The sequence below is a fragment of the Caretta caretta genome, chromosome 4, assembly GCF_965140235.1.
Source record: "Caretta caretta isolate rCarCar2 chromosome 4, rCarCar1.hap1, whole genome shotgun sequence".
Lineage (NCBI taxonomy): Eukaryota > Metazoa > Chordata > Testudines > Cheloniidae > Caretta > Caretta caretta.
This window is the reverse complement of record NC_134209.1, coordinates 17,313,648-17,385,736: the sequence shown is the minus strand read 5'-3', so window position 1 is coordinate 17,385,736 and position 72,089 is coordinate 17,313,648. Positions and strand designations below refer to the sequence as shown.

At 43.6% G+C, this 72,089-nt stretch overlaps 1 non-coding gene across 1 annotated transcript; it reads right to left on the bottom strand.

Moving 5' to 3' along the window:
- Positions 1-35,129: 35,129 nt before the first annotated feature.
- TRNASTOP-UCA (transfer RNA opal suppressor (anticodon UCA)) lies at positions 35,130-35,216 on the bottom strand. The gene has a single exon. It is a non-coding gene; the product is annotated as a tRNA-Sec (tRNA).
- Positions 35,217-72,089: the final 36,873 nt, after the last annotated feature.

Below are 72,089 nucleotides of genomic sequence, written 5' to 3'. Positions count from 1 at the left end.
ATTTTTGTATTTGAAGTTATGAATATTGGCTGTGTACTGGCTTGATTTCTAAATAACCTTAGTAGAGCATTTGGTCAGTTCCTGGAGAAAGGAATTTGCAAAGTTAAGTGCCCAGTCAAGAAGCACTTAAAGAACAATGTATCTTGGAAGGCTCCAATCCACATAAGAAGTCTTCCTGGAGACAGTCCAGATGCCAGGTGGGCAATGGCTGCTGCCTGGTAAGAAACTGTGAGTCATGCGTGGACCTGTGACTGGCCCAGGTGACTCCAGAACTCCATCTTGGAGCTGGACTTTGCATAGGGGAGAGGAGCAGGTCTCCACCCACAAGAGAAAGTCTATTTAAGCCCTTGGGAGACCCTTCCATTTTGTCTTCAGCGGGCTAAGGAGATAGCCTTTCCACCCCCAAGGATACCTGAAAGAAACTGGAACAAAAGACAGTAACTACAGGGGGTGTGAGTGATTGCTGGACCCGGACTAGAAAAAGGTTAGTCTGTAAAAGGAAGTTTCCTTGAACTGGGGAGGTTTTGTCTGTATTCAGTTTGATTAGACATAGCCTTGTGTGTTTTATTTTATTTTGCTCGGTAATTCACTTTGGTCTGTCTGTTACTACTTGGAACCACTTAAATCCTACTTTCTGTATTTAATAAAATCACTTTTTCTTATTAATTAACCCAGAGTATGTATTAATACCTGGTGGGTGGTGGGGGGGACAAACAGCTGTGCATCTCTCTCTATCAGTGTTATAGAGGATGAACAATTTAGGAGTTTACCCTGTATAAGCTTTATACAGGGTAAAACAGATTTATTCAGGGCTTGGACCCCATTGGGAGTTGGGCATCTGAGTGTCAAGGACAGGAACACTTCTGTAAGCTGCTTTCAGTTAAGCCTACAGCTGTTAGGGGACATGGATCAGACCTGGGTCTGCGTTTGCCGCAGGCTAGCAGGTCTGGCTCAAACCAGCAGGGCACTAAAGTCCTAAGCTGTTAGGGCAGGAAAGCAGGGCAGAAGTAGTCTTGGAACATCAGGTTGTAGCTGCCAGGGGGTTTCTGTGATCCAACCCCTCACATCACTAAAAGCTTGTGTTTGGTTCTTTGGGATCAAGAACACTGAACATAGCAATCAACAGCAGATAGATTAACAGCAAAGACTGAAGTCTGAGTTAAGGTGATAATGATAGTTTTGGAAGGAAAAAGAAACTGGATAAATTTATGAGAAGTGTGTTATGATGTGAGAAATATTTTTGTGAATTAGGCCTGATGTTTTCTAACTCACAAGTGGTGAAGAGATTCAGCATGAGCATGGCTCTGAAAACAGAATTTGATTTTGGATAGCATCTAGTACTTGAAATATAGCTTGTATGAGCTGTGAATGTGTTTATTGAGAGAATACATAGTTGTGTTCAGTTTGAGTTTTATTGGCTTTCATTTGTTGTGACCTTTATAGCTGACTTAGAGTTTTAGCATTGTGAGTAGAGCTGGGTGATTTTTTTCTCAGTCAAAATGTTGATGTTTAGATGGGGGGAAAAAAACCCAAATATTTCTGTGGAAAACAGACACTTTTTATGCAACCCAATTTCCATCAATAAACAGTTTTAGCAACAAAATGTTGTTTGACCTATCAACTAATGATGGTAAAGTGCCCAGATAATATATTAATGAGATCCATGTAAGTACACAGAGAGATGGTTCTTCTACAACTCCCCACTTATAGAACAATCATAAAAGAAGCCCTCACTGGGGAATGTGGAGTCCTGGACACAAATAAGCAGATTTCAGTAAGGATATATTCCCATTTAAAGTCAAAGGTTAGTGTAGAAAGTTAGAGGTTAAAACTACTGTTGGAGCCAAGGATAATCAAATATTTCACATCAGAAATACACATAATTATGTGTGGCTGTAAAATCATCTGGCTGATGTTTCTATGTTTAGTGGTTACCTTTCTTAGAGAAGAACAATAGAACAGACTGTAAGCCATTTCATACTAAAGTTCCTAATCATTCAAACAGTATAACCTGGGAGATTAAAGATCCTATAATTAAAGAAAACGGTAATACTGGGGGGGGGGGGCTGAGATTGAAAATGTGCATAAAAGCAATACAGAATCTGGATGCTCTGTTTTTAATTGTCTCCTCATTTGTTTGGGCTAATTCTTCATATCTATGGGTTTTAAATACCTTTCAGAATTGTAAGATTTGTAGCTACCATTGTAACTTGTTTAATTGTAAAGTGTCCTTAAATTTAGATCATCTCTCACACTAAAATATTTTCCCTTAAATCCAAAATTGTACATTTGCAGCTCAACACCAGGAGGCTGTCTTTTTATATTCTGAACTGCTCTGATGCCAAAGTATGCAGCTGATTTAATGGCTGGTTTTGCAGGATAGAAAAATACCAATAATTCTCATCCAGCAGGAAATCAACAGCTCCTTTTTGGGTTTTTTTTTGTTTTTTGGGTTTTTTTACAAATGAGATTTCTATAGCTCTGTCAAACATGCCATATTGTGCAAAGCAAAGGAAATTTCATAGATTCATAGACTCATAGATATTAAGGTCAGAAGGGGCCATTATGATCGACTAGTCTGACCTCCTGCACAACGCAGGCCACAGAATCTCACCCACCCACTCCGGCAATAAACCTCTCACTTATGTCTGAGCCATTGAAGTCCTCACATCGTGAGTGAAAGACTTTACGGTGTTTGGTTCTTCTCTTCAGAGAGGAAAGCTCAAAACACTTTTCCTGTCAACCAAAATGCCCAATAAAAAGCATAAGGGAAAAAAAATTGAACTCCCAAGTCACTTAAAAGCCTAGATCCCTTTGATGATCAATAGGACTTAAGCTAGTAAGAGCCAAAATCTCTTCTGATAACAGGATTTAGGTACTATAAAACGATTTACCTTATTTGTATTTATCGAGCATTTTGATTTTACCCAATGTGCACAGGTTTGCTGAGATTTTCAAAGAAGCCCAAGGGGTTTGGGCTCCCAAATCCCAATTAAAACTGAGTCTCTAACTCCCTTCAGGTTCTTTGAAAATCCCAGTCTAAATCATTCATAGGCAAAGAGACAGCTATCACAGTTACAACAGCTGCATCTTTTAAATCAAAGATGTATGGACAGTCCTTTGGAAACTCACGAGCGAGTGTTCCTCCCAAGAATTCAGCTGCCCTGCACATTTTAACCTGGCACATCAGCTGCCTTAGCCAAAGGTCAGTGCATGGAGAATGTGCCGGTTTCTGGAATGAATAGGGTGCTCGCTTGCAGTTAGACAACCCAGATGCTTTGCCAGGTGACAGTTTCAGAGACCAGTAATGTACAGGCCGTATTATGAAGTCAGTGAGATGAGGCTTTGCCACAGAAAAATGTGGATAATATATCTTGCCAGCTTTTTATGTGGTTATCTCAACAGTCCAGTGCACTATTTAGATTGAACAGCTGTCATAAATAGAAAGGGAAGGGTAAACACCTTTAAATCCCTCCTGGCCAGAGGAAAAACCCTTTCACCTGTAAAGGGTTAAGAAGCTAGGATAACCTTGCTGGTACCTGACCAAAATGACCAATGAGGAGACAAGATACTTTCAAAGCTGGAGGGGGGGGAAACAAAGGGTTCTCTCTGTCTGTGTGTTGGTTTTTGCCGGGACCAGAACAGGAATCCAGGTCAGAACTCCTGTAAAGAGTTAGTAAGCAATCTAGTTAGATATGTGTTAGATTCTGTTTTGTTTAAATGTCTGATAAAATAAGTTGTGCTGAATGGAATGTATATTCTGGTGTTTGTGTCTTTTTGTAACTTAAGGTTTTGCCTAGAGGGATTCTCTATGTTTTGAATCTAATTACCCTGCAAGGTATTTACCATCCTGATTTTACAGGGGTGATTCTTTTACTTTTTCTTCAATTAAAATTCTTCTTTTAAGAACCTGATTGCTTTTTCCTTGTTCTCCAGATCCAAGCATTTGGGTCTGTGTTCACCTATGCAAATTGGTGAGGATTTTTATCAAGCCTTCCCCAGGAAAGGGGGTGTAGGGCTTGGGGGGATTTTGGGGGGAAAGACGTTTCCAAGTGGGCTCTTTCCCAGTTATATTTGTTAGACGCTTGGTGGTGGCAGCAATAAAGTCCAGGGACAAAAGGTAAAATAGTTTCTACCTTGGGGAAGTTTTAACCTAAGATGGTAAGAATAAGCTTAGGGGTTTTTTCATGCAGGCCCCCTCGTCTGTGCCCTAGAGTTCAGAATGGGGAAGGAACCCTGACCAGCTATCTAACCATTCAACAGGCATCTCATCCAAATGTGATTTTTTTTCATGCACCTCATTCTTCGCCGCCCCCACCCCCCCCCTCCCCCCGCACTGCCAATTTTATTTAAAGTTTCATGTAAGGTAAAAAGTAGGATTAGTGGTGTAGTAAGAGGCCCCCATTCCCCACTGCCTTGCCCCTTGGACAGTCATCTACCCCTGTACTGAGTGAAAAATGGAACCAGATCAAAATTCTACATTCACATTCACTAGGGAAGCTGTTTGCACCACTTTGCGGTTGCTTGGATGGTTCTGCAGATCTCATTGACTTCCATGTGATACCTAGCAACCTAGGAGGTGGGAATAGAGATGATGTGACAACAACTTCCCATCTCACCTCCTCCACCCTTGGGAAAGGCCAGAGGCCAGTTCAGCCCCCGGTGTAATTTAGATCAGGGTTTCTCAGCCCAGGGGTTCTGGCCCAAAATTAGGTCACCAGAATGTTTGAAAGACTCACGTGGCAGCTGCTGTGGCTCCTGTCCCATGGGGCTGGCTGGGCTTGCCTCCCTTTTTCAGGCACTGCAACTTCTGGTTTCCCAGCACCACTCAGGTTTGGCCCAGCCCTCAGGATGACGCAGGGCTGTAAACAGGGTGGGGTAAGTGGGGCAGCTGCCCAGGGCACAAAGCCATGGGGGTGGAAAAATGGGGAAGCAGAAATCTAGGGGGGGCATGTGACCTTGCATATCCCCCCAGGCTGCCTCAATTTTCCATCCCTGCTGCTTTGTTCCCTGGTTATGGCCCTGGATGCTGTAATCCCAGAGCATGTGGTGATATACTTTGCTTCCTATCTTATATCGTGTGTTACTTTGGGCAATACAAAGAGTTTTATCTTTATTTTCCATGTAACCATTTCTGACTTCTATGCCTCACTGTTGTACTCACTTAAGATCTCTCTTTTTGTAGTTAATAAAAATTGTTTTATTGCTTCATCTAAACCAGTGTGTCAAAGTTGAAGTGTCTGGGTAACTCCATTTAAGGTGGCAAATTGTGTGTATATCATTCCCTAAAAGGAATAATGGACTTAATATATTTGAACTGCCCAGGAGAGGACTGGGCAAAACAAGAGATAAATTTCTGGGGGGAAATCCAGGACTGGGAGTGTGATGGGGTCACGCTGCAGTATAACCAAGGCTGGTAAAAGCCAGAGTGTAACCCATGTGTAGCTGTCAGGGACTCTGACAGACACTCAGGGTGTGAATTGCCTACTGAAAGGCTGTTTGTGAATGGCCCGGGGAGCTACTTCAGCAAGGGCATTATAAGGCACCCAAGGTTGCAGGGTAGAGGTGACACAGCCCCTCACTGGTCTGGATTGCACCCTGGTATGTCACAGCACCTCTTCTCTTTCCTTACACAAGTGAGAGGGTGGAAAACATACATTTGTAAACCATAGCAGAATCAAAGCTTTCTGGTTCAGAAAGGGGTTTCCATCAAGGATAGGATAGGATAGGGCTTGAGTTAAATCTTTGTCCAGATCTTAAACTTTCTTGCCCTTCTTTTAGTTCTGACAAAAGTTTGAGGGGCAGATTCAACAATGCTTTGTGACATTCCACTGTCACAAAGTAGCTGTAAACTCATCTTAACTATCCAAATTCAAAGGACTTAGGGCTGCTTTGCATCACTGGAGTGAAATTCTGGCCTCATTACACCTGTAGAGCGGAGCACCCCATAGCACACTGGTTAGGACACTTTTGGAGGGGTGGCATCTCCTCTTCCTCCTCCTCCTGGCTCTTTTGTGATTCCAGCCTTTTAAAAATGCCCAGAAACAAAGTGTTTCAGGTTGGTTGATGTGTTTTGTTTGACACAGGATGGACTTTTCCAATTCACTGACATTTTTTCTGAATTCTTGGACACAGTTGGACCCGTTGATTTTTCAGAGCAGAGAGCAAACCAAAGAATCAGTTATTCACCAAGCTCTATTACAGAAACTTTGCTGATTTACACTTCTGGGGATCTAATGGAGTTAGAGTGATTTGGCTGAGGAATTGGCCTAAAAATGAGAAAATTGCTTTATTACAAGGCACCTTTCTCAATCAACCAAATTTAATTAGTTTCTTGAATAATGTTTTTAGACAGGTGTCAATGCACTTGTTTTTCTGTATTTTCATAGAATCATAGAATCATAGAATATAAGGGTTGGAAGGGACCCCAGAAGGTCATCTAGTCCAACCCCCTGCTCAAAGCAGGACCAATTCCCAGTTAAATCATCCCAGCCAGGGCTTTGTCAAGCCTGACCTTAAAAACCTCTAAGGAAGGAGATTCTACCACCTCCCTAGGTAACGCATTCCAGTGTTTCACCACCCTCTTAGTGAAAAAGTTTTTCCTAATATCCAATCTAAACCTCCCCCACTGTAACTTGAGACCATTACTCCTCGTTCTGTCATCTGATACCATTGAGAACAGTCTAGAGCCATCCTCTTTGGAACCCCCTTTCAGGTAGTTGAAAACAGCTATCAAATCCCCCCTCATTCTTCTCTTCTGCAGGCTAAACAATCCCAGCTCCCTCAGCCTCTCCTCATAACTCATATGTTCCAGACCCCTAATCATTTTCTCCCACCAAAACCAGTGAAATGCTAGGTATGATCACACAAACAAAAATAATGTATTTAATTAAAAGTGTTTGCCGTGTAGATTTATGAAATGATGTTCAATGCCCACATACCATCCTCCTGACATCCAGCCTTTGTTTTGACAAAGCTGGCAGTCATGCACACCATACATGAATGCACCTGTGGGCATGTTGCCTTGGAAACATTCACTGCTAGATAATATTGTTATAATTGTCAAGAAAATATAGGTTTTCACCACTGACTCGGAGAATGCTTCTATTTCACACCCATACTTTTCATTTGCATTCTTTGGAGGATTATTTCTCCCTCCCCTTGCATTTTTATGACAAGATTATTTCTCTCTCCCCCTGCATTTTGTTTTACTGTTAAAAATGCCATTGTGTCAGCAGTGATGCTGTGCAAACACCCTGAGCTCTCTGTGTTTGTCAAGAAGGCTTTTAAAAAAGATTTTGAAAGAAGGGTGTCAAGGTTCCTTCCCCACTCTGAACTCTAGGGTACAGATGTGGGGACCTGCATGAAAGACCCCCTAAGCTTATTCTTACCAGCTTAGGTTAAAAACTTCCTCAAGGTACAAACTTTGCCTTGTCCTTGAACCCTATGCTGCCACCACCAAGCGTGTTAAACAAAGAACAGGGAAAGAGCCCACTTGGAGACGTCTTCTCCCAAATTATCCCCCCAAGCCTTACACCCCCTTTCCTGGGGAAGGCTTGATAAAAATCCTCACCAATTTGCATAGGTGAACACAGACCCAAACGCTTGGATCTTAAGAACAATGAAAAAGCAATCAGGTTCTTAAAAGAAGACTTTTAAGTAAAGAAAAAAGTAAAAGAATCACCTCTATAAAAATCAGGATGGTAAATACCTTACAGGGTAATCAGATTCAAAACATAGAGAATCCCTCTAGTCAAAACCTTAAGTTACAAAAAGACACAAAAACAGGAATATACATTCCATTCAGCACAGCCATTTTACCAGCCATTAAACAAAAGAAATCTAATGCATTTCTAGCTAGATTGCTTACTAACTTTTTACAGGAGTTCTGACCTGCATTCCTGATCTGTTCCCAGCAAAAGCATCGCATAGACAGACAGACCCTTTGTTCCACCCCTTCAGTTTTGAAAGTATCTTGTCTCCTCATTGGTCATTTTGGTCAGGTGCCAACGAGGTTATCTTAGCTTCTTAACCCTTTACAGGTGAAAGGGTTTTGCCTCTGTCCAGGAGGGATTTTATAGCACTGTGGACAGAAAGGTGGTTACCCTTCCCTTTATATTTATGATAAGGGGTATTAAGATTCTGCCAGTTGCCAAGCATACGTCAACCACATTTTATTCTGTGCACAGCTATAAGCCTGAAATGCAACGCTGGTGTAGGTAGTTGGCACAAGTCCTGCCGAACAACCTTACTTAGACTGTAATCTCTCCAGGGCAGGGACTCTCCTTTTGTGATGTGTTTGGGCAGTGCATAACCTAATGGGGTCAACGACTGCAGTCCAGAGTTAATATTGTAATACAAAAAATAATAATAACCTGTTCTGCTGGCTGCTACTAAAGCACTCACATCCTTTATATGCAGCATAGTGGCTCTCCATACGAGGCCCTCATCATACTCCGGCATGGAAGATACCAATGGCGAGGTGGCCTGTGGGTAGCAACAGGAAAAGAGTGTCAGGATTTGTACTCATGCAGATCTAGTGGTCCCAACATAGCGTGAAAAGAGTCTGCAGTTGCTACTCTGGCCCATATGCTGTAAACAGACTTCATTGCAGCCCTAAGCCCTTACGTGAGCCAAATCCTGTGAATTTTTAAGCATATAAGTACCTTACAGGAGGCCACGCTGACGTCAACACAACTATGCATGTGTGAGGAGAGATACTCACATGCTTCCCTTTTGCAGGAGCAGAGCGAGTGCTGGAGGTGGGACAGCAGCACAGAGATTTGTTGGAGGGGGGAGGTGTCTTTCATCATTGGAGCCAGACATTTTGATTCAGTGCTTACGATTGATCAGACCGCAAAAGTAAACAGAGCAATATTTTGGCCCAGTGCAGCCTCCATATTTTTCCTAGGCTATTCACAGCAAGCAAAAGTAGAATTTATTTGGCGTATAAACCTAACTTAGCAGAAGTGTGCAAGTGAAAGATTATGTGTGACTCGGATCATCAACAAGAGAAGAAAATATTGTTTGCACCATTAAGCTGTGGCAGAAGGACATGTATTATCGTGAAAGCAAAGCAACCAAAGACTCTAAAATACAACTCTGTGCTGCTGAGTTGAAACTGCAGTAAATCTAGGGTAGCCATGGTAACAACACAGCAAGTTGTGCCTCTCCCATACACTTTGTTGTAAAACATACTGGCCTTTTTTTATCTGGTTTGGGAAGTCTCAGGCTCTACAGGAGTAGAGGTGGGCCAACATTTTTCAGCTAATAGTTTATGTCCACTCCTAGTAATTCATAAAGATGATGAATAGTCACTGAGCCAGGGGAAAAGGGTGAGGAAGATAATGCCTGGTGGTTAGGGCGCTGGTGTCCTAAGATCAAAACCCTGTGCCAATGACTATTTAGTTGCATATAAAAAAGCAGAACAGCTTCAACAGGAAAAACTGAGAAAATTCCTCCCCAGAATATTCCCATAATCCAGGCTGCAAGTTTAAATCCCTTTTCCATATCAGGTGGCAGGGATGGAACTGAATCTGGGTCTCCTGCATCCCAGGAGAGGCCTCCGCTGGCATAAGGTACCGGTCACTTTGTCAGTAGGTGCTGCATTAGGACTACCTTACAGGATGTGCATTAGTTTGCTTTTCGCCTGGCACACGTTCATTGTTCTGTCACATTGGAACTTTGATTGTAGTTTCATGGAGAACTCGTACTTTCCCTAAGTCTCATGTAGATCAATATTATCCTGACATCTTGACATGACCAGGAAATGAGCAAACAATGACCTGTCTGAGGTTAGCTCTATAATAATCCCTGACACCTTCATTCTGACTTTCTTCTGTGCATTTGAGCACAGCTTCAGTTTGTTCTTCTTGATTAGAGTCCATAGACTGACAGAGCTTTGGATAACTTTTTGGGTTTTGCAGGCTTCATACAAGTCCTGACTCAAAGGATCCATTTGATCGATAACTTTAGCCATCTCATCACTGAAAACTGCTTTCATCATGATATTGATTAGCTCCAGTCAGTCATGTGAATAGGTTCCTAGTACAAGTAAGCTCAATCTGTAGTTTTAAAATTGCCCCTTCTTGGCATGCTTAATGTTTCATTCAAAATTCAATGGAGTTCTGGGGTTGTCCAAAAACCAACCAACCAAAAAAAAAACAAACAAACAGCTGAGAGCATTCGGATGCTGTTGCATGCCCACCAACCCCAACCACCCATCTTCCAATGGCTTTCATTTCTCTGTTATCATGTCATAAGGCTTTGTCTCAACCAAGTGCACATCAAGGGAACTGGTGACCCTTTAACAACCTAATTTCCTTTTTGAAATTCCTCCCATATATCAGGGTCAAACTTCTCTATGTCTCTTATTTCAGCGTGGTACCAGGAATCAACACAGAACAGCTGGTTAAATCTAAAGTAAAAAAAGTTTTTCATGAAGTCTTCCCGTGCTGCGAGTATTTCATGAAGTCTTCCTATGTTGCGATTGTGATTTCTAATTAGCAGCCCTGACTGTATAAAGAGCAGCAGAGACTCAACTATCTTCATGTGTTGCCTCACCATATTGAAAGCTGGCTTTGGTGCTGAGTCAAACTCATCAAATTGTTTGTTCCTTTCTGTGATACTGCAGCTCTCCGTCATGTACAATAGGTCACTGAGAGTAGGATGTACACTGGATGTTTGTACGCCCATGCAAGGAGGGTTACAAAATGGGTAACAAAATGGAGGACTAGAACAATTGGTGCAGGAAGTGAAACCAGATATTATAGGAAAAACAGAAACTTGGTGGAATAGTAGTCATGACTGGTGTACAGGTACTGAAGGGCATGTGCTGTTCCGGAAAGACAGAAATAAAGGTAAGGGTGGTGGAATAGCATTCTACATTAATGATGAGGGTTAGAAGTAATGGAATGGATAAGACAAAGTCTGTTTGGGCCAAAATCACTCTGGGGAAGAAAACTACTAGACGTTCCCCTGGGACAGTGCTTGTGGTATGCTACAGACCCCCTGGATCTAATCTGGATATGGATAGAGACCTCTTCAATATTTGTAATGAATTAAATAGTAGTGGGAATTGTGTGATTATGGGAGACGTTAACTTCCCAGATAGAGATTGGAGGACAAGTACTACTAATAATAGTAGGGCCCAGATTTTCCCGAATGTGATAGCTGACAGATTTCTTCAGCAAATAGTTGCTGAACCAACAAGATGTGATGCCATTTTAGATTTGGTATTGGTGAGTAGTGAGGACCTCATAGAAGAACAGGTGGTAGGGGATAGTCTTGGTTCGAGTGATCAGGAACTAATTCAATTTAAATTAAATAGAAGGATAAACAAATATAGATCTGCAACTAGGGTCCTTGATTTCAAAAGGGCTAACTTTAAATAAATAAGGGAAATAGTTAGGGAAGTGAACTAGACTGAAGAACTCAGGGATCTGAATGTGGAGCAGGCTTGGAATTACGTAAATCAAAGTTGCAGAATCTATCTGAAGCTTGTATCCCAAGGAAGGGGGGGAAATCCTATAGAAGTGTTGCAGACCAAGCTGGGTGAACTAGCATCTCAAACAAGTCATTAACAAAAAGCAAAAAGCCTACAAGGAATGGAAGATGGGATGGATCAGCAAGGAATGCTACCTCTTGGACATCAGAAATTGTAGGGATAAAGTGAGAACTGCCAAAAGCCAAGCAGAGTTGGACCTTGCAAAGGAAATTAAAATCAATAGTAAAAAGGTTCTACATCCATGTAAATAAAAAGAAAACAAGGAAAGAAGTGAGACCATTAAGCAATGAGGATGGGGTGGAGATTAAAGATAATCTAGGCATGGCCCAACACCTACATAAATACTTTGCCTCAGTTTTTAATAGGGCTAATGAAGAGCTTAGAGGTAGTGGCAGGATGGCTAATGGGAACAAGTATATGGAGGTAGAAATTACCACATTTGAGGTAGAAGTCAAACTCAAAGAGTTTATTGGGACTAAATTGGGGAAGCTGAATAATCTCCATCCAAGAATATTAAAGGAACTGGCACATGAAATTGTAAGACCAATAGTTAGGTTTTTAATGAATCTGTAAACTCAGGGGTTGTACCCTATGACTGGAGAATTGATAATATAGTTCCTATTTTTAAGAAAGGGGAAAAAACTAATCTGGGAAATACAGGCCTATTAGTTTGGCCTCAATGATATGCAAGGTCTTGGAACAAATTTTGAAAGAAAGAGTAGTTAGGGACATATAGGTAAATGGTAATTGGGATAAAATACAACATAGTTTTACAAAAGGTAGCTCATGCCAGACCAACGTGATCTCCTTTTTTGAGAAGATAACTGATAGTTTAGACAATGAAAATGCAGTAGATCTTATCTACCTGGATATCAGTGAGGTATTTGATACAAAAAGAAAAGGAGTACTTGTGGCACCTTAGAGACTAACAAATTTATTTGAGCATAAGCTTTCGTGAGCTACAGCTCATTTCATCAGATGCATGTGTTAGGGGGCTTATTCCTTCACCCACTCACTTCCCTGGTCCTTCTCGCATGAACAGAGAGCAACAATACCCGAAGTCCAAAGGTGCAAACAATTCGATGTTTATTGGGGTGAACTTCCAGCAAGCATGATTCCAGTTTCCTTCCTTAGTGTCCCCCTTCCCAGGTCTGACACCACAGAGCCTTACACCTGTGTCCCTGTTCCCATTCCTGCCCTTAGCAAAACATGATTCCAACTTCCTTACTCTCATTCCCTGTTCCCATCTCCCCCTTTAGCAAAACATGATTCCAATTTTCTTACCCCCATTCCCTGTTCCCATCTTCCCCCCCCACCCCCACTCCCCCCCACTTCCTGATTTACTGCAGACTATATAGTAAAACTTGAGTTCTGCTTAGCTATACCTTAACCAATCATTTTCCTGAAATTTAACTAACCAATCCTAACATATTGTAACATGATTATGTACCCAATTATATCCCACCACCTTAATTAGTTTACACCCAGCAAAATTAATTATACAGCAAACAGAAACAATCACAGAACCAGACAGAGATTATACAAGACAACAACAGCAAAGTGGGAACTATAATGACAAAACAATACAGAAGTGAGGATTTCACATCCCAGCTATTGATAAGTGAGTTCTTGCCAGACAGGATGCTATCAAACTAAGTTTTCTTTTACATTTTCTAGGCACTTCCCTTTTTCTGGAGGTGATAGGCACTATCAGGACAGGATTGTATTCCTAACAGCCGAATAGCACCTTATTTCAGTGTGACTAGTTTGGAATGTGAGGATGTGACCATTCGCTTCCCAGCTTATGTCTGCCTCTGCTGCTTAGCCAAAGGTCTTAGCCTAAGCACAGGGCCACAAACTGTCAGAGTAAGAGAAGGCCCTTTCAGCGGCAGACAGTGAATTTGATTCTTTCTTTTGTACCTCTATAACTAGCCAAGTGATAAGAATACATTTAAATTCTTAGAGTATAGGCCTTTACAGACAGGCCTGAATATCTATATCCTAACAGCATGTAGTGGAAAATACAGTGGGGAGATTTTATATACACAGAGAACATGAAACAATGGGTGTTACCATACACACTGTAAGGAGAGTGATCAGGTAAGGTGAGCTATTACCAGCAGGAGAGCGGGGGCGGGGGGGAACCTTTTGTAGCGATAATCAAGGTGGGCCATTTCCAGCAGTTGACAAGAACATGTGAGGAACAGTGGGGGCGGGCGAGAGAATAAACATGGGGAAATAGTTTTACTTTGTGTAATGACCCATCCACTCCCAGTCTTTATTCAAGCCTAAGTTAATTGTATCCAGTTTCCAAATTAATTCCAGTTCAGCAGTCTCTTGTTGGAGTCTGTTTTTGAAGTTTTTTTTGTTGAAGTATTGCCACTTTTAGGTCTGTAATCGAGTGACCAAAGAGATTGAAGTGTTCTCCGACTGGTTTTTGAATGTTATAATTCTTGACGTCTGATTTGTGTCCATTTATTCTTTTACGTAGAGACTGTCCAGTTTGGTCAATGTACATGGCAGAGGAGCATTGGTGGCACATGATGGCAAATATCACACTGGTAGATGTGCAGGTGAACAAGCCTCTGATAGTGTGGCTGATGTGATTAGGCCCTATGATGGTGTCCCCTGAATAGATATGAGGACAAATCTGCACAGACACACCCCTGGAACTCCGACCAGGGGTATTCTAACTGCTACCCAAGATCCATTACCCTGGAAATCCTGGATGCCCCATCATCTCAGGCATTGGCACCCTGACAGCAGGATTGTCTGGCTATGTAGACTCCCTCCTCAGGCCCTACGCTACCAGCACTCCCAGCTACCTTAGAGACACCACTGACTTCCTGAGGAAACTACAATCCATCGGTGATCTTCCTGAAAACACCATCCTAGCCACTATGGATGTAGAAGCCCTCTACACCAACATTCCACACGAAGACGGACTACAAGCCGTCAGGAACAGTATCCCTGATAATGTCACGGCAAACCTGGTGGCTGAACTTTGTGACTTTGTCCTCACCCATAACTATTTCACATTTGGGGACAATGTATACTGTGACCAGGCAAGGCCAGATGGCTATAGAAAAGTAGTGAGAGATAGATATATTAGCTCCAGGCTAAACAAATCCCTGGTGCCAGGATAAGTGAAATGGCAGCTGTTCCAGGTCAATTAAGACACCTGGGGTCAATTAAGAACTTTCCAGAAGGCAGGGAGAATGCTAGGTTGATTGGGACACCTGAAGCCAATCAAGGGCTGGCTGAAATTAGTTAAAAGCCTTCCAGTTAGTCAGGTGGGTGTGCATGCCAGGAGCTGTGGGAGGAAGTTGCGCTGTTGGAGAGAGAGGCTGGAGACAGGTATTAATGTCTGGTGGTATGGGCCTCTGGAGAGGGCCCAAAAAGAAAAGGATAACTTGTGGCACCTTAGAGACTAACACATTTATTTGGGGGAGGAGGGATAGCTCAGTGGTTTGAGCATTGGCCTGCTAAACCTAGCATTGTGAGTTCAATCCTTGAGGGAGCCATTTAGGGATCTGGGGCAAAAATTGGGGATTGGTCCTGCTTTGAGCAAGGGTTGGACTTAGATGACCTCCTGAGGTCCCTTCCAACTCTGATATTCTATGATTCTATGATTTGTTGGAGCGACTGAGCAGTACACACCATATCAGGCACAAGGAAGGAGGCCCTGAGGTAACAGTGAAGTGGAGCTTGAGGAAGTGAGGGCTGCTGTGGGGGAAGTAGCCCAGGGAATTGTACATGTTATGTTTCTAAAAGGTCAGCTACCATAGCTGATACTATTAGGGTCCCTGGGCTGGAGCTTCCCCCCCTTTGCCCCCTGATTAATCACTGAGACTGGGAGACAACAGAGACTGTGCAAGGAAGGATAACTTCTCCTCACCTCCCTCGTTGGCTTATGATGAAAATGGCTCAGTAGACTGTGACCCTTGTCTCTAGAGAGAGAAGAGTTACGTGGAGGGTCATAGTGAGCCTCTGAGGCTAGCGAAATCCGCCAGGAAACGCGGGACCCATGGAGGCAAGGACAGAGCTTTGTCACAATACCTTCAAATCAGCATCACTGCTATGGGTACCCGCATGGCCCCACAGTATGCCAACATCTTTATGGCTGACTTAGAACAACGCTTCCTCAGCACTCGTCCCCTAATGCCCCTACTCTACTTGCACTACATTGATGACATCTTCATCATCTGGACCCATGGAAAAGAAGCCCTGGAGGAATTCCACCATGATTTCAACAATTTCCATCCTATCATCAACCTCAGCCTGGACCAGTCCACACAAGAGATCCACTTCCTGGACACTATGGTGCTAATAAGCGATGGTCACATAAACACCACCCTATACGGGAAACCTACTGACTGCTCTGCTTACCTACATGCCTCCAGCTTTCATCCAGACCACACCACACGATCCATTGTCTACAGCCAAGTTCTACGATACAACCGCATTTGCTCCAACCCCTCAGACAGAGACAAACACCTACAAGATCTCTATCAAGCATTCTTACAACTACAATACCCACCTGCGGAAGTGAAGAAACAGATTGACAGAGCCAGAAGAGTACCCAGAAATTACCTACTACAGGACAGGCCCAACAAAGAAAATAACAGAACGCCATTAGCCATCACCTTCAGCCCCCACTAAAACCTCTCCAATGCATCATCAAGGATCTACAACCTATCCTGAAGGACGACCCATCACTCTCACAGATCTTGGGAGACAGGCCAGTCCTTGCTTCCAGACAGCCCTCCAACCTGAAGCAAATAATCTCCAGCAACCACACACCACACAACAAAACCACTAACCCAGGAACCTATCCTTTCAACAAAGCCCACTGCCAACTGTGTCCACATATCTATTCAGGGGACACCATCATAGGGCCTAATCACATCAGCCACACTATCAGAGGCTTGTTCACCTGCACATCTATCAATGTGATATATGCCATCATGTGCCAGCAATGCCCCTCTGCCATGTACATTGGTCAAACCGGACAGTCTCTACGTAAAAGAATAAATGGACACAAATCCGACGTCAAGAATTATAACATTCAAAAACCAGACAGAGAACACTTCAATCTCTTTGGTCACTCAATTACAGACCTAAAAGTGGCAAATCTTCAACAAAAAAACCTTCAAAAACAGACTCCAATGAGAGACTGTTGAATTGGAATTAATTTGAAAACTGGACACCATTAACTTAGGCTTGAATAAAGACTGGGAGTGGATGTGTCATTACACAAAGTAAAACTATTCCCCCCACACACACAAACACTGTTCCTCACACGTTCTTGTCAACTGTTGGAAATGGTCCACCTTGATTATCACTACAAAAGGTTTCCCCCCACCCCTCTCCTGCTGGTAATAGCTCACCTTACCTGATCACTCTTGTTTCAGTGTGTATGGTAACACCCATTGTTTCATGTTCTCTGTGTATATAAAATCTCCCCACTATATTTTCCACTACATGCATCTGATGAAGTGAGCTGTAGCTCGTGAAAGCTTATGCCCAAATAAATGTGTTAGTCTCTAAGGTGCCACAAGTCCTCCTTTTCTTTTTGTGGATACAGACTAACATGGCTGCTACTCTGACACCTGTATTTGATACAGTTTCACATGGGAAATTATCAGTTAAATTGGAGACAATGGGGATTAATATGGGAACTGAAACATGTATAAGGAACTGGTTAAAGGGGAGACTACAACAGGTCATACTGAAAGGTGAACTGTCAGGCTGTAGGGAGGTTACTAGTGGAGTTCCACAGGGATCGGTCTTGGGACTGATCTTATTTCAAATTTTTATTAATTACCTGGGCACAAAAAATGGGAGTGTGCTAATCAAATTTGCAAATGATCACATCCCTCGATCTGCTACAATGTTTCTACTTATACAGCCCAAAATGCTGTTAGCCTTCTTGGCAACAAGGACACACTGTTGATTCATATCCAGCTTCTCATCCATTGTAACCCCTAGATCCTTTTCTGCAGAACTGCTGCCTAGCCACTCGGTTCCTAGTCTGTAGCAGTGCATGGGATTCTTCCGTCCTAAGTGCAGGACTCTGCACTTGTCCTTGTTGAACCTCATCAGATTTCTTTTGGCCCAATCCTCTAATTTGTCTTGGTCCCTCTGTATCCTATCCCTACTCTCCAGTGTATCCCAGTTTAGTGTTCTCTGAAAACTCGCTGAGTGTGCAATCCATCCTCCAGATCATTAATGAAGATGCTGAACAAAACCAGCATCAGAATTGACCCCTGGGGCACGCCGCTTGATATCGGCTGCCAATTAGTCATCGAGCCATTGATCACTACCCATTGAGCATGATGATCTATCCAGCTTTCCATCCAACTTAGTCCATTCACTTAGTCCAAAGCCCTGGCTGGGATGATTTAACTGGGAATTGGTCCTGCTTCGAGCAGGGGGTTGGACTAGATGACCTTCTGGGGTCCCTTCCAACCCTTATATTCTATGATTCTATGATTCATCTAATCCATACTTCTTTAACTTGCTAGCAAGAATACTGTGGGAGACCGTATCGAAAGCTTTGCTAAAGTCAAGGTATAAACCTAATTTTAAGCCTAGTTGGGGGGGGGGAGGTGGCAACGGGTTCAGCTGACTAATCACAAGTGTGTTGGCATCTTCCCTCTTAAAGGTCCAGTGTCATCCCATACACAGATCCTGTTAAGATACTTTAGTCAGATTTTCTGAGTAGCTCAGAATGTAGAATTCTGAACTATTGAAAATCTTGCCACTTATTTTTGCACTTAAATAAGATCTAATCTCTTTTGAAAATTCTGACCTTACTGTCATATTGTCCAAACTAAATTATTGTGGACAAAAAATCAGTTAAACCAGTAAAGCTTTGCTTAGTATTGACAGCAGGATGATTCAACAAGTCCGAATGAGAAAGAAAGAAAGAAAGAAAGAAAGAAAGAAAGAAAGAAAGAAAGAAAGAAAGAAAGAAAGAAAGAAAGAAAGAAATGCAGCAAATTGAACTCATCTAACAAATACTTAAACCTGTGGAACACTTATTGGATTCTGGAGCTAGATCTCTAATTAGACAAACTGTCAAAAACATCTATACTTTTAAGTAGAACAGAGACTAAGTTGTTTTCTGTGAATAAAATATTCCCTTGAACACATATTGATGATTTCCCCCCCTTCCATTCAAATACTCTATAGATATGTGTATATAAATCTCCCCACTGTATTTTCCACTGAATGCATCTGATGAAGTGAGCTGTCGCTCACGAAAGCTTATGCTCAAATAAATTGGTTAGTCTCTAAGGTGCCACAAGTCCTCCTGTTCTTTTTGCGGATACAGACTAACACGGCTGCTACTCTGAAATCTATAGATATAGGTAACACAGTTCAAAGACTAGTATTTAAATGGAAATGTTCCTAACTCTTTCTGTCTTAATATACCCATAATAATATTGATGAAATACAGTTCCAATTATTGTTTATTGTCTTCTAAGCATATTATTAGCTAAAGTTTGGCACAGTCCTCAGGCATAAAACCTGTAACAGACATAAAACCTGACCTCATAGGTTAGGTTTACATACCCCTTTACCATTTTTGCGGCCCTCAGCATGGCGGGCTGGACTAGATGATCTCATAGACTCATAGATATTAAAGTCAGAAGGGACCATTATGATCATCTAGTCTGACCTCCTGCACAATGCAGGCCACAGAATCTCACCCACCCACTCCTGCAATAAACCTCTCACCTATGTCTCAGCTACTGAAGTCCTCAAATCATAGTTTAAAGACTTCAAGGTGCAGAGAATCCTCCAGCAAGTGACCCGTGCCCCATGCTACAGAGGAAGGCGAAACCCCCCCAGGGCCTCTTCCAATCTGCCTGGAGGAAAATTCCTTCCTGACCCCAAATATGGCGATCAGCTGAACCCTGAGCATGTGGGCAAGATTCACCAGCCAGATACCCAGGAAAGAATTCTCTGTAGTAACTCAGATCTCTCAGGGTCCCTTCCAGCCCTACATTTCTGTGATTCCACAGGTTATAAATTAACTTTTCCAATGTGAAATCATTCTCTAGCTTGTCAAATAAAATGATAAGGAAATGTATTTTCTATCCTTTTTGCCAGTCACCCACTGCTTTGTTGTTTTATATAGCACAGTGTGGAACTGACAACGCTAGAGTTAAGAATGAGAAAGTATTGTTGTGTGAGTAAGACATCAACAGGGGCTGTTTTGTGCTTATCATTCCTGACTGCCAGGCCACTCATTTAGATGTCTAACTACGCACTTAAGAGCCCAATATTAGACATCCATTTTTGTAAAAGCTTGGCAAAGACACAATGACTGAGCGAGTTTGACCTGAAATAAAAAAAGCTCAAATGAATCTTTATCCAAAGTGTAAACTAAACTCAAAAATACTGTGTTGGTCAAAAATACGTAATCTCCTTTCATTCCTGTTGTTTTTAATTTTGATCGGATTCTGTGCTTCCCAGTTCTGTCTGTGCTGGGAACCAGAACAGCGAAAGTACTGGGAGGGAGGTTCTTCTTTTGAAATGATCAAAGTCAGAGTGCTGGTTCATGAGCTGGAAAGACCTATTTTACATGACAAAGAGGTTTTGGCAGTTCACACGAATAGATCCAAAGATTTCCAGGACCAGAAAGACCATTAGGTTATCTAGTCTGACCTTCTGCATAACACAGATCAGAGAATTTCTCCAGGTTAAATAACCAAAATCAATGCTTTGAACCTAATATTCCCTCATCACTGTGGGCTTGATCCAATAAAGTCAATTAAAAGATTCCATCAACTTCAATACATTTTGGATCACATCTTATTTTCAACATTTTGAAACTTGGGCAAAATTATTCCATTTCCTTGTATGGGGTTCAACCAAATACATTTTATGCCTGATTTAAAAAAAAATCCCTTCTCTTATGGAAGCTCAAATGGTTTTATATTCTGTCCATATTCTATTTTTATTTTCTTCATCATCTGAAGTACTTACGAGTTTGTCTTATGAAACCCAAGGATGGTCATGCGGGTTGAACTGTTTTCTTTTCGTCTACTATACTGCTCCACTTGGATATACTGATTCACCATTACAGTACTCTCCATGTACACTGCTTTGTGACAGGGTCTGCCTCTGTGATGCCTTCTTGTAGCCCAAGAGGGCAGTCTACCTCCTGTTGCAGGGTCTCCAATGGTTGTGTGCTGCCCCTCACAGGTCAGATGCAGTGGTGCTCTGGATGAGGCACACTTGAGTTCAATGTCTTCCTGGATATTCAAGTGGAGAAATGAAAGGAATACTACAAAAGGGCAAACCAATCATTGGTTAAACAGGGGATCCTCGGGTGTAGAGAGGTTATTTTAGCTTTGTAGTTGGCACTGGTGTCACTGCTGCTGGATACTCTATCCAGTTCTGGTGCCCACAATTCAAGAAAGGGATTGATAAATTGGAGAAGGTTCAAAGAAGAGCCACAAGAATGATTAAAGGTTTAGAAAAATGTTTTATTATGATAAACTCAAAGAGCTTGATCTATTTAGCTTAATAAAGAGATGGTTAAGGGGTGACTTGATTTCATTCTATAGCTACCTGCACGGGGAACAAATATTTAATAATGGGCTCTTCAATCTAGCAGAGAAAGGTATAACACTATTCAATGGCTTGAAATTGAAGCTAGCCAAATTCAGACTGGAAATAAAGTATATTTTAACAGTAAGAGCAATTAACTATTGAAACAATCTACCAAGGGTCATGGTGGATTCTCCATCACTGTCAATTTTTAAAATCAAAGTTGCATGTTTGTTCTAAAAGATCTGCTCTAGAAATTATTTTGAGGAAGGTATACCACAGTCGCATTTAATTTCAGAAAGGTGAATTACACAAAAATGAGGAAGTTAATTAAAGAGAGAAAAAAATGTACTGTGCCAAAAGTGAAATCCCTGAAAGCTGCATGGAAACTTTTTTAGAACACCAGAGGCTCTACTTAAATGTACACACCAAATTAAAAAACATAGTAAGAGAACAAAAAAAGTGCCAAACAACAAAGTAAAAGAAACAGTGAGAGGAAAAAAGGCATCCTTTAAAAAGTGGAAGTTGAATCTTAGTGAGGAAAATAGAAAGGAACATACACTCTGGCAAGCGAAGTGTAAAAATATAATTAAAAGGCAAAAAAAGAATTTGAAAAACAGCTAGCCAAAGACTCAAAAAGTAATAGCTATTTTCTTTTAAGTACGTGAGAAGCAGGAAGCCTGCTAAACAACCAGTGGGGCCACTGGATGATCGAGATGCTAAAGGAGCACTCAAGGATGAAAAGGCCATTGCAGAGAAACTAAATGAATTCTTTGCATCGGTCTTCACGGCTGAAGATGTGAGAGAGATTACTAAACCTGAGCCATTCTTTTTAGATGACAGATCTGAGGAACTGTCCCAGATTCAGGTGTCAGTAGAGGAAGTTTTGGAACAAATTGATAAACTAAACAGTAATAAGTCACCAGGACCAGATGGTATTCACCCAAGAGTTCTGAAGAAACTCAAATGCAGAATTGCAGAACTACTAACTGTGATTTGTACCCTATCATTTAAATCTGTACCAAAAGACTGGAGCATAGCTAATGTGATGCCAATTTTTAAAATGGGCTCTAGAGGTGACACCGGCAATTACAGGCAGGTAAGCCTGACTTCAGTACTGCGCAAACTGGTTGAAACTATAGTAAAGAATAGAATTGTTAGACACATAGATGAACATAATGTGTTGGGGGAATAGCCAACATGGTTTTTGTAAAGGGAAGTCATGCCTGACCAATCTACAAGAATTCTTTGAGGGGGTCAACAAGCATGTGGACAAAGGGGATCCAGTATATATAGTATACTTAGATTTTCAGAAAGTCTTTGACAAGGTCCCTCACCAAAGGCTCTTAATTAAAGTAAGCTGTCATTGGACAAGAGGGAAGGTCCTCTCACGGATCGGTAACTGGTTAAAAGATAGGAAACAAAGGGTAGGAATAAATGGTCAGTTTTCAGAATGGAGAGAGGTAAATAGTGGTGTCCCCCAGGGGTCTGTACTGGGCCCAATCCTATTCAACATATTCATAAATGATCTAGAAAAAGGGGGAAACAGTGAGGTGGCAAAATTTGCAGAAGATACAAAACCACTCAAGATAGTTAAGTCCAAAGCAGACTGCAAAGAGCGACAAAAGGATCTCACAAAACTGGGTGACTGGGCAACAAAATGGCAGAGGAAATTCAGTGTTGATAAATGCAAAGTAATGCACATTGGAAAACATAATGCCAACTATACATATACAATGATGGGGTCTAAATTAGCTGTTACCACTCAAGAAAGAGATCTTGGAATCACTGTGTATATTTGTCTGAAAACATCCACTCAACGTGCAGCGGCAGTCAAAAAAGCGAACAGAATGTTGGGAATCATTAAGAAAGGGATAGATAATAAGACAGAAAATATCATATTGACTCTATATAAATCCATGGTACGCCCACATCTTGAATACTGTATGCAGATGTGGTTGCCCCATCTAAAAAATGACATATTGGAATTGGAAAAGGTTCTGAAAAAGACAACAAAACATATTAGGGTTATGGAACAGCTTCCATATGAGGAGAGATTAATAAGACTGGGACTTTTCATCTTGGAAAAGAGATGACATGATTGAGGTCTATAAAATCATGGCTGGTGTGGACAAAGTAAATAAGAAAGTGTTATTTACTCCTTCTCATAACACAAGAAGTAGGGGTCACCAAATAAAATTAATATGCAACAGGTTTAAAAGAAGCAAAATGAAGTATTTCTTCACACAACGCACAGTCAACCTGTGGAACTCTTTGCCATAGGATGCAGTGAAGGACAAGACTATACTATAACAGGGTTCAAAAAAGAACTAGATAAATTCATGGAGGATATGTCCATCAATGGCTATTAGCCAGGATGAGCAGGGATGGTGTCATCCCTAGCTTCTATTTGCAAGAAGCTGGGAATAGGTGACAGGGAATGGATCACTTGATGATTGCCTGTTCTCTTCATTCCTTCTGGGGCACCTGGCATCAACCACTGTCAGAAGACAGGTACAAGGCTAGATGGACCTTTGTCTCACCCAGTATGGTCATTCTTATGTTCTGATGTCTCTTTCCTTTGTTATACAGGAGGTCATATTAGAGGATCACAATGGCCCCTTCTGGCTTTGGAATCTATGGATCAATGAAAACTGAAAAACAAAAGGAGTCTTCAACAGGACCCCTCCTTCTACTTTGGGCTTGTCTTCATGCAGACAGTTCTTTTGGTCAGTCTCCCTGGACCTAGTCATCCGATCCACTGGGAGGCTCATCCAGAAAGCAAGCTGTCTCCAACTCTTGGTTGAAACCAATGGAGAAGCAAAGCTTTGCTCTCCTTCCTGGTCAGCCCCAAACTGAGCTGGACTTTCTCCTTTTTTAATTCCCCTCTCCACACCTGACAACTGCTGCAGGTGTTATAGGATGAGGCCAACTGTATACCCAGGCCTTCATAAACCCCCTTGTTGCCAGCATGGGGCCTGTATGCCCCATCACATCATATGACCCATTGATTTGAATGGAATCATTATTATTTATTGTCATGGGTGTGCATTTCCTGACAGCCCCTTCAACTGTCATTTCTTCATACAGCCTGCCATCTGATCAGAGAATCATAGAAATGGAGTGCTGAAAGTGATCATGAAAAGGCATCTATTCCAGCCCCCTGTGCTGAGGAAGGGCTAAGTAAACCTAGACCATCCCTGACAGGTGTTTGTCTAACCTGTTCTTAAAAACCTCCAATGATGTAGATTCTGCAACCTCCCTTGAAAGCTTATTCCAGAGTTTAACTACCCTGATACTTAGACATTTTGACCTAATATCTAATGTGAATCTCCCTTGTTGCTGATTAAGGTCATTTTGGGATGAAAACAGGTTTTTAAAATGTCAGAATTTCACATTAGATGGAAATTGTCATTTCCATTTTCTGACCAGTTCTAGGCAGATGTCCTCCTCTTTGAGGTCCGGAGTCAGCAAACCATTCAGGTCTCAGAGCCATTGCCCTGGTTCTGGGAAACCACAGCTGTGCACTGACCCTTACTCAATCTGGAATTGTTAGTATGGAGCTGGCTATGACATCACTTAATATGGTGCCTAGTGTTCTGTCTGATACCCTTTATAGTAAGGGTAAATGATTCTTTCTGAATGGACCAACCACTGGGTATAAATGTTTATGTAGATGTGTCACAGCCGTTTCTGCAAAATGGTGGAAGGGCAATGTGTCCGGCCTGCAAGAATAACTATTATGCCCAAAAGCGTCATAACAGAAACCCTGAAAGGGATAGATAGCATAAACCTACTAATTATATTCCCTGTACGTGTAGCACGGTTCCTCTCTACCGCAGGTGGCTGTGTGGCAAATGTCAGCAAAGCTTATCCTTGGGCTGACTCTGTGCTAGGATGTGGGTATCAGAAGGGGAGTGAGTGGCCAGTTGTTGGAGATTTTGCAAGAGGTGAAGCAGAAGAAGCCTTGAACAAACAGCGGATGGCATATGGACATTGTACTAGCTTATAATCATTACCTAGTAGGCCTAAGGGAGCATTTGTGACAGAATTGGAAACTGGATGGATCTGTGTTTTCTTTATTATCCTGTCTTTTGCCCCCTTGTTGCAATTTTGCTTTTAGCCACCAACAGGCAATGGTCTTCTCCAGAGCATTGTGGCTTAAATTTTGTCCAGGAAATAGAAGAAATCTGTTTACCAGGAGCCACTGGTCAGTACAAACCTGCAGCTTGTGAGCCTTCTGCCTTTATTAATAACTCTGCTTACCCAGAGCCAAACCACAGTGGTGCTTTTGGGCCACAGACCACGGTGGCTGCTTGTAAAGATGCAATACCTTTGTGATTTCGTTTTGGTCTCTTCACACCTGTGGGACTCGATAACAAGCAACTCAAGCAGCCCAGCTGGCCTGAGACGTGTCTCTGCATAAGCAACAGAATGGTTCCATTCAGAGAGCAAGACACAAGTCATTCCCTCCCACCGGTAACTAAGTGCTATGGTAACGAGAAAAACAACATTTACACTCCCACCTTCCCTTGATTTCAGCCTTGGGGATATAGCCTCCCATAAATTCCACAGGTTTGAATAGGTTTGAATAGGAGAAATGTGTCAGATGGGATTTCACAGCAGGGACAGTATTAAGGTCAGGCCCAAGCCCAGGGTGCCAGCTTCTGGAGTCTTGTGATTACGTCACAATTGCAGCTTTCCTTTTAAAAAGAGTGAGTTTCCGTCCTTTGTGGTTGTACAGAACATGTACATGTACCCATGTAACCCACAGAGTGGTGTGTGCTGGAGTCTGCAAATAGCAAATAGCTATAGCATCACACAATAGCTCTGAGAGGGGAAACTGCCCCATTGGTTGTAATGTGGTGTGACCGCCAAGACCCACTGCTCCTGGGGGCTCTTCCCACTGAGCACTGTGTATGTGGTAGAAGGGATAGAGTGCAGTGAGCCTAACACACCCACCTATGCAGACATAGCTAGCGCAAGTCCTGGTGGGCCCCCCTGCTTCTCCGTGCTGCTTTCTGTAGGAAAAAAAAACACCTACACCACTGTTCTTGCCTCTCAGGGGTGGCAGGGAGGGGTCTGCCACCACCACTGCAAGGGGGATAGGGCTATAGGGGTGAAGACACTGGGGAGCGGGTCTCATGTGCTATGCTTGAATTTCCTAATCCAGCCCTGCTCTCAGCCTACAAAAGGTACCTGTCCTACCACACCACTCATACATATTCTGCACCCAGCACTTTTGTGGCAATACAGACATGTCTTGCAGGAAAGATTGCTCACACTTGAGGTGGATTTATTAACACCTCCTCAACCCAGGCACTGGGTGAAATGGTTGCAACACATCCCAAACTCCCTGAGATTTGCAGAAAAGATCACTCAGTTCAGCTTGTTTTGTCCCTTGCAATTAGATTCTGCTCATGATTAAACCACTTGACTGCCTAGCCATCTAGGCTGTTTTCCAGCTGCATAGTTACTTGGACTTAATATGTGTTGTTCCATTGGACTTAATGGATTATCTTAAATAGTTTAAGATGTGGTTAGTGGTGCCGGTTACTCCCCCCCCCACACACACACACTTTATTTGTTTGGGGTTTGGGGGGGGATGATTAGGGGAGGATGAAAAATGCCTTTTTTATCATTTGGAAATTTCCATGATACTTTTTTTGCCAAAACCAAAAATCCCCAAAGTGACAATCTCACTCCATTAAGATGAAACATGTCAGGGTTTTATTGTCAAAAACCACAAAATTGTCAGTTTTGGGTTTTCAAACTGATTGTTTTAAAAAGCAAACAAAACCAACCAGATTGTTTTCTTTGAATTTTTATATGAAAAAAAAAAATACATTTCCTGATAATTTTAGGGATTAGGCTGGCCTTTTATTTAATCAGAGCACTGTTTTAGACTGCCCCACATCATAACTATATGCCACAGTGACGACATGCAGAATGAATGAAAAATCTTTGTCCACCCATATGTGGAGCTGGGGAACGAAAGCATAAGATATGTGTGTGCAAGTCAAAACAGGGCACCCTGTGTCAGCCGAGCTCATCTGGAGCCATTCATGGAGCTAGCTAATGGCTGAACACTGGCCATTTTGCAGGGGTCATGATGATGTGGGAAGTCCTAAAACGATCCTTCTATAACCACATCATCAACAGACAGCTGAGAAAGAGGATGTAAAATGACTCCCGCCCTTGACCTTTGAGACATTGGCCGGATATGTGCCCAAATCCCCAGGTACAAGGAAGTTAGCCTGAATTGTGCATCTTTGATATTTCTCTTGGGACATGAAGCAGCTGGATCCCGTTAGTTTAGAATTCCTTCATTTGAGGGGTTCCCTGGGCCGCGTATCGGTGGTGTAATAGTCCTATGTCACTTTGTGCCTATGTCCTATGCACCCCTCAACACAAAGACACACCAGGGGAAGGGCAAGGGGGTGGAAAGAGATACGGGGTGAAACTCTCTGTCCTCTAGCTATTCTGTGACACTGGTGTGAACGATAGACAGCTGTGGGAATCTGCAATTAATTACAGCAGCAAGTTCCTCGGGCTACTCTAATTATGCCTGGGATAAGTATCTGGTAGCACAATAGTGGGTTAATGCCTAAAAGGTGCAACTCAGAGCCAGGGTTAAACCTTTAAGAAACACTGTACACGCTGAGTTTAAGGACAAATAACTGGAATGGAGTCAGAACCCTGCTCCCACTAGGATCTAGTTAAATCAGGCCACTTCTCATTTATGCTGTTTTATCAATGGGAGCAAAGTTACACGACGTGTGTGTTTACTGGATCAGGCCCACCGGGAGTTGATGAGAGATCTCAGGAACTGCTGTCCTACCCATCAGGTTCCCCATGGAAACATGCCATTGTCATGTCAACCATTCATATGTACAATGATTCTGCTTTCAGTAGCAGCGCTGACTTCTCACTCTCACTCCCATTGGAAGGGTCAAATGAATACAAATGCTGAAGGTAACCAACAGCAACAGAGCAATGGATCCATTCATGCTGAACTTGGTATGGAAGAAGATGAGAGGTGCCTGACAGGATCTTGCCTTTCTCTAAAATCAGTGGGAGTATCTGATATCTTTCACCATAGATCTATGACCACAAAGTGGCCATACTCCATCCCTTCCAGATCTAGTACCCCCTGACCACAAGATGGGCTACTTTGAGAGGATGAAAGCCATGGATTTTTTTCAAGTGCATTTTCATCTTTGGTGGGTTTCTAGGATGAAAGGGGCATATATAGTCCACAGCTATTATTGGTAATAAAAAACTGTCCTGTTGTGTACACTACCTCTGAAGATCTGGTACTGGTCACTGTTGGAGACATGATATAGGGCTCGCTGGACTATTGGTCTGACCCAGAAAGGCAATTCTTCTCCCACTCTTCCCAACAGGCACTTTCCTTCCATATGAGTGTCTTCTGCTGCACCTGGGCTCCTTGTCAGTCCTCTGCTGCCCCTTTGCCAGCATAGCCGCCTCAGCTATTCCAGCTGGAGTACAGCCCCACCCTTCCCAGGGGGAACCCTTACTGCCGTTCTGCTGGGAGATCATTCTCACCAGGGGAGCATCCCACCCTTCCCCCAGCCCTCTCACTTTCCCTGGGTCCAGCTTTCCAGTATGGAGATGTCAGCAGGAAAGCTCCTCCCCTGCTCCCCTGCCTTCAGCTCTCTCCAGCCCTTAGCTATGGGGCTCTGGCTCTGGGAAGTCAGCCAGCAACCCCCTCCCGCTGCCCCCCTGGCCTTCAACTTTCCACCTGGACTCTGACATTCCAACTCTGGCAGGTCTTGCTCAGGTAGCTCTGATTCACCAGGCCTCTATCTCAACAAGCCTCTCTTTCCTTGGGGCCTAGATGCCCTGATCCTTTATAGCCCAAGGGGCTACTGGCCCACGGTCTTAATCAGACAAACTGGGAGCACCTGGTCTGGCACTGTAGCATTGGACCCACTTCATTCACAGGGGCCAGCTCCCCTGTGACACAAATCCTTCTGACTGCCATATATTACCCCCATCAATGCAGCAACTGAGCGTCTCCCAAACCATTAATGTTTCCAGGGATTAGAGTAGGGGGAAAACATGGTGGCGCACTTCTAGGCTCTGCTCACAAAATAAGTTTCACCCATCTAAGTCCCCAAATGAGATGCTGTTCTTGGTAGGCTGTGTAGATATTCAAAATAGGATTGAGAAGCTGCTTGGCTCCCTTTTTGGGGGGGCTCCAAGATTCCCAAGTACTTGGCTTCTTGGTTGGGGGAATATTAGTGGTGTTACTGTCCAAATGCAACCCACTTGTAGCACCAAAATCAGATTCACTTGGAGTAAATAGTGCAGCTGTCTGACCCTCCCTCTCCCTTCTTACATGATGAATTACATATTTGACAGCAGTGACATTTAAATGATCATCGCTGGGCAGCTGAGTGAATCCCTCACTGAGATTAATAGGACAGCTCACACCTCTCAGAGCTATTGGTCCAGGCTCTCTGCAGAATCACATAATGTCTCTGCATCTATTACGCTCAGGGCAGGTCTATAGTGCACTGGTGCTTGAGAGAGGATGCTTCTATGCCAACAGGAGAGCTTCTCCCATTGGCGTAGTTAATCCCCAAGAGGCGGTAGCTATGCCAATGGGAGAAGGCCTCCTGTCCACGTAACATGGTCTACATGGGGGGTAAAGTCGGAATAACTGTATCACTCAGGGGTGTGGATTTTTCACACCCCTGAGCAACATAGTTATACCGATATAGGTCTGTAGTGTAGTCCAGACCTCAGTAGACGTCCCTGAGGTTTTCTTCACAACTTTTACAGCTAGAGATTTAAAAGAGAGAGCCAGCTGAGATTGTGTAGAAAAAGTTAGTAGTTGGAATAGGTGCTGGATGGAGAATATTAGCTGTGAATATAGCCTTCCAACATGGCAGAAAACTATCCCCCACTTTACTGAGGAACAGAAAACTAAGGCCCAGATCATCAAAGGTATTTAGGTGCCTAAATCTCATGGGAATAAGTAATAAAAATATCTTTGAGGATCTGAGCCCAAGTGATTGGCTCAAAGTCATGCAGGAACACTGTAGGAGTGCAACAGACTGAACACCGATCTCCGACCCCCCACCAGCTGCCCTAACCATAAAATCATTCTTCCTCCCCACAGCTACATGTCTTCCTCAACACTGTTCCCTCTAAGCTGAGTGCGTGTGTGCGTGCACACACAGATCCTAAACCCCACGCACATGGAGAAACACCACGTGCACAAAAATTTGCACAGAAGCATAAAAATTTGCACAGAAGCAATTTTTTGCACACATGGCCTGTCAAAAATTAGAGGGAACATTATTCCTCAGTAATGATCCCTCCTCCCTCACAGCTGCTCACTAATTGTATGCACAGAATAGAGGCTGAGTAAAGAAAAACTATTTGATTCCCTTAGGCATGGGGCCAAATGTATCAAAAAAGTTTGTTTTATTGATACATAATACCAGAACAGAATGAAACCATGCTCCAGTCTGACTTAGCTCAGTAAAGGTAGATCTTTGCTCCTGGGGCTGTGTGGAACAAAACAACTGGAGTGTTGCAGGATAAATCTGGAGTAAATTAACTCAAGATGCAGTGAACAGACTTACCTAAATTGTTCCTCTTGTACTGAAGTTTCTAGTCTGTCTCATCCAGCCTTCACTTTCCTGAGCAGTTACAATAAAAGAAAATCATCCCATTCACCTCTTCCCAAATAGAGATTTCCAAAAGCAAACCAAGGTTAACCACTTGACAAATGATTTTCTATTGCTGTAAGTCAAAACAAAAGTGTCTATATTAAATTGCATTGGCCAATAATCTGATAACCAGGAGATTGAATTTCTTAGCCAATAGTTCCCTGCTACAAAATAAAAGCCCATACAGCGTATCTTGATGCTTCTGAGTAATTGGGTCTTTGTCACTTCATCACAAAATAAATGCTACTGCATTTTAATGAAAGGGCTCAATTTCAGGTTGACTAACACAAGGCAGTTGATATCTCCTTTTTAATAATTGTGATGCATAATTCCATTTCCCCTTCTTAACAAAGAAATAAAAAACCTGTTTGTCACACAAAGAAACAGTCGTTGTTTCCACAGTTTTGCAAGAAAAATGGTACTGACACGAAATCAGAAGCATGAGATATTATTCATGTTCAACTTTAAAATCAGCCATATCCAAAATATTCTCTCTTAATTTGCATGTCCCTTGATCTATTAGAGTGTGGCTGAGACAAGAAAGGAAATTAAGTCAGAGATAAGAAAAGGAGTACTTGTGGCACCTTAGAGACTAACCAATTTATTTGAGCATGAGCTTTCGTGAGCTACAGCTCACTTCATCAGATGCATACCGTGGAAACTGCAGCAGACTTTATATATACACAGAGAATATGAAACAATACCTCCTCCCACCCCACTGTCTCTAAGGTGCCACAAGTCCTCCTTTTCTTTTTGCGAATACAGACTAACACGGCTGTTACTCTGAAATAAGTCAGAGATAGATTTCCTTCCAATTAAAATGTAATAGAGACAGAAGGTTTCATCCTTCACTCTCTTGCACTAGTTTTATGCTAGCATTACTGTGCTGGCTCTAATCGTGTAAAACATGAATACAACAATGGCAAACCATACCCACAGGTTTATAGGACAGATTCTCTCTCTTTGTTCCGGCCATTTTTACTGCTTAGATGGTACGAAGTGGCAAAACCCGGCTCTAACTGGCCAGTTGAGAATTGTCTATGTTGGTGAAGCTCTCAGCTGACGTAAAGCGCTGAAATCAACTCCTGCGTCAACTGTTTTTCCTACCTTAGCATAGCTGGTTGAGGGAATGCTCGAATCTGAACTACACCCATTCACAACGGGTGCATGGTCCATAGGGGCCTTGGCTCATTGGTGTAAATTAGAGTTGCCCCTAAACTGCTGTAATTTATGCTAATGGCTGGGACCAGAGCTGGTGCAGCATGAGAATCAGGGAGGCATCACTTGCCCTTTAACCAGAGGTGAAAGTAAGCCGTGCCAAACCAGACCGGCTTCCCTGGTGGTGATTTAAAGGGCTGGGGCTCCAGCTGCTGCGGGGGAGCCCCGGGCCCTTTAAAGTGCCACCCAAGTCCTGCTACCAGAGCCCCAGGGTAGCGGCAGTAGGGCTCCGGCAGTGATTTAAAGGGCTCGGAGCCCCGCAGCAGCTGGAGCCCCAGGGCCTTTCATTCACCCCTGAGCTCCCAGCTGGTATTTCCGGGTGATTTAAAGGCCCTGGGCTCCCAGCCACAGCCCGAGCCCCGGGGCCTTTAAATCTTGATTTAAAGGCCCCGCCTCTTCCGGTTGAGGCCATGCCCCCGCTCAGGACTCCGGCACATCAGTAAGTCCTTTACGTTTACTTTCACCCCTGCCTTTAACAGATCTCAGCAGAGGATAGAATCCGGCCTGTGTATTTGTTCTTGTTTAAATCTCTCTATGGAACTTCAGGATTCCTTCCAGGTTAACCCTTTATCTCAAGCCTTTATGTAGTCCATCAGTTTTTCCATACATTATGGTGGATTTAGTGGTCTGTGTACAGTCCAGATTAACTGCCTTTTAAGCTATAGAATTTGGAGATGGGAAAGGTCTGTTAGACCACTGAGTCCATTTTCCTGCTGCAGTGGGATTAATTGTACTCCACAGATGCAGGATGAGTCCAACAGCATGTTGAAACTACCCTACCTTACCTGCTGAAAGAGCGAAAAGAATTGAGTCCATTGTAGAAAACTGCTACCCCACTAAGGGTGAGATAATGAACCACTGTAGTCAATGGGAGATCCGTGAAGCAGGATTGGGTCTGCACTGAGGTAATGCAAGAGCCCTAGTGATCATTAACAAGGTATGCAGACAAGGCTTTGTGAGAAGTACAGGAAGTAATGAAAGGTTTGAGACTTGGCGGAATTGTAGGTCCTGACCCTCCAATAAGATCTGCTTGGGGAGGGTCCAGTTTCCATTTCAGATTCAGGGCTGCCGTTCGTTAGATGTTTGCAACCCAGTTCAAGAAGCACTTAAGAGCCCGGCTTTCTAAGCATAAGCTTCAGTGACCTTCTTGAATAGGGGTGATTTCCTGAATCAGGGTCCTGGGTCGGAATTTTGCCAGGACACCAAAGCTTCTACCCCTTCACATATCCCTTACCCATTGCAATTCAGAGGCACACTGCTAGATGCATACCCTTTGCCTCCGATGGATTGTCAGTCTCTATAACTGTGCTCCTCTTTTGCAAGAATTCTGAGCTCTGTTGCTAAACCCAGCAAGGGGTTAAATTCCTGATATGTATGGCAGAGTTTTAAAATGTCAGCAGCAAAACCCACATCGTTCTTGTGTGTGTGCGCATTAGGATTTAAATATGCATGCCAAAAATAAAATGCAGTATATTGAACAAAGAAATGATAGGTTTCTTAAGATAGATCAGTTTTTCCATTTTTGAAAGAAAATTGTGAAATCAGCAGCACCTGAAAAAGCAGTAAATAGGGAAAGTAGAAGAATCATGGATAATTAATACGCATCAGAGAAAGAAATATTCGATAGAAAATATATTCTCAACTGGTGTAAATTAGCTTAGATCTATTGATTTTGAAGCAGCAATACTCATTTTCATCACCCGAGGATCTCAATCAGTGTGATTTCATATATATATATATAATTGAGGGTAGTCAATAGGTGGACCCTGAAATCTTTTTATTTACTTATTATTATCATTATTGTTATTGTGCGTTTTTTAAATTATTTTGTCTGGGGTCTGGACCTTGACTATACTTTGACCAAGAAATTTGGACCTTGACAAAAAATAATTGACAACCCCTTATCTTGTTTCAAAATATGGAGATGGTGTAGCATAAACTGTCATATTTTGCTTATTAATTATTTTCAAGAAGCTATGATTATTTTGCATATTGATTCCTTACAGAGCTAATAACATAATAAAATACAACAAAATGTTTACCTACATGCTCTTATCTTTCAAACAAATAAGATCAATCCATTTGAAAGGTCACTAAAGATACTTAAAGGCATAAAGTTCAGAACAAAAGTTGCCGTACGATCAAGGGTTCCAAAAATGCTATTAGAGCGGATGCTGGCTCTTGCCAATAGAGAAATATTTGCAAAAACAGTTTCCATTTTGTCTCAAATAAACAACTCTCTGCAATATTCCTTTTGGGGACTGAAATGTTCTCGGTTTGACATTTACTCAGAGGTGAATATTTCTGGAAAGTCTGAACAAAATTTCTTTGTCCAATTGTTAGTTATATATCTCTATTTTGGCGGGAAAAAAATCTCATTTTCAAACATTTTTTTTCCCCACAACTTGCCGATCATGCAGAAATGACTGACATTTTAAATTTGGCATGCAAGGAAACCAATGTGCTCTTTTCTAGGATTGAAAATAAAAAAGGTAGAATAACAATAAACTTATAAGCAATTGAAAAATCAGTTTTGACTGTCGTTAATAGCCTAATGACTTTGTCTGTGGTAGCATAACATCCCCTTAGGGCAGTGATTCTCAAACTGTTGTACTGGTGACCCCTTTCACACAGCAAGCCTCTGAGTGCGACCCCCCCCCCTTATAAATTAAAAACATTTTTAATATATTTAACACCATTATAAATGCTGGTTGCAAAGTGGGGTTTGGGGTGGAGGCTGACAGCTCGCGACCCCCCCCCCCCCATGTAATAATCTCATGACCCCCTGAGGGGTCCAACCCCCAGTTTGAGAACCCTGCCTTAGGGTGTAGCTACACTGCAATTGAAAACCTGTAGCTGGCCCTTGGCCAGCTGACTTGGGCTCAGGCTAAGAATCTGTTTAAACATGTAAATCTGGACTGTAGGATCCTAAGCTCAGGCAGCAGCCTGATTATCTAAACCTGCAATTCCACAGCCCCTCAGCCAGCTGTGGCTATTTAACTGCAGCATAGATATATGCTTGGAGGCAAACTGGAGTTTTCCCTGCTTTTCTCATGTGTTCCCCCATTCAGGGGTCTTAATAGACAACAGAATCAGACATCAGACAACAGAATAATAACCTACCATGCATCCGCCCAAGAGGTGGAGTTGAACCACTCTGTTCCTAGACAGCTACAGGTTTGAAGCCTGCACCCCAGACCACTGAGGATCACCTGGGCAGAAACAAACACCCAACTCCTAAATATATAAAGCACCGATAGCTGAATTCTTCTCAGTGGGGGTTATGTAATAGAGGTGGGCAGGAACTGCCTCTGTTTCTGAGTGTAATGTGGCCAGTTGGTTTCATCTTTCTAAAAGCAGTTTATTTTCTCCTATGAGGACTTAACAGACTGGCTGGCTGAATAAGGATAATATAAGCTCTCATTTGCATCCAGTGCAGATACAAAGGATCCTGGGAGGCTGATCAGCTGCCACACTGTATCCTTATCCAGAATTACAGGGCTTGATATCATCTCTTGGGGAAGACAGCAGGGCAGTTTTTTGAAGTGGGATGTTGCAGCTTTAAAGGGGCCAGGCACTGCCAGAATGTTTGGGAGCACATTTCCACACAGAGAGCCCTTTCCTGATTAAGGGCTTCTCCAGCCCTCTGCAACAAGCCAGAGGGGGCCACTGTGACCACTTCTCAAAGGCTCTGTGTTCTGTTGAACTCTCCAGTTATTGATATTGCATCCACCCTATGTGTTTCCCTTCAGGCGAGGGTGCAGGTGATTTTGCACATTCCTCTTCACAGAGAAAGCATCTCAGAAAGGAGGAGAGAATTAACAGCCACAAAGCATGACAGCTTAGCCCCTCAGAAATGCCCAGGAAGAGATGGAAAACCTTATCTAGGTTACAGAAGAAACCTGTGCCAAAGGCAGGTGTCACACTAAGATGTCCTATTCCATCGCTTTAGCATAGACAGCAGCTCTCCTCTTGGCTGGAAGCTTTATAAGGAAAGAGCATGACAATTGTCATCTGAGCACTGAACCCCTGCTAGTCAGAGCTGAGCTTAGAAGCTGTGACAGCTTGAACTCAAGAGGCAGGTTTTGCAAAGACAGACATCAACTACACACAGTCTACTTTCAGAGTAACAGCCGTGTTAGTCAGGAGAGTGGGGTGGGAGGAGGTATTGTTTCATGGTCTCTGTGTATATAATGTCTTCTGCAGTTTCCACAGTATGCATCCGATGAAGTGAGCTGTAGCTCACGAAAGCTTATGCTCAAATAAATTGGTTAGTCTCTAAGGTGCCACAAGTACTCCTTTTCTTTTTACACAGTCTACTGAGGACTAGTGCTTGAGTCAGAGTGACGACGCTTGACAGCAAAAAACAGGGGCTTTAACCTTGCTGCTGTTGTCACTGTCTATCTTTCTGGCAGAAGAATTACTAGTTTTATGGATTTTAAGGCCAGACGGGACCATTTAAATTGTCTAATCAAAGCTTCTGTATCCTGGGAAGGGTGCTGGTTTCCCCCACAAAAAATCCCTCTAGATCTCCCAAGTTCCAAGGATGCAGAGCAAAATGAAGGGGAAGCCAGCCCTGATTTGTAAAGGTGATGGGAAACAAACTCAGGGCCTTGCAGATCGGGCACAGAAGGCAACACCAAACACACACTGAGCAGCTCATATTTCTAGTCTGGGATTTCCACCTGGCCCCCTCAAAAAGATGATCCTGTGGCAAATCAAAATCAAGCTGGGACAAGATTTCCTCTGCCTTCAAATAGAAGACAATGGCCGACAGGACAGGACACGCTCTGTCTGTGCTCTCGGTTCACGTAGAAGAATGTTTTCCCGATCTCTCAGTGTGACGCAAAACGCTACACTGTTGTTTGTTGACTAATCTACAGGCTGTGGTGTCCTGTTCAGTGCTCCAAGCACCATTTTCTTCCCATCGATGAAGAACACAACATGACTCCCTTCCCACTGGGTTACAGGAGATTTCAGAGTTCTCCTCTTAAGAATGAAAATGCTTCCTAATGAGTGGGGAGCACAAGCTCAAAGAAAGATGGGCCATCACCACAATTGCCTCCAAGAGGTGGAATTGAACCACTCTGGTATTAGACAGCTACAGGTTTAAAGGCTATACCCCCACATCACTTAGGAACACATAGTTTTGTGTAGGGTCTAGTTTTTTACCTATCTAAAACACAGCAGTGCACACTCTTTGCACTGAGGGCTATGTGACCCAGGCGGGAAGGAAGTGCTCTGCCACTTTGCTGTGTGTATAATTGCCAGTTGGTATCATCTCTCCAAAGCAAGTTTCTGTGGGAGAACAAAAGAGGAGAGTGGAAGGGTTAGCTGATTGAGGAAAGGGTAGGGTATAATTTGCACCAAGCACGATGATAATGAAGATATTGAAAACCTGCCATACTCTCTCCTTATCAAGTACCAAACTGTCTGGCTCAGGAGTTGGAGTCAGAGATCAGGACAGTTTTGCTTTTTCAAAAGAGTGGAACAATGCAGACTTAATAGGGCCAAGAACGGATAGCTATTTTTCAGAGAGAACAATTCCCCAGTTGGCCAGCAATGGAAAGGAAAAAAAAAAAAACAGCTACTAAACTAATTAGAATGGTATAAAATGGATTCTCCATTCTCTAGAAAAAAATATGCATTGTGAGTTGATCTGGTCTGAAAACTGATGTTCCATCCCGCAATATGCAAATCAAGCTATCACATAGCCCAGTGATTAGGGCACTCTCCTGCATCTGCAACATAGAAAAGACCCAAGTTCAGTGGTTTCCTCCACAGCAGGTAGAAGGGTGTATTCAGCCTGGGCCTTCCCAACTTCCAGCTGAGTGCCCCAACCTCTGGACTAATGCTTACAAGATAAGCAGCACCACCACCAAACCCAAGCCAGACTGTTCTTCAGAACTGCCAGGGAACCAAAAAAGTCCCAATTACCTGCCTAACTCTACTCCTGAGTCCTGTTCTTCTCCTGAAGCCACAAGATTGCTTTCCCATGCTAACAGTCATCTAGGAAGAAAACCCATGCAGTTTCTAATAAAGATTTCCTAAGGTCACTCCTGAAAAGATTTCTTGTGTGCCAGTGTCAAGCCAAGAGAAGGATCCCTCCACCTCAGAGTCAAATAGTCTGGACCAATGGCAGGCAGGACAACTCACCTTCATTGAATGTGTTGTTAACTATCCCTCAAGGATGCATGAAATTCGACATTGTGCTTTACTGCCTGCTCTACAAATTTTCTCTTCGGATACACAATACTAATCTTTTTATACATGCTCACACACAGGATTGATTCGCTTCCCATCCCAATAGGGGGCAGCTGATTGTGGAATGTTACACTTGCTAGAGAAAGAGTTTAGAATAGAGAAGAGGAACTGCAGGGAGACCCTTGCATACACCTAGGAGACAGAATCATAGACTATCAGGGTGGGAAGGGACCTCAGGAGGTCATCTAGTCCAACCCCCTGCTCAAAGCAGGACCAATCCCCAATTTTTGCCCCAGATCCCTAAATGGCCCCCTCCAGGATTGAACTCAGAACCCTGTGTTTAGCAGGCTAATTCTCAAACCACTGAGCTCTCCCTCCCCCCAGTTGAACCACTCTGCTGAGCCACTTGGAATTGAACCACTCTGCTGCTAGACAGCTACAAGTTTGAAGCCAGCACCCCAGACCCACTCAGAGTCCCTAAGGCAAAGAAGCACAACCCACCCTGACCTATAAAAAGCACTGATAACAATCTCTCATTATAGTGAGGGTGAGGCAAGGCTTATGGAAAGAAACTATCCTGCACCTGCACTGATTGTGTCTTTCACAGTTGGACTCATCCCTTGAAAACAGGTTTCCTTTCTCTTCTGAGGAAAAAGTAGAAGGGTTGTCTAACTGTGGAGCGAGTAGAGACTTGTTTCTCTGAAACCAGGTGACAAAGCATCTGGGGATACTGCACAATGTCCATGCTCTCTCCTATTCCTATATTAAACTGAGTAAAACACATGCTGGCTAGAGTCAGAGATGAGCGCAGATTTTACAGTGTGGCAACATTACAGGTTAATAATGTCCGGGAGCAGCCAGCATGCTTTGGGAGCTAATTCTCATGCACAGCACTGCCCAAATGGGTCAGAAAAGCCTGATACTAAACCAGTGATGAATGGGATAACATTTCTTTTTCATTCATTACCCTGCAATTAGCAGGAAAAAATGTTTTGTGAGCCCTTATTAAAGGCTTTGTGTCGTGTTGTTTACTGAATTACAAATAGGTGCCCTTCATTGTAGCATGTGACTTCTTTACAATTATTATGGGATTTATCATCATATGACCCATATGTACTGATAAAATATTAGAATATCCCTTTTAGAGAGAAGGGAACACAGACTCCAAGAGATTAAAGTCTTACCTTGGTTACAGATGCAACTTGTTCCGCTGACAGATGTCAAGCAAAGAGATCCCATTCCACTACCTTGGGGAAAGCATCAGTTCTTCCCTCGGCTGAAAGTTTTGCTAGAAAAAGATCTTCTTAACGGCTGCCATCACACTTATTGAGATAATTGGACCTACAAGTTATGCAAATTGTCAGCTCAACTGTAGAAAGCAACTGAAAGTTTATACAGTGTCACAATAACCTTTAACAATAAATGTTAATGGGAAAAGGTGAAAAAGGAGACAGACAGATTGAATTAGTCCAAACAAAAAGGCCTCCTGATATAACTCAAGGATTGTGTTAAGGTTATGGCTGAGGAACAAGAAAAGTGTGGAACTAAAAAAATGGACCAAAATGTGCAGAAATTAGGCCTAACTGGTGAACAAAATAATGAAGGGATGGGCTAGTCCATCCATCGTCCCTTTGAGGGCTTCTTAAAGAAAGAAAGACTTGGTGGTGGGAGGAAATATGGATGGATGGAGGAAGAAGCCGTCTGTCAACACCCACTGCAGGAAGCTTTACAATCATGGCTGCCACTCTTGCTGTCTCCTGGGATCCAGCGTGACACCATTGTGCTTTCTTTGTGCTAATCCTGAGAGTTGTCCCAACCAGACTGGGCCAGAGAGAGGGAGGGAGATGACATCACTGCACACATACAGCCCTCAGTGTGAGCTTGCCAGGTCTCGAAGTGGCTAAAGAGATAATGAGCCGTGCGTGTGTTTCTCCAGCAATGAGACTGCAAGTGAAAGTCAGCACCGGAGGCAGAACCCACAGTTTCTATCTGTGCTGTTCTTTGTTTTTTCTCTCTTGTGTGGGTTTTTTGGAAATGGGACCAGACTTTAACAACAACAACCACTTCAGCCCATCTCCTCTAACCTTTTTTCTCCACACACCCCCGTTCCCCTCGCAAAAGGACAGCTATAACCCTGTAAGAAATGTGGGGGTTGGGGAGAGGACATTCCTTCTAAAAATTTGATTTTTAATCGCATATATACCATGGTACTAAGCAGGCTGAGGTCTCTGTATAAAAAACTCTCAACTTTATTGATGGTTCTGTTAACTTTTCAGGCCTTTTATTCCATATAATGTAATACTCCATACCAAACAGCTGCTATCAAACTTATGCCCTCCTCAGTGAGGACGTCAGGTAACTACAGCTTGAGCTAACGTTCCAAGCTCTTCAACGCTTTCCTCCTCCTCTATGGACTGGCCCCAGCTGGGACAGAGACACGCTAAGCAGTGGGTTAGAAAAGCTCCCAATTTTAGCTCAACTCCAGGCTCAATCTGAAAGAAGGTTTCCTCAGCCTCGACGTAAAAGATCGTGGTCCAATGGTAGGCAGGACAGGACTTTCTCTGTCTATGTGTTCACTTGGAAGATTTTTTACACACTCTCTGAGTGAAATACACAATGCTATGCTGTCATTTGCTGACTACTCCACAAACAGCTGTGGTGTGTTTGTGGCCCAAGAATCAGCTTTGTTCCATAGATTAAGGACACATTGAGATTCCCTTCCCACTGGGGAGAACAAGATTTTCGAGTTCTGCTTTATTAATTTAAAAAAATCCTATTAATGAATAAAGAGCAATCTAAGAACAACCTGTCATCATCACAGGAGCACCCAGGAGGTGGAATTAATCCACTCTGTGGCTAGACAGTTATCAGTTTGAAACCTACATCCAGATCGCTGAGGATCACAGAGTCAAAAAAGTTCAACGCCTGCCAAGCAATATACAATACAGACAAATTGTTTTAACCGGAAGCAACACAATTCAGGTAGACGGAATTGTTCAGTCCCTTTGCTGTGTGTATAATTGCTAGTTGGCATTCTCATTCCAAAGCAGGTGTCAAATGGTAGAACAAAAGAAGTAAAAGCTAGGGTTGCCTGATTCAGGAAAGATTAGGCTCTGATTTGCACTAGTCATGGTGGCAAAGGATCCTGGGATACTGAACACCTGTCATGCTCTCTCCTTATCAGTTTTAAACTGCCTGATACAGAGTGACAGGTTTCAGAGGAACAGCCGTGTTAGTCTGTATTCGCAAAAAGAAAAGGAGGACTTGTGGCACCTTAGAGACTAACCAATTTATTTGAGCATAAGCTTTCGTGAGCTGTAGCTAAATTCCCCTGCACACACCTCTTCTCCAGCTCCTGCTGCTGTTTTGTGAATGACACCTAAATCCACTTGTGAATCCCCCAACTTTTGGGGGGCTGAAACGATTGGGCAAACTCATGTCAAATTTGCAAATAGTTTAGGGTTGACTGAAACCGCATATTTTGCTGAATAAGCTATCGTTGGGGAGGCAGGAGGGAGAAGAGGAAAAGCCCACTTCTAATGGGGACCCCTTCATAAAGGCTTTGTGTTCTTTTTATTTATGTAGACATTCAGAGGTACCCTTCACAGGAGCATCTGACCCCTTCCCATGTATTGCTGAATTTAACATCATAAGGGATTTGAGTACAAAATATAAAATGACAAGCAACATTACAATACCTATTTTACAGAGAGAGGGAACAGATACACAAAGAGATACAGTGTCTTTCCTTGGTTATAGAATAATCCTATTTCACAGGCAGGTCTCAAAGAAAGATCTATTCCACTATCTAAGCAAAATTACCAGCTCTTCCCTTGTCTGAAAGCTGTAGCAGCCACCTTCTTAACGAACACTGGGTATCGAATCATCAATATCCGGGACTAAAGTAAAGATTAACTACTGTTGGAGCTGAAGCCCCAGGACTTATAGCAATGACTTCTCACAGTCTCTGGTTTGGACAGATGGGGCATTAAAAAAGCTTAGAATTTTAAGACAGGATTTCCTGTAAGAAACCTAACACCAATCTAAAGCTAAGAAAAGCTTTTCCGTGTCTTGAAATGAAAGAGCCCGAGCAAAGGGCAGGCAGGTCAGAACACTTTCTGTCTGTGTCTTTGCTTGCACAGGGCACAACAAACTTTCCAGCTATGATTTTATATAAGAAGAACTTCTTACCTAATGCTGACACATGAAATCCTGAAGTATTGCTTTGTGTCTAATCTACAACTATGAGGGGCATATTTCCTTCATTGATGGCACAGTCATCATCTTCTTTCCTCAAACACTGGACAGGGAAAGCTGATTCAGGAGCGACTTTCTCAGAGAGGAAAGCTCTCTAAATAAAGGCTGGAACACACGCTGAGACAGAAGGCCTGTCTGGCACATGGAGAACACCCAAGTGATGGAACTGAACCATTGTGTCACTAGACAGCTATGACCTTGAAACAGGTACCACATAGATCTGAAGCTCATTTAGGCGGCAAAATGCGCCACTCACCACACATTATAAAACCCAATAGAGATCAGATCTTGTAGCTTATCACTATGTAACCCACATAGAAGGAACTGGCTTGCTTCTGTGTTGAGTGCGTAGTTTCCATTTGGCATGATCCCCTGAATACCGTTTTCCTTCCCCCTGTGAGGAGGAAGTGGAATGGCTCTCCGAAAGATTTGCCTAATTTGCCTCCAGCATGGTGACAGAGCACCCTGGGATATTGAACAGCTCCCATTCTCGCTCCTTATCCTCTATAAGGGTGAAGCATACAGTAGCTAAGATGAGAGATGACAGCTGATTATCAGAGTGTAGCATTGCATATCTGTAAAGCCCAGGCACGGCCAGCATGGTTTGGCATTTAATTCCTACACACAACATTTCCCATATTGGCCAGAAAGAAAAAAAAAACAGCCAAAAAAAAAACAAAATACTGGCTGACTGAGGAACTATTTTGCTCTAATTTGTATGAAGAAGGAGACAAGGAATCCCAGAATATTGAACAAGAGCCATATGTTCTCTTTATCGAATCTCCAGCTGTCTTATACAGAGCTGGAGTCAGAGATCAGTGCAGTTTTGTACTCCCCAAAGTTGGGAATTGCTGTTCGATCTGGGCACTGAAGATTTACTTGAACCAGGAACTGTTTGGCCAGAGAAGAACAGTGAGACTAAACTAATTAGAATGGAGATAAAACGGCTTCTTCACTCTTCTCCCAGCAACAGCAACAACAAAAGGAGCGGTGCGGGTATTGCTTAAAGCCTGTGTTCTATTCAACTCTCCTGTTATTGCGATGGTCTCCTTCACATGCGTATTCCTTTACAGAGGGGTGAAGGTCATCTTGCAAAGCTCCTCTTTCTAGATAGATTCTCAAAAGGGAGGACAGCATTCTCAGTCATGCAGCATGAGCCCTTGGTACTGCAACTGCACCCAGGAGGTGGAATTGAACCACTCCATTGTCACAGAGCCAAAGGTTTGAAGCTTGTACCTCAGACCACTGAGGATCACCTGAGCAGAAAAAACTATTCCACCTATTTCCAGTGACAGTTATATACACTGCTAGAAAGGTGCCATCCTGGCCCAGTGCTAGGTGTTATTGTCAGTTGGAATAATGTTTCTAACACTGGTTTCCTTTCTCCCATGAGGAATAAATGGAAGGGCTGGCTGAAGGAGGAAAAAGTCGATTCCAATTTGCAGCCCACCTGGTTGCAAAGGTTCCTGGGATACTGCCATATTCTCTCCTCATCCAGTATAAAACTGTTTGCTTTCCTATTCTTCCCTTTGCAAGAAGCAAACAAGAGACATTATGAGCATTTCTGTAAGGCTCTTGTGTTCTGTGTACTTGTCAAGTTACTGATATGGGCCCAGACAGCTTCTAATCCTCTCAAAGATATTCATACTTATTCTTAAATAGCACTTTTTGTTAGTAGATCTCAAAGCATTTTATAAAGGGGTCAGCACAGTTACTCCATTTTACAGAAGGGGAAACTGAGGTTGCATTAGTAGGAGCATTGCCAGCAGATCGAGGGAAGTGATTATTCCCCTCTATTCAGCACTGGTGAGGGCACATCTGGAGTACTGCATCCAGTTTTGGGCCCCCCACTACAGAAAGGATGTGGACAAATTGGAGAGAGTCCAGCGGAGGGCAACGGAAATTATTAGGGGGCTGGGGCACATGACTCATGAGGAGAGGCTGAGGGTTCTGGGCTTATTTAGTCTGCGGAAGAGAAGAATGAGGGGGGATTTGATAGCAGCATTCAACTACCTGATGGGGGGTTCCAAAGAGGATGGATCTAGACTGTTTTTAGTGGTAGCAGATAACAGAACAAGGAGTAGTGGTCTCAAGTTGCAGTTGGGGAGGTCTAAGTTGGGTATTACGAAAAACTATTTCACAAGGAGGGTGGTGAAGCACTGGAATGGGTTACCTAGGGAGGTGGTGGAATCTCCTTCCTTAGAGGTTTTTAAGGCCTGGCTTGACAAAGCCCTGGCTGGGATGATTTAGTCGGGGTTGGGTTCCGCTTTGAGCAGCTGCATTGATACAGATGTGTCGCTGTAAGCTCTGTTGTGTAGACATAGCCTTAGAAGTATATTGCTATGTCAATGGATGGCATCCTCCCAGCTCTCATTCATTCCTCAGTGTTGAGCTGAAGCACATTCAGATAACTGCTGCCTTCGTTTGTCAACTCTCACAATATTATCATGATATTTGGCATTTTTCTTATCACCCAGCTCCAAGAGCCAATTGAATATGTGAGAATCTCAGCTTAAGTTTTCTTTCCAGAGTAAGTTTCTAGCCCATGGTCATGGGGAAAAGCTTAGATTTGTGCCTCATAAAGGTTCACCAACTAGACAGAAAAGAGTAAGGTCCAAATGTACTATTTCTTTTAATTGGCTTCATGAACTTTTGGGTCCTGACTTCTGATTTTGGAATTGTTGGGGTTGGCAGTACTGGTTATGTCTACATAGTAAATACACACCCACAGCTGTCCCATGGCAGCTTACTTGGCTGTAGCCCAGACTCTGGTACAACACGAGGTGGAAGGGTCAGCCCCGTGACACCAAGTCAGCTGACACAGAGTAGCCACGGGTATTTAATTACGGTGTAAACATACCCACTGTGACTGCCCCAGCTTTCACATCCTGCTAAAAGCAGGTCATCGACAGAGCTGTAGTGCTTTTGGTGAAGATGCTCTAAGATGATGGCAGAGAGCTCTCCTGTTGGCTTAATAAATCCACCTCCATGAGAGGAGGTAGCTGTGTCTCTTCTGCTGGCATAGCACTGTCTGTTGAGCAGTTAAGGTTTTTACACACCCCTGAACAACATAGTTATACCAAAGTAAGTGTGTAATGTAGACCTGGCCTTAATGCTTGTGTTTGACAGGTGTGCTGGGGCTGCATGAGGAATGAAAGAAAAAGTAAAGGAAAACCAACACACAAATAAATGCACTTAAAGACATTTGCGGTAGCAAATGTGATGTTCTTCCTATGCCTCTCCTGATTTAGGGCAAGATTCTGATGCCCTTCATCACACTCACCTAGACTAGATTGGGATTGTGAGGAAGGACCTAACAAAACTCAGTGAGTGGACAACATGATGGCAGATGAAATTCAACGTAGACAAAAATGCAATGTAATGCACCCTGCAGCTTAGATGGGTTTCAAATTAACTGTGACCAATCAAGACTAAGATGAAGGCAGGACCCTGGGCCGCTTGATACCAACATCTGCTCACTGTGCAGTAGAAATCATAAAAGCAAACCCACTGGGCTATATCAAGAAAGGGACAGAGAATACGGAAAATGTTATAATGCCATTACAGACATGTCTGGTACATCCTAACCTGCACTTTAATCTAGGTACTATAGGCCCATTCCTAGGTTCATGAAGTTGCGTGATGACATCAGACTCTCAGCTTTCATTTAAAAAAATCTGTTTCTAGCCCTCATGGATGCAAGAGAAAGTTTGAAAATGAGAACTGAGTGCATGCCTGAGTTTTCAGACCAGAGTTCCAAGAAGTATGAACTGCCCTGTTCATTTAAACTCTTAAATCAGCTACTACACTCAAGACAATGAGATTCCCTGGTGCCAGGGTAAGACTAGATTGCCATAATTTAGCTCTGTTTAGATTTGTTTAGATTTGGGTTTTTAGTTCTGGTGACCGCATTTCAAAAGCGTATATTAGAAGCAGAAGGGGAAAGAAACGGTATGAAAATAATTAGAGGTACATCCAGCTGTAATATTCCCATGACTTTTTTTTGACTTTTTTTGCCTTTCCAAGCCGAACTGTCCCAATCTTATTAATCTCTCCTCATATGGAAGCTGTTCCAGACCATTAATCATTTTTGTTGCCCATCTCTGAACCGTTCTCTAATTCTGACATATTAATTCTGAGATGGGGGGGGACAAGAACTGCATGCAGTTTTGAAGGGGTGGATTCACATAGTGCCATTATTCACAGAGGGAGTTTGCCTGGGATCTGTCTGAGAGGAGGTACGCTAAGTGCTGCATTAGGGGGGCTGTGTTGGTGAGTATCTGAGTGTCTGTTGCGGGGACAGTTTCACCGTGTGCTTGATTGATTGTTTGAAAAGTGTGAATTGGGAGTGCTTTGTTCCAGGTGAGCCTTGAGTGGACCTGACTGCTCTAAAAAGCCAGTCAGCTGCGAACTAGCTGAGCAGCAAACAGCAGAGAGGCTAACAGAGGGAGTTCGCCTGGGGAGAGCCCACTGAGGCTTACATCTTACAGGCTTCTCTGAGTAGTTACTACAACTCCTGAGAAAGCTCGTAGAAGGAAGGTAATATGGATGGGGAGCGTTCAGCTGTTGTGACCTGCACTGGATGTGCCATGTTTGTCTTTCTTCCACAGGACAGAAGCGACTTTGTCTGTACAAAGTGCAAGCTGGTCTCCATATTGGAAGAGAAGGTTCAAAGTCTGGAGAAACAAGTATCGACCCTGCACTGCATAAGAGAAACTGAAGAGTTCCTGGACAGACGTCAGGATATGCTTCTACGGGCACAATGTTATGAAGATTCAGAGCAGGCTGCACTGTGGGGACAGGAGGACGTTGAAGAAATTTGGCAGCATGTGACCTCCAGAAGAAGAAAGGGGAGAGTCCATGTACCAGCAATGCAGATACAGGTAAGCAACAGTTTTCATGTCCTCTCCACAGGTACTAATGCGGAGATGATACTTCTGAGGGAAGGGAACAGAAGGAGACTCCACCGATTGGAAGGCATGAGATGCACTGTCCTAGGGTTGGGGGTTCCACGACCACCGCTCCCAAGAGAAGGAGGCGGGTGGTGGTGCTCAGGGATGCTCTTCTCAGGGGGACTGAGTCATCTATCTGCCGCCCCGACCGGGAAATCTGAGAAATCTGCTGCTTGCCAGGAGCTAGGATTCACGATGGGATGAAGAGACTGCCGAGACTCATCAAGCCCTCAGATCGCTACCCCTTCCTGCTTCTCCATATGGGCACCAATGATACTGCCAAGAATGACCTTGAGTGAATCACTGCAGACTACGTCGCTCTGGGAAGAAGGATAAAGGAGTTTGAGGAGCAAGTGGTGTTCTCGTCCATCCTCCCCGTTGAAGGAAAAGGCCTGGGTAGAGATTGTTGAATCATGGAAGTCAACGAATGGCTACACAGGTGGTGTTGGAGAGAAGGCTTTGGATTCTTTGACCATGGGATGGTGTTCTAAGAAGGAGGCGTGCTAGGTAGAGACGGGCTCCACCTAACGAAGAGAGGGAAGAGCATCTTCGCAAGCAGTCTGGCTAACCTAGTGAGGAGAGCTTTAAACTAGGTTCACCGGGGGAAGGAGACCAAAGCCCTGAGGTAAGTGGGGACGTGGGATACCAGGAGGAAGCATGAGCAGGAGAGCGTGAGAGGGGAGGGCTCCTGCCTCATATTGAGAAAGAAGGATGATCAGCGAGTTGTCTCAAGTGCCTATACACAAATGCAAGAAGCCTGGGAAACAAGCAGGGAGAACTGGAAGTCCTGGCACAGTCAAGGAATTGTGATGTGATTGGAATAACAGAGACTTGGTGGGATAACTCACATGACTGGAGTACTGTCATGGATGGATATAAACTGCTCAGAAAGGACAGGCAGGGCAGAAAAGTTGGGGGAGTTGCATTGTATGTAAGGGAGCAGTATGACTGCTCAGAGCTCCGGTATGAAACTGCAGAAAAACCTGAGAGTCTCTGGATTAAGTTTAGAAGTGTGAGCAACAAGGGTGATGTCGTGGTGGGAGTCTGCTATAGACCACCGGACCAGGGGGATGAGGTGGATGAGGCTTTCTTCCGGCAGCTCGCAGAAGCTACTAGATCGCAGGCCCTGGTTCTCATGGGAGACTTTAATCATCCTGATATCTGCTGGGAGAGCAATACAGCGGTGCACAGACAATCCAGGAAGTTTTTGGAAAGTGTAGGGGACAGTTTCCTGGTGCAAGTGCTGGAGGAACCAACTAGAGGCAGAGCTCTTCTTGACCTGCTGCTCACAAACCGGGAAGAATTAGTAGGGGAAGCAAAAGTGGATGGGAACCTGGGAGGCAGTGACCATGAGATGGTCAAGTTCAGGTTCCTGACACAAGGAACAAAGGAGAGCAGCAGAATACGGACTCTGGACTTCAGAAAAGCAGACTTTGACTTTCTCAGGGAACTGATGGGCAGGATCCCCTGGGAGAATAACATGAGGGGGAAAGAAGTCCAGGAGAGCTGGCTGTATTTCAAAGAATTCTTATTGAGGTTACAGGGACAAACCATCCCGATGTGTAGAAAGAATAGTAGATATGGCAGGTGACCAGCTTGGCTTAACAGTGAAATCCTTGCTGATCTTAAACACAAAAAAGAAGCTTACAAGAAGTGGAAGATTGGACAAATGACCAGGGAAGAGTATAAAAATATTGCTCGGGTATGCAGGAGGGAAATCAGGAAGGCCAAATCACATCTGGAGTTGCAGCTAGCAAGATATGTTAAGAGTAACAAGAAGGGTTTCTTCAGGTATGTTGGCAACAAGAAGCAGCTCAGGGAAAGTGTGGGCCCCTTACTGAATGCGGGAGGCAACCTAGTGACAGAGGATGTGGGAAAAGCTAATGTACTCAATGCTTTTTTTGCCTCTGTCTTCACGAACAAAGTCAGCTCCCAGACTACTGCACTGGGCAGCACAGCATGGGGAGGAGGTGACCAGCCCTCTGTGGAGAAAGAAGTGGTTCGGGACTATTTAGAAAAGCTGGACGATCACAGGTCCATGGGGCCGGATGCGCTGCATCCGAGAGTGCTAAAAGAGTTGGCAGATGTGATTGCAGAGCCATTGGCCATTATCTTTGAAAACTCATGGCGATTGGGGGAGGTCCCGGAGGGCTGGAAAAAGGCTAATGTAGTGCCCATCTTTAAAAAAGGGAAGAAAGAGGATCTGGGGAACTACAGGCCAGTCAGCCTCACCTCAGTCCCTGGAAAAATCATGGAGCAGGTCCTCAAGGAATCCATTCTGAAGCACTTAGAGGAGAGGAAAGTGATCAGGAACAGTCAGCATGGATTCACCAATGGCAAGTCATGCCTGACTAATCTAATTGCCTTCTATGATGAAATAACTGGCTCTGTGGATGAGGGGAAAGCAGTGGACGTGTTATTCCTTGACTTTAGCAAAGCTTTTGACACAGTCTCCCACAGTATTCTTGCCAGCAAGTTAAAGAAGTATGGGCTGGATGAATGGACTATAAAGGTGGATAGAAAGCTGGCTAGATTGTCGGGTTCAATGGGTAGTGATCAATGGCTCCATGTCTAGTTGGCAGACGGTATCAAGTGGAGTGCCCCAAGGGTCGGTCCTGGGGCCGGTTTTGTTCAATATCTTCATTAATGATCTGCAGGATGGTGTGGATTGCACTCTCAGCAAGTTTGCAGATGACACTAAACTGGGAGGAGAGGTAGATACGCTGGTGGGTAGGGATAGGATACAGAGGACCCTAGACAAATTAGAGCATTGGTCCAAAAGAAATCTGATGAGGTTCAACAAGGACAAGTGCAGAGTCCTGCACTTAGGACCGAAGAATGCCATGCACCGCTTGTGACGAAGTGGGACTGTTCTTAATGTTTCCTCTGAATAATGTCAGGGTGCCTCAGTTTCCCCTATGACTTTCTTAAGTCTCTAGGTGGTGGGATAAAGGGTTGTAATTGTTGCAGAGCAAAGGGCCAGGGTACATAAATGGCTGACACTCTGTCTCCTGGCAACTGATGGCCTGGGCCCTTCCCCTCTGCAAGGTGATAGCTAAAGGGGTTGGAGAACAAAGGAATCAGGTGACCTCCTGGCCCAGGAAAGAGCCAAAGCCCAGAGGAGGAGTGGCTGGAGGGTGAGTTAGTTTGGGATGGCTGGGGATGAGGAGTGAAGTGCAGACATGGTTGTCTGGCTCACTGCCCCCCCTCCGCCCAAATGGACCGGGCTGAGGGGTCCTGTTCTCTGTACCTGCAAGCTCTGTTTTAGATCATGTGCCTGCCATCTAATAAACCTCTGTTTTACTGGCTGGCTAAGAGTCACGTCTGAGTGCAAAGCTGGGGAGCAGGACCCTCTGGTGGACTTGCTGTGGGAAGCGCACTGAGGAGCAGAGGATGCTGAATGCTCCCAGCTCAAACCAAGGAAGGTGGAAGCTGTGTGAGCTTTTTGCCCTGAATACAGTCTGTTCACAGAGATGAGACATCACCAGAGTCCTAACTGGCTTCGTAGGGAGCAGTTCCAGAGCATTGCCCAGAGACTCTGTGACACCGCTACAGACTAGGGACCGAATGGCTCGGCAGCAGTTCTGCAGAAAAGGACCTAGGGGTTTCAGTGGATGGGAAGCTGGATCTGAGTCAACAGTGTGCTCTTGTTGCCAAGAAGGCCAATGGCATTTTGGGATGTATAAGTAGGGGCATTGCCAGCAGATCGAGGGACTTGATTGTTCCCCTCTATTTGACATTGGTGAGGCCTCATCTGGAGTACTGTGTCCAGTTTTGGGCCCAACACTACAAGAAGGATGTGAAAAAATTGGAAAGCGTCCAGTGGAGGGTAACAAAAATGATTAGGGGACTGGAACACATGACTTATGAGGAGAGACTGAGGGTTCTGGGCTTATTTAGTCTGTAGAAGAGAAGAATGAGGGGGGATTTGATAGCTGCTTTCAACTACCTGAAAGGGGGTTCCAAAGAGGATGGATCTAGACTGTTCTCAGTGGTAGCAGAAGACAGAACAAGGAGTAATGGTCTCAAGTTGCAGTTTGGGAGGTTTAGGTTGGATATTAGGAAAATCTTTTTCACTAGGAGGGTGGTGAAGCACTGGAATGCGTTACCTAGGGAGGTGGTGGAAGTTTTTAAGGTCAGGCTTGACAAAGCCCTGGCTGGGATGATTTAGTTGGGGATTGGTCCCGCTTTGAGCAGGGGGTTAGACTAGATGACCTCCTGAGGTCCCTTCCAATCCTGATATTCTATGAGTCTGTGATTATGATATTTACTGTCTTATTATCTGTCCCATTCCTATTGGTTCCTAATATTCTGTTAGCTTCTTTGACTGTCGAGGCACACTGAGCGGATGTTTTCAGAGAACTGTACACAATGACTCCCAGATCTCTTTCTTGAGTAGTGACAACTAATTTAGGCCCCACCATTTTATGTGTATAGTTAGGAGTATGTTCTCCACTATGAATTATTTTGCATGTATCAACATATAATTTCATCTACCATTTTGTTGCCTAGTCTCCCAGTTTTGCAAGCTCCCTTTATAACTCTTCTCAGTCTGTTGTGGACTTAACTATCTTGAGTAATTTCGTATCATCGGCAGACTTTGCCACCTTACTGTTTACCCCTCTGTATTTAAAATAAACTAGGAGATTTTTTTTCCAAAGTCAGAAGAAACAATAAAGATCTGTACAGCAGATGCACTCAATGCACTTGTTCAGGACACTGCAGTAAAACCAGGAAACTGACATTTTAAAAAAATCCCCCGGTTCTCCCTTCCCTCTACATTGACATTTTTTGCCGATTACAATTTTCCGACTATAATCTTGAAGGATCAGATTATATAACATGAGCTAGAATCCTTGACACTTTGTCCCTCTCCTAGAATGTGCATCTGAATGTATTTATGTTCCGTGTGCCAGTTAAGCTTTCTCATAATCTTCCAAGGAGGCAAAATACATAAATATATAATAAAAAATATCAAAGTGATTCACCTGGAGACTTCTTTCCCTCGCCCCTCATTGACAATAATAAAAGGTGCCAGAAGCAGAATTCTGTCACGCTAACCTGTCCGATTGATTTAAAGGAAAGAAACCATAACACAGGAAGTGTTATTTCCTCAAGAGTCTACAGGAGACAATTAGACAAGTGTCCGAATCGTCCCTCCCAACTGTTGGCAAATGGAGATGTGTGCAACCAGACACAACTACAGCCTGAAGTGGAAATGGCCTATTCTATTAAGCGTACTTCTATACCAATATTTTAATTTGCTTTTCCTAGGGGGTAGTCGAAATGGGATCTTTCAGCATAGTGTGTGACTCATGGCAGAAATGAAGCCTGCCTTTATGCAATTAGTGTTGATGACAGTCTTTGACACTACACTGTAAAGGCTAGAGACCTGACTAGAATAGTCTGCAGCACAGCAGAACATAACAAAATGTGCAATATGAGACATTACCTAAAAGAGGCCCTGGGGCTGCGTTTTGCTACTTATCTGGCATCTACCGAATTGCATAATAGAGTAGGGGCAGCATGGAGCTCAATCACAAACCATCAACAGAATCTGGGGAGACGCTGTAGCATGGTAAAGTTTGCTCGCTCTCACTGTCGCATTCCTAAAAGGTTGTGCAACATGATGAACACCCCCCACACACACACACACAGTGGAATCTGGGATGATTTAAGGCTCTGTTTAATTACAAATTACAAATTACATACGTGCTCATTCACATCAAGGGAGAACACATTTCCAGCAAAGCCAAGGCGAAAGATGGTGCAGTCCCATATGATTTAACACATAAAGGATATCGGGCGTGGGAGTCCTTGGACCCTGCTTTGCAAATGGATCACACTTTGTTCCAGAACTCTGGACACTTAACATTCAGATGGCTTCAGGGTGGATGCACAATGTGTGCTCTTCACTCACATATATCAGCTCACAGGTGAGGAGTAGGTAACTACTGTCATAGAGACTACTCAGTGCTCCTTAGTCTTTCATCACTCAGGCATTTAGATACTGCTTACAAATTACAGGCTATGGCTTTCTGAATACTTACTTATTTTTAAAACTAGTGGGATAGTCTAGATCAGAGACCCATCTCAGGTTACTGTTACACACTTTAAAAAATGTCATTTAGAAGCTGCATTTTTTTAAAAAAAGTTTTATCTGGATACATATCAGATTAATTAGTTTCAGCATATTAATGAACTTGGCACTGACTGGTGAAATATGGAACATCACAAAAGGTAACAATGGCAACAAAATATACACCAAAGACAACACATGGGTAAGTGCTTTATTATTTAAATATAGCATATATAAAATATTTTCTTTTTATTAAAAAACCCAAGGAAATTCACACCTAATCAAACTTAATTTAATGTTAGTTCAGGCTGTTCTCACGGCACTCACCAGGGAGGTGGGAGACTCAGGACCAAGACCCCTGCTCCAAAGAACTTTTTAAATTATTTATTTATCCACCGTGGAATAGCTTTAACAGCAGAGACTGAGGGAGCCCCACATTAGAATATCCCATAGCCCAGTGATTAGAGCACCCACCCGAAAGGCAGGAGATACCTGTTCAAATCTCTTCTCCCTAGAGAAGGGACTTGAACTGAGGGTCTCCCAGCTGAATACCCTCACCTCGAGGCTAAAACCTTTGAGGGAGGTCATTGTTATTGTCCTCCTCTCTCTCCTCCCCCGCCCAGTTTTGTGTTAAATGTATAGGCACCTAATGCCAAGAGGGGGTTTGCAGCTGAGGAGCACAAGTAGAGGTAGGTGCCACCGTGCAGTCTTGATTCAGGTGCCTATCTTTGAGAGGGGCAGGGCTCAGCACACACTCCTCAGCTTGGCATCTCCCATTGACTAATTTAGGTGAGGCGCAGCCTAGCATTCTGGCTTTTGTGAATCCCATTTTGAGTCACCATATCCTCATTCAGTGTACATGGAGTCAAGGTGTAAAACTCAGGCTTTGTGAATCCCGGTGATCTTTCCAGACATCTATAAGTTAGGCAGGGTGATGCTTCAGCGTCACCCTGCCTAAGTGTCTTTCTGAATCTTGCCCCTGGAGTCTATTCCTGCCTCTGACACTGAGTTCTCGTGTGATGCTGTGCAAGTCACTTACACCCAACTTTTCACAGGTGGTTATTTCTGCATGTACTTATAGGGTGTATTATAATGCATACATGCAAGGAGGACAAATTAAGGTGCAGTGACAATGTTCATTCTGGCGTTTCCTAACTTGAGAGTGCTTGACAGTGACCATTTTTAATCCTTAACTTTGTATTTCCTAATATTTTGTGGTTTAGTTTATTGATGAGAGCAACCTTAACTAATACTGAACCAAGTTTTCTGCTTGTAGATTTGTAGGACAGTGCTACCTGGAGATCCCAGCTGAGATTGGGAACCCCATGTTTCAAAGTGCTCTTACAAATATATGCTGAAAGACAGACCCTACTGCCGCAGAATTTACAATCTAAGTAGACAAGACACAGAAAGTGTAGGAGTGGAAACCAAGGCACAAAGAGGTAAAATGCGTTTCCCAAGGTCACACCGCAGACCAGTGGCAGAGCTGTTAATAGACCGCACATCTTTTGAGTCCCAGTCCAATGCTTTATCTACTGGAGAACAGTGATGCTCAACACGCACAAAACAGCCATTTCCATAGGCAGAGTGGATAAAACTTCTTCCCCCTTCCTCCTGTTAGGTCAGGTTTCAAGCCCATCTGAGATCCTAGAGTTTGACGTTCTCATATCAAAACCTAGTGGATGGCATATCATTTGCCATTAATGCTGCATAGCCGTTAAGAGGCAGGCGTAGTGAGGTGTTCTCCTGGGAGATGGGTAAAGGCAGAGGTCATCAGAAGGACATCACAGAAGAACTTACCCATCAGCACCCTAACGACTCCTAGAGACAAAGCAGACATCAGCTCTCACAGTCACCAGTCCTGTTAATCCTCAGTAGTCACTCAAAATGTTCACAACATGCCACAATGGAAGGCAATCTATTTACCACATGCTTGAGCATGCGGTGACAGTAACACAACTGTAAAGCAGCTCAGCGTCGTCTGTAGTAATATTGACATTTCAGGGCAGATGTGTGATGACTCAGCTAAGCCGCACATCGCAAGTGGCCTTATTGCTAATTTTATCTGAGACTGGTTGTGTGCAGTTCTAGGTGATTTGTGCTGAATTTGGCTCAAATGTGATTCATACCCAATGGTCCAAAATAATAGTAAATTCAAATAGCACTGGAGAGTGGGGCTCATTTTCTTTGTATCTGCTGAATGTGGGCACCCATTAGCATTATCAGGCTCATTGTACTGAGAATCCAATATCTGCGTGCGAAATGGCATTGGGTAGATGTAGGACTGCTCTGAGTTCAGCTCTATTATTTTCAGTTATAGACAATCACTCCTAATGCCACCTAACTTTCCACACTTGTTAGGCCTGCAAAAGTCATGACACAGTAAGCAAACGGCACTGCATTGCTTTAATTGGAATGTAGACACTTGTGACTGGCATCAACTGAGTCTCTGCTGAGTGTGATGATGGTGATATGTCCTCTGCTACTCAGTGTGACTAAGGGTGAACAATTGGGTCCCAAATGTGCCGGACTGACTGCTGCAGTGTTTGAATGGGGCCATTACAGGCAGAGCAGGAGATTTAAAGGAGGAAAATAGAAGTGAAGGGAAGCATAGAATGAGAAAGGCGTCCTGGGGAAAAGATAAAAGGAGCAAGAAATGAGAAGCGTGGAGAATAAAAGTAGGAACTGGGGAGAAAAAGACAGGGAGGGATGGAGGGAAGGAGACTGGGGCAGCAGGAATGGTGGGGGAGAAAGATGAGGAAAAATGGGAGGAAAGAAAAGAGAGACGGGAGAATATGAGAAAACAAAGGCACAAAGAAAGAAAATAGAAATGACAGAGAACAAGTGTGTCATAAATATAAAGGGAAGGGTAAACACCTTTAAAATCCCTCCTGGCCAGAGGAAAAATCCTTTCACCTATAAAGGGTTAAGAAGCTAGGATAACCTCGCTGGCACCTGACCAAAATGACCAATGAGGAGACAAGATACTTTCAAAAGCTGGGAGGAGGAAGAAAAACAAAGGGTCTGTGTCTGTCTGTGTGATGCTTTTGCCGGGGACAGAACAGGAATGGAGTCTTAGAACTTAGTAAGTAATCTGGCTAGGTATGCGTTAGATTATGATTTCTGTAAATGGCTGAGAAAATGAGTTGTGCTGAATAGAATGGATATTCCTGTCTGTGTGTCTTTTTGTAACTTAAGGTTTTGCCTAGAGGGATTCTCTATGTTTTGAATCTAATTACCCTGTAAGGTATTTACCATCCTGATTTTACAGAGGTGATTCTTTTTTACTTTTTACTTCTATTAAAATCCTTCTTTTTGGAAACTGAATGCTTTTTCATTGTTCTTAAGATCCAAGGGTTTGGGTCTGTGGTCACCTATGCAAATTGGTGAGGATTTTTACCAAACCTTCCTCAGGAAGTGGGGTGCAAGGGTTGGGAGGATTCTGGGGGTAAAGACGATTCCAAAGAACGCTTTCTTAGGAACCCAGAGAAACGTTTGGTGGTGGCAGTGGAAGTCCAAGGGCAAAGGGTAAAATAGTTTGTATCTTGGGGAAGTTTTAACCTAAGCTGGTAAAAGTAAGCTTAGGAGGTTTTCATGCAGGTCCCCACATCTGTACCCTAGAGTTCAGAGTGGGGAAGGAACCTTGACAAAGTGATTTCTCTGACTACAGTGAGAAAGAAAGAAAACCCCAGAAAAGATGCTGTCTTGCACCTTCCAATTATAAAAGCAATGTCAAAAGCTTAATAAAATTCCTCAGGATGGGGGAAGGTGTTGGGCAGGGGGTTGGGAGGGGCGAAGAGACATGGGGTCATCCAACAGGAATGAATGATAAATGGCTCAAACATCGTCATGGTTATTACCAGATCTGCCTACTAGCATGCTGAAGTTCTGTTAGGTGCAAGTGCTTGTTGATAAGTTTGGTTAAATAACTATACACATGCTGCGGTCCACTCCCTCTCAAAAGAGAATGTAACACTGTGTTAGGGTGTCTTCACACAAAGGTGGAGAAAGGGTTAATGTAGGCCTGAGAGGCCAATTATCTCATCTCCTTGCATCTGAAGGGTGAGACAGACCCAATGAAAGAGGAGCCCCAGCTGGGGGAAGAACTGGGTGGTTTCTAGGAAGAAAGAAGGCCCCATGTAGAAGGTGACAGCAGGGAGAGGGGAAGAATTCTATAGTCCTTTTCTGGACAGAGAAGCTGTTTCAGGAGGATGGGAAAGGAGAGTAGCGGTGAAGGTGATCCCTGGAGTGGGCCTGAGAGAAGGCAGACAGACTTGGGGGTCAAAGGGAGTTGACAATGCAAAGTAGGGGCAAGACTCCAGGGAGCTCACCTTTGACAGTCAGTGCTGTGCAGAAGAATGGAGCACTGGGGAGGATCCAGGAGGGATTAAAAATTCGAGCCTGAGAAAGGGGCAGAAGTTGCTTTTGTTGTGTTTGGGCTTTGAGTTTGGTTGTAAGACTCCGGGCAGAAGCTCTGGGCCCACTGCTCAGATGGAAGAGTGGAATGGAAATGGAGCACTGGAGGGATGGAAGGTGTTAGACTGATGCCTAGTATTGCACAGGATTCTGTCTATGCGGGATGCGGAGACCCAGGAATGGGGAGACTTTAAAGTGACCTGGCCCCAGGGCTGAATGATGAGAAAAGAGACCACTGCAGGGCCAGAGCAGTGGTCAGCAGGGAGCTCAAGGTGACAAATGAGATGCTGCACCATGCCCAGCCATGAATGAGAGTGTTTGTGGCAGGTATGCTCTTCTACAGACACCCTGCCCTCCAAAACACTGTTGCAACAACTTCAAGAAGCACATCTCTGCCTGCGTGTGACTCTAAATATGACTGTTCTTGACAAATATATGGGGGGTGGGGAAGGGGAGGAGCTATTGAAGCGAAAAGGATAATGTTGGCGTAAGTACAAAAGGGTATTGACTCTCTATACCTAAACTCTGAATGGAAATGAGAAGCAGTGGGGACGAACAACCCAACTAGTTCTAAGATGGAGCTTGATAAATTAACAAAGAGGATTATATGATGGGGTTGACCTGTGACAGCAGGGGACTGGACTTAACGAGCCAGGAGGTACAGTGTAGTCCTATGTCCTAGTTCCCTAATAACAGCTGCAGTTTCTTTGGATGTGGTGGGGAATTGTCCGTGTTTTGGCTGGGTATAAAATAAAAGCAATATATTTGATTTCAAAGGCAGCTTCAGAAGGGACTGAGCTAAACTTGACATTGTAAGTTCTTAAGGATGAATCTGTTAGGTTTCCTTGTTTTGCTTTATAATGATACAATGCTGATTTGACCTACCTGAGCCTGTCTTGGATCAGTGACCTGGAGATCAAGACTGGTATTTTCAAGGGGAGGACTAAGGGATTTAAGTGCCCAAGTTACAAAATGTCAGTGGGATTTAGGCACCACGGAACACTGTAGCCTAAAGTGCATTTAGCATGCATTAGCAATGCCCTGAGCCATCCCCTCCTTATAATGATAGAGCTGAACCTATGAGGTTCAGACAGAGTAACCGGCCAATAGCATCACACTAAATACCTGAAGAAAACATGGTTATTTCTTTGGGTCAGTCAGACCTGCAAAGGGAAGGGCTGATCACAAGGTGGAAGAGCCAATTTTTCTTCACTTATTGCTTCTGGTTTTAAACCAAAGCAGCTAAATACAAAGCAGGCATGAAGGTGAGAGAAGAAAAGAATGTTGATTCAACCATGAATTACTGGGCTTTTTCTTTTCACTTTGTCACCAGATCTCATGTAAATTAATCCTACTGCTTTAACATTTAATTTAGTATGAAAAGCATATCCTGGTTCATATCTGTTAATGTTGCATATGAATTATAAAATGCTATGCTTTCATAAAATGCTGTGTTTAACGTGATCGTGAGGCACAGTTAATTTCACTGTTTGCTGTGCAGAGTTAGACAACCTCCAGATTGCAAGGGTCAATGCTAGCGTACTAGTTTTCTTTTAATTTCTCCTCTCATCTGCTGAGGTAAAGTTGACTATGCAGTAGCACTGCTGAGAAACTGGGATAAACAAATGCAAAGATTACCCTTAAGATACCTGAATCCCTCTTATTTACTGAGGACCAGATTCAGTAAAGCATCACTATTCAGGAAGGCATTTAAGCACATGCTTAATAGTGTTAGCCAATACACATAATGGTGTTAGCCAATACAGACATGTATTGGCTAAGGGCATACAATATTAATATTGTATTATACTAAACGTGGGCAGTTATGTTAACCAAGTTATATCTTTCTCACCGTTCGACCCAATTATGTCACTAATATTCTGGAAAGCTAAAAGTAGCTTTTGGCATTAGCGAATATATGAAGCCGGTCAAAGCAAGAGACATTCGTCCTATATTTTAGTACAGGTGCCTTCACAGGCAAATGGTTTAAAATGTAGTAACCAAAACAGAGATAAGGAAAGGTCCAGAATAACAAGTTAGGGAACTGGCACAAGCTGGTGGGTTGGATCTTAATGGACACAAAGTGCTTTCTAACTTGTAAGCAAGCAGACTATAAATAGAAGTGGTTTGGGGGCATATTTCAAAGCACACCTACTTTAAGATCAACATGCTGTGAGGTAAGAATTTCTTCCCCCAAAAGGGGTGTGTTTGTCTCCCTTTAGTATTCTACTACTTTCTTAGACAAGCTTTGACTAAGTGTGGTTATTTGGTCTTTTGAACACGTTTTAGTGGTAGGAGAGCCTGGGTCCAATCACTCTTCTGTTATTTGTCCAGAGTTCAACAGCATCAGCAGGAAATCCCATAGCTCAGTGGTTACAGCACTTTCCCGAGAAGATTTGAACAGGATCTCCCTCCTATCTCCTCCTCTGAGAGAGAGTGGGGGGCTTTGAATCTGCGTTTCTCATATCCTAGGTTAGAACAGCTCTGGGCTAAAAGTTATAAGATGGGCACCTTCTCTTCCTCCAAAGAGATTTTGAATGGGACCTGATCTGGTAGATGTACTGGGAGGGTGCCTGGTGGATTGGGCCTCACACACGACCTGGGGGCCAAATGCCTGTCTTGTCCTGGTTCATGAGTTGCTCTGGGGTTTAGGCAAGAGATAGGTATCCGGATGCCCCCGGTGAGGCATCAATGCATGTGCCCAGAGACAAAAACATATGTGCTGAGGGACTTTTACTTAGGAAAGGTTTGGCACTGAGTGAGTTTAGGAACCTACAGGATTAAGCATAGCAATGGAGCCCAAACTGGAATTTAGGTGCCTAAAGCTGAGCATTAGGTACCTATGTATCTTCCTGGACAACACCCTAAGTTCCTAAAAGCAGCATTGATGTAATGGAAGTTAGGAACCTAAATACATCTGAGGATATGTGCTCGGGTTACTTATTTTGGTGCCTTAAGGATTTAGGAGCCTAATGAGGCATTTATTTTTCAAAATCTTAGCCCACTTGCTTATCAATATTCATTCCCTGTTAAAGCAACTTGGCACATCTAATATTCTGCTTTGCTGATTTCAAACAATCACACTAGTCATCAACATTTATTACAGTATTTTAACACTCAATTCCTCTCATTTAGGCTTAATGAATGGTGAGTTCTTTACAGTACACCAAGAGGGGTTCAAGTTTTAGATGCACACACACCAAGGAAAATGACAATGTCCAAATTGAAGGGGAAAATTGCACTTTAAAAAAATCTGTAAGATTCAAGCCTGCAGAAATGATTTGGAGGAAATTGCTTTTGTTAGCCCTAGAGTCTAAGCCACAGTCCTATTTCAAGGTTGATAGACCACACAAGAGTTGGATGCTCCTGGACCGTGGTGGCATTAAAGATGTGGCAAAGATAAATAACCACTCTCTACATAAAAACATTTTCATAGCTCACCCAGTGTCTGGCAGCTGAGCTTCTGTAATGCCCCAAAGCATAAAGAATTGGCTCACACCACCTGTTCAATACAGAATTCAAACAGTGGAACTATATCACTCAATTAGCAAGGCACATACCAGACAAATGAAAACAGCTGTAAGCTGTATTCTCCTTGTAAGGAGGATGGAGGAGGAAAGGATGGTATTGTAGTAACAGTATGAGATTTGAACATCTTTGGCCCTTTCAGTACCAGCGAGACTATGAAATGATGGGTCAAGGGTAATGTATCAATGGCTTTATTCCAAGAAATAACCTGATCCCCAAACATTAGCAGATTTGCTGTAACTTTAAATACTAGGAGCCAGAGTTTCCAAAGAGCTCGGCTCTGAACAGTTCCCATTATTCTCAGTGAGGGTTGGAAGGTGGGAACTCTCTCTATTGCTGTCACTGGGTGTCCTGCTGAACCCTCTTGAAAAATCTGGCCATTTCTCCTGAGGCCCAGATCTCCCAAGGGATTTGAGCACTTAGGATCCAGAAAAGGACTTAGGCATTGCAATGCTGAATGTCACAGTAACTAACCTTTAGGCACCTAGACAGTCACTTGGCTTTGTGGATCACAGTCGTGTCCAAGTTCGGTGCCTATGCTTCTATACCATGATGGGGAGGGAGAGACACCTTCGAATGCAATCCACACAAGTCAGCATGCGAGGTGGGAAGCAGCCTAAGCTAGGCAATGGGAAATGCTGACCATAAAGGTGTGCGCTAAGCCCTGCTCCTCTCTGAGGTAGGCACCTAAATCTAGGCTGCAGGAGGTGCCTAGTTCTGCTTAACAGTCCACGAATGGGAACCAGCCACCTGGAGTCAGGTATCTTAAGCTCCTTAGCTGTTCCTGGCCAGAATGAATTCCTGCCTTGTGCCACACAAAAAGGCTGGAGGAGGTAGTGGTGCCCAGCCCCCTTTATAACGTAAATCCCACTCTCCTTGTATATGCGAGACCCAGGTTCACCTCCCCTCTCTGACAGAGCGGGGAAAGGTTTGACCAGGGGTCTCCCACCTCTCAGGAGGTGTGCTACAGAGTCACTCTCTCTCTGACTAAATATTTATCCCCAATCAGTGGGGGAGAGAGTGCTGAAAGCGCCAGTTAGGTGGCCTAAATCCAACATTTAGGTGCTACTGAGATCTTTGAAATGCACACGTAGCGGCTGCATAACCCTGTAGGTGCCTAAATGTCTGCTAGTGGGTATGCACCAGTGTATCCTGGGGTGGGTGGCTAAGGGTTCCAATACATAACCAGGCACGTAAGTTAAATGCTGCAATTCCTAAGCCCCTTTGTGGATATAGGTCCAGATCCTCAAAGGACTTTAGGCACCTAAAATCACAGTTTGATTTGGTGACCCTGGCCCCCGAGGCTGTCTAGTCAAGCGTACAGAAGCCGGCGACTGTCTTTGTGAATGGTATTTTATGAGTGCAATTGGTCTTGGGTTATATTTGGACATGTAAATAGGTACCTGAATGATAACTCAATTGCATGAGTATTCAGATGACCCAGTGGTGATCCTGAAAAGCTTGCTAATGTCACCCAAGATACAATGACGTCAGCATTTGCAATATTCCCCTTTCCTTCTCTATATGCCCCATGGCAACTACCTCAAAATGCCAATACTGAGAGTAACCAGCTGAAAATCCCAGTTCTCAGGAAACGCGAAATTTCACTACCTGATTCTCCACTCCAGTGCCTCTTCTTTTTGCTTTCTCATTTAAGTGTTACTTTTTTTACTAGTTAGTGCCATATGCTGTTCAAAACTGGGAGTGCACATGCCAGTGTCACTTCTGTAATTTACACATGCAACATAAAGGCACCTGTTAAAAAGTTAGTGGTCAAAGTCTCCTCAGATTCTGGACCCTCTTCACAGTTCCACAGCCTCTTTCACCAAGCAATACTGGAGCACTGGGGGATGAAGCTAAGAGGTGTTGTACAAAGCAGGAGTCTGCAAGTCTGTTATGGAAAAGGTATTTCCCGTAATGTTCAGATTAAAAGAAATCCCCACTGTTCAAGAAATTCATTACAAACAGACCAGCTTGTGAACCATTTACTTACACTGCTGTGCACTTACTCAAAGTGAGTAATCTCAGTCACTTCAATGGGATTGCTCATATGAGTAACTGCTCACTCATGAGTAAAGCATTCACAAATCAGACCCTCCTGAATGGACAGAGGACAAAGCCGTCAGAGCTGTGGAAGATCATAGAATCATAGAATATCAGGGTTGGAAGGGACCTCAGGAGGTCATCTAGTCCAACCCCCTGCTCAAAGTAGGACCAATCCCCAATTAAATCATCCCAGCCAGGGCTTTGTCAAGCCTGACCTTAAAAACTTCTAAGGAAGGAGATTCTACCACCTCCCTAGGTAACGCATTCCAGTGTTTCACCACCCTCCTAGTGAAAAAGTTTTTCCTAATATCCAACCTAAACCTCCCCCACTGCAACTTGAGACCATTACTCCTTGTCCTGTCATCTTCTACCACTGAGAGTAGTCTAGAACCATCCTCTTTGGATCCACCTCTCAGGTAGTTGAAAGCAGCTATCAAATCCCCCCTCATTCTTCTCTTCTGCAGACTAAACAACCCCAGTTCCCTCAGCCTCTCCTCATAAATCAAGATGCAGGGTGTTGAAGAGAAATATATTAAGGGTTGGTAAGCACTCCCATGCTAGGGTAATGGGGGCCTGCAGAAGGGCTAACTCGCTGCTAGCATGCTCCCTTGTGGCTGGACATAGCAGGCTCTTCTCATCCAGTGCCTTCTGCCAGCAGTCACTCTGCTCCTGTGATGGTCATCTTTTCTCACCACATGGTCCTCCAGCCAGATCAATATTTTAGTCCCGCATCCCTTATAGGGTAACCAGGTCCAACAAAACATAATTCCAAGAGCTTGTGTCAGGTCTCCAGCCCCGACACCGGATCCACTGGGCATTGTATCCAGTGACTGTATCCTATGGTCCATATCTCCTAATGCCAGGGGGCTTCATGCTACCTTCCCAGTGGCTGGTAGGGGAACTCAGGCGCTCCCTATGCACTGGGTTCCAACCTAGGGATCCTAGGACAAGCAGCTAAGTCTTCTCTGTCAGACACCTCACCACTGCTTCCCTGAACTCCATCCTGATATTAGTGCTTGCTTCGGCCTTTCTCCTCAGCCCCTTCTTGGGCTATTTGTAATGAGCAACAACTCTCAGGGCTTCTCCCCAGAGGTCCAGTTTCTATCCTTGTAGAATGGTCAGCTGTGGGAGCTTGCTCCAATCCTGTATCTTCCACATGTCTCCACTCTCTAGCACCCAGACAGTGACTGCAGGTTCTTTCCCCTCTCCCTGTGATCCCCATGCTCCTGTGCCCATGCCCTGAGGCTTTACTTCCTCCAGCTTCTTCTGGGCTCAGAACAACCTACCTCCGGCCCCAAACTCCATTGCCACAAGCCTCCCTGGCTCCAGCCCCTTGGTTCTGGCTTCAGACTTATCTTAGCCCAAGAGAGGAGACACCCAGTTACCTTGTCCTTGGTCTTTATTCCTCTCCTCTGTGCTCTTTCGTTTATGAAGACCCAGCTCCTCCCCAGCTGGTTTGAATACCAATTATGCTTAACACTCCTTCAGGTGCTACCCAGTGGCCTAATTGGGGCCAGGCTCCTGTTAACTTGTGAGTAACCAGTGTGGAGTTTATACACCCCATCACAGGGCCAGAGATTGCAGGCACTGTAATGCCTCACCTAATAGGTTCATAGACTTTATGGATAGACGGGACCATCGTGATCATCTAGTCTGATTTCCTGCACATTGCAGGCCTCAGAATCTCACCCACCCACTCCTGAAATAAAACCCCTAACCTCTGGCTGGGTTACTGAAGTCCTCAAATATTGATTTAAAGATTTCATCTTGCCTGATACCACATTCCCAACTATAGCACATATCCATTGACAGCTCTTTTCATTTCAATCTAGCAGCAAAAGGTCTAACACAATCCAATGGCTAGCAGTTGAAGCTAATTCTGACTGTAAACAAGGTGTCTGTCATTAACATTGAGAGTAATTAGCCAATGGAACAAGTCACCAAGGGTCCTGGTGGATTCTTCAACACTGACAATTTTTAAATCAAGATTGGATTTTTTTTTCCCTAAAAGATCTGCTCTAGGAATTATTTTGGGGCAGTTCTCTGGCCTGTGCTATACAGGAGGTTGGACTAAATGATCACAGTGGTCCTTTCTGGCCTTGGAATCAATTCATATGCAGAAATAAGCTCGCACATGAGATCTGCCAAACTGTTTCAACTGAGAAATGAGTTCATGGAAAAATCCACGCCATCTATTTGCAAATAGTCTGTGAACAGAACAAAATACTGCTGAACTCTGAGTGAATTATGCATCCCACATAGCTCACACAGAATTAATATATGCTATCTCCTGTGAGTCAAATAAAAAAAAACCAAGCAGCTAAAATTCCCTCCTGAGAATTAAGTCCCTAGAGAATTAGATTAACTAGTCAAAGACAGAACAGATGGTAGCTGCTGCTATTGTAGCAATAAGCCATGACACTGTGTGTATTAGTCACCCGATAGTGCATCTTAAGTAGCAAGAATGTCCTGCAGTGAAACTACAAAGAGAAGCACTGTTTCTCTTTATTGCTCTTCTGGCTCAAATTTTCCCCTTGGGTGCTCCAGCCCTGCAGCACCCATGGAGTCGGCGCCTAAGGTGCCACTTTTGGCCGGTTGTTATATTTAGAAGCCCTTTTAGAACCAGTTCTCCCTCGTGGAACAACCGGTTCTAAAAGGGCTTTTAAATTTAACAACCGGTTCCAGTGAACCGGTGCAAACCGGCTCCAGCTCACCACTGGCTGTGGACTGATTGTTTGCTTGGCCCTGGCAGGGGTTCTGAGCCCTCCTTATCGCAATTGCTCGATCCCACAGGGAGTCCCCCAATTGTGTGATGGGGTGTGCCAACCCTGCCCTGGGCCAATGAGGGCGGCCCCGTTCGACATGCAGGGCCCCCCGTGACAGGCCCTATATGTCAGTCTTGAGTTTTACTGTTCTTGCTCGGCCTAGCTGGGAAACCTTTTATTGCCCTTTCTGGTCACTTTACAACTTTACAGCATGCAATTACTGTACAGAAGGAAGATCTGGACTGGATGCTGTTGCACACTTCAGTTTAACCTCCGCTTGGGTAGGATATGAAATGTGATTAGTGTGTTTCAGGAATCCTAATTCCCTTGTATATCTACTCTGAAATCAGAGGTCAGCTCAAGGTATGTCCTGTTTATACTGGCTTGCCTCAGCGCCTCCTCCTGAGAAGCTGCCCTGATTTCCTGTCCTACCCGAGATCTCTTTTAAAGGGCTGAAGCCCAGATTTTTAAAAGCATTTAACCACCTAAGTCTCGAAATCGGGGCCTACATAATTACTCAGCAGTGAAAAGTATCACGTTGTGGTCATGTTGAGTTCAGTGGAATCGCAGCAAGGATGAATCTAACTGTCTGTCTGTCTTTCTTTCTTGCTAACATATGGGATTTTCTATTCAGAAAGCGTCTTTAGGCACCAGACTGAGCAAGAGACCGTTCATGAGCTGCAGCATCACTGGTTCGTAGATCGGGAGGCAATCATCTGCTCTTGGTCTATACCAGCAATAAATTGACACATTCCATGCTAGCTCAGTGGTGCAGGCCAGAAGTGCGTGTATGTGTGGAGATTTCAAATTCCTCATCCCTCCCCACCCACTTATTCCAGAAGTAAGGAGATATATAGCATCCCCTTACTCCTAGATTCCTGAAGACTCAAGGTCTGTAGCCTGTGCAGGGGTGTCAGAGGAGTTCCTATACTCATTGTTTCTGTGAAGCAATATATCCTAGTGGATAGGTCACTGGGCGAGGATTCAGGAGACCTGGATTCTGTCCCCAGCTCTGTCTTTGGCCTGCTGGATGACCTTCAGCAAGTTACTTCACCTTCATTTACTCCATTTCTCCATCTGTAAAATGGAGATAATGAAACTCCTTTGTAAAGCAGTTTAAGATCTGGTGATGGAAAGAACTATGTAAGAGCTAGAGTTTGGAGGGCAGATAATCTGAGTAACAATCTAATTCCATATTTATAAAGGACAGGGCTGCTAAGGGGGCGTGACCATTTTTTTTAATTTGGTTACTGTTGGGTGACGTTTCATTTTCTGCAAATGATTCCTCGTAAACCAGGGTGACTATAGAATATGGCTTTATAATCTATCAGATTATAGTTCTTCAGAAGAAAGGTCGAGAGACAGAAAGAGAATTACAATGGGAATTGTTGATGTCCAGAGCTAACCCCACAAACAATGTGTAATCTTTTTTCTACTAGAGCAGAGGATTGTTCAGCATTTGCCTCGTGTGTTTGCCCTTGGGCTAGCATCATATGAGTGACATTTCCCTACTGCGATGGAACACCTGGTAGCTATAGCAACAACATTTTCGTATCCACCTGTGCATCCCCCTGGCTCTAATTAGGTCATTCATTTATAACAGCATTGAGAACACGAGCGAAGCAAGAGCAGATGTACCTCCCTTACAGTCACCTGTCTGAGTCCCTGGTAACATAGATGCCATGTGAAGGTGAAGCTGATTTCTTCCCATGCTGTCAGATGTCACCTAGGGTACGAACAAGGCGTTGTCAGACATGTCTATCCTGCCTGCTCGTGCATGACCTCTGGGGTTAAGTCCCAAACACTTTCCTTCTCTAAATACCGTTTATTATTCGTGTAGTTAAATCAAACAATGATACCTTTCCTTTCCAGCAAACTACCTGCTGTGTTTTTTTAAAAATGTGTTTTTTCTTTGATAGCGTAGGTGTGAATTTTTCATACTAACACAGAGCCCTGAATTCTCGCATAGGCTATTCATTGTGGCTTTTACAAATAGCAGGTGGCTGGTTTTACAAGCCGAAAGCCTGTGCAGTTAAACTTAAGAATTTAGCTGTGCAATCTAGATAACCATAAACCATGTAATCTAACGCAAATGACAGGTAAATGATGAAACATGAATGCTCTAGGAAGGAAAACCAAGTAATGCACAATTGCAAAAGTTCAATGGCTTGGCTTGTTTGGCCCACAAATTACTTTCTCCTCCCCAAAACAATAAAATCCAGTGAACAATTTGAAGTCTGATTACACGACTTAAAAAAGATTGATGGGCTGGCAAGTAGCTAAGAGAGTTTGCTTTATTGTTCATGGAGTCGGTGTTCGGTAGTGCATTTGTTCTTTGTGAATTGTCAAAAAAAGACAAATAACTTTTGCACATTGGGCTACGTTCTATCTGGGACTTGCATGGGATTCTTTTGCTAGAAGAAAAAAGATCTAACACCTGGATTTTGGCCTGTGTGAAACTGCAAGGTATATTTCAGCAGAGCTCAGGAGATGGGCAGTTTACACTGTTATTGTTTGCTATTAGTGTTATTGTAGAGTCTAGGGGCCCTAATCATGAACAAAGACCACATTGTGCTAGATGTCACACAAACACAGAACAAAACGGCTGTCTATTGAAGGATTTTTGACATGGGGAAATTAGATCATGTTAGAAAACTTATTATTATTAATTGACCATGTTAAATATGATAGCTCTCAGTGTTGATGAGGAATGACTTGTTAAACATCAACATGGAGATGGAGGCTTTCAGAGGTCCCTAATGGTATGTCTATACTATGGTTTAAAACCCACAGCAGCAAGTTTCAGAGCCTGGGTCTACAGACTCGGGCTCAGGCAACAGCATTGAAAACAGCTGTGTAGATGTTTGGGATTGAGCTGGAGCTCAGGTTCCGAAGCCCAGGGAGGAGAAGTGGGCTTCAGAGCCTGACCTCCAGCCTGAGCTGCAGCATGTACACTGCTAGTTTTAATGCCTTAGCGCGAGTCCGAATCTATAGACCTGGGCTCCGAGACTCGCTCCCATGGGTTTTAAAACATAATGTCAACATACCCTAAGGGGTTTAGGAGAACAAGTTCCGCTGGGAATTGAACTCCTCTAAATCCCTTAGGCATTTGTGAAAATCCCATTCTCAGGGTTTAATATTGTGTGTGTTAATGTTTGCAATTTCCCAATGTGGACAAGTAGAGCTGGGTGAATTTTTTAGGCGAAAACTTCGCCTTCCCCCCCCCCCCCCAATGCAGATTTGGTGACTGCAAATGTTTTGTGAATCCATGTTGGTTTTGCTGAATTGTTCATTTAGAAAATAAATCTGAAAGAAAGGAAATGTTTGGAAAATGCCAGAATGAAAGAAAATGTTTGTGTTTGATTCCAAATAGCTTTCCACTTTGAAATTTCCTTTAATTGTATTTTTAAGAAAAACCTCAACCCTTTAAACATGCTCAGAGTCTAAAAGAAACATTTCACATCAGGTCAAACAGAATATTTTGTTCAACCCCAAACTTTTTTTTTTCCTTTTCCTTTTTGATTCACTGATTTTTTTTTATTATTTTTTTTTTTTAGTTTGGTCTGAAACTTTTTTCAGTTTTTTTGGACTTGCCAATGAACTGAAAAATCCATTATTTTCACAGCTCTATATACAAGCCTTAATAGCCTACAAGGCTGCTTGTGATTTTATTTACATAGGTGTAACTCTATTGAATGCAGTGGTGTTATTCCTGATTCACACACGTGTGACATCAGAATTGTATCCACAATTTTGGGACCAGAAGATTCTAGAACAGATGGGAAAGACAGTACTGTATGCGAGTAGCTAGTAGAAGGTCTAAACATGTGCCTTACACTAGCCTAGAGGTTGTGTATAAAGTATTTAGATTCCCTCTCTCATTTTTACATGTTTTTCTACGTCTGAGTGTTGAGCTGATTCTAACATAGTCTGTCTCCAGATAATCAAAAGACAGGAATACAAGAGGACTCACAAAAGTTTCTACTCCCCATTGAATCCCCAGTATGTCTGACAACAATAACAACAGTGTACCTACCATTTGGGGCATCTGAGGCATTGCCCAATTCTGAAAATAGAATAAAAGTATCATTTGCCCAGTTCTGTGTGCCATCCAGAGCTGCTAATTTAACATTGACTTCAATAATTCATTGAATAATTGATCTTATTCCTAACTTTAAAAATAATGTAGTGTTGACTCCCATTGACATTTAATGGGAGCTAAGTGCCTAACTCACCCATTGGGTGCTTTGGAAAACAACACCCATCATGACTCCTGTAACGCTTCCAATGGTGATGCAAGAGCATGAGTACCAACCTCAGGGCAGACTGTTGAAAACCAGGGCACAAACCCCTCTTGGCTCATTAGTTCTAAACTTAGATTTCACTAATCAGCTGGACCAAGTGCAAACTTCTCAGGCACTTTAGCAGCCTGAGTATGTAGTCACAGAGAGCCTCCTTGGTTACTTCAGTCTGCCTTGCCACCCAGGTGAGTGTACCTCTGATAGATGGCTCCCTACCCCAAGACAGAGCAATACTCAGGTTACTCTTGACAGGGCCGGCCCACAACATTTTGGCACCTGAAGCGGGGAGCTCAAATGATGCCCCCATGCCCTCTCGCTTGGGCAAAAAGTTTGAAACTCTGGGTCCTAGTGGGGGCCGCCTCAGTTCGCCTCATGGTAAGGCCAGCCCTGACTCCTGATCCCAAAGGACCAGTCACTTACCCCACGTCAGTTGTGCTTTAGGTCTGGTGAAGACTTCATTAATAGGCAAATGAGATTAGAGGGTGATTAACAAGGTTAAAGAATGCAAATAGACACATTTATGAGTTTCAGTCATAGGTTTCGAAAGGTAGTATAGGATTCGATAATCAGCAAGCTCTGTTTGACCTGTATGGCTAGCCCAGGCTAAGCAGCTGGGAATTTCTTAATGCCTAGAAACACCCCCATACCCTTTCCTCTCCACATCCAAACAGCATAGAAATATTCCTTTTATTTAAGCTTTTTATCCCCCTCCTGCCATGTGCTCTGAGCTACAAACTCAGCTTATGGGAGGAGTCCACTTGCATGACTCCAGGGGAAGAGCAGAACAAAAACAGTCTTGTGACCTTTTGCTGATGGTTTCTCAATCCAGATCTAGGGAATTTCCAGTTGTAAGATCCAACTGGAACCCGCCTGGTATCCCTGGGTCTCCTCTTTCAGGAGGGGCATAACAATTTCTGTAGAAGAGATGCTCTTCACACTAATTAATGTCCCTCCTCTGTATGGCCATTCATACAGTCACAGGGGCCCAGGCTACAGCCACTCAAATATTACATTACATTATGGAACACAGCTATTACAAGAGAGATTAGTTCAGGCAATAACTCAAGCATTCAGCACTACACTCTAATTCCCATTCTACCAACGTTAACCCACATGTGAGCCAGCCAGATTCCAGCTATGCATCTATCAGTGTCCCACGGAGAAATGGGAACCTTAGAATCATAGAATATCAGGGCTGGAAGGGACCTCAGGAAGTCATCTAGTCCCACCCCCTGCTCAAAGCAGGACCAATCACCAATTTTTGCCCCCGATCCCTAAATGGCCCCCTCAAGGATTGAGCTCACAACCCTGGGTTTAGCAGGCCAATGCTCAAACCACTGAGCTATCCCTCCCCCCATGACCTTGGCATGAGCTGGTGCCAGCATCACAATTCCATCTTCCAAATGAAGAATCCATGCAACCCCCAAACCCAACCGAGCACAGTGGAGGTTGCGTAGGAAAGGGTTGTGAGGCAGCAGCATCGGGATTGCAGGTAGCACAGCAACAACAGCAAGCGGGTTTGGGGGAATTTTCAAGCTTAGGT